This window comes from Furipterus horrens, unplaced genomic scaffold (genome assembly GCF_987537825.1).
Source record: "Furipterus horrens unplaced genomic scaffold, mFurHor1.1.pri manual_scaffold_2, whole genome shotgun sequence".
Taxonomy (NCBI): domain Eukaryota; kingdom Metazoa; phylum Chordata; class Mammalia; order Chiroptera; family Furipteridae; genus Furipterus; species Furipterus horrens.
Window position 1 is genome coordinate 196,181,061 of NW_028327172.1, and position 72,089 is coordinate 196,253,149.

Consider the following 72,089-nt stretch of genomic DNA (forward strand, 5'->3'; position numbering starts at 1 on the left):
TTGCTTATATGTTTTGCCTTGTCAGGATAACTTCCAGATGCTTGCCCTCTTGACTTTCTCTTCCATTAACATTTGCTTTTTTTTTTACAATTGTTTTGACCTTCTGAAAATCTAATTCACTCTGGTTAAAAGAAGAAATAATTATGCCTTGGGCTTTGAACTGCTTTTAATTGTACATCTTGCTTCTTGTTGTTAATGTTTTTAAATTTTCTCCAACTTCAGATTTAAAAAAATATTTGATAACTTGCTATTTTAATCATCAAAGCTCTATTTAATAATTATTTTGGCTTCCATTCCTCTCTGCTTTGCCACTCTCCAGTTCTGAAGCACTTCTTAGTTCAGAATTTATTGCACACTCATTTTCAACCATTTTGTATTCTTTTTTAATTAAAAAAATTATTATGGTAAGAACAGTTAACATGAGATCTACCCTATTAACAAAATTTTAAGTATACAATACAATATTGTTGCCTATAGGTACAATGGTGTACAGCAAATCTCTGGAGCATAGTCGTCTTATTTGACTCTAACTTTATGCCCATTGATTAGAAACTTGCCATTTATCTCTCCTCCAGCCTCTGGCAACAAATATTTCACTTTTTGTTCATATGAATTTGAATACATTAGATACTTTGTATAAGAGGAATCATGTAGTATCTGACTTGCTGTGACTGGCTTATTTCATTTAGCATAATATCCTATTGTTCATCCATGTTGTTTTATACTGTAGGAGTTCCTTTTTTTTTTTAAGGCTACATAGAATGCTGTTGTGTGTATATACCACATTTTCTTTATGCCTTCATCTGCTGATGGACATTTAGACTGTTTTTACATCATGACCCTTGCGAACACAAGACTGCTAATATCTATTTGAGATGCTGATTTCATTTTTTTTTTTAAATCAACACCCACAAGTGCTTTGGCTGAATGATATGGTAGTCTATTTTTAAGTTACGATGAATCTCTGTAACGTTTTCCATAGTGGCTGCACTGTTTTGCATTTCCACCAACATTGCCAAACAAAAAGAAAAAAGTACCTGGGAATAAACTTTTCTAAGGAGGTGAAAGAATTGTATACTGACAACTATTAAATATTAATGATAGGAATTAAAGAAGAAAGTTGACGGACATTCAAGTTCACGTGTTGAAAGACTTAGTATTATTAAAATGTCCATATTACCCAAGGCAATTTACAGATTCAAGGCAATTTGTATCAAAATCCCAATGGCATTTTACACAGAAAAAAAAACAAAAACAGTTCAACTAGTTTATAGTCACCAATCTACATATATCTGGAAATTAATGATATAAACTTATAAGTGACAAAACTATATAATAAAAATAAAAATGCCTTGCCACTTATTCTGGTAAATTGCCCAGTCTAGGCAGCTATAAATAACTGTTACAAGGAGCTGTGAAATATCCTCCTGTTGGGAATTCTAGAGGCTTTCTCTTGAGTACAACTGAGAGAGGATTGTGCTCCTACATTTCAGATTGCTTTGACTGTTGTTATTATGAAGAGAATAAACCAGTTGATAATGCATTTCTCAATAACATGAATTCAGAACATAATGTGGTAGGAAATTTATAATTTGATTACCTGCTTTTCAAAATATTGAAATAACAGAAACTCTTGTTTTATGTGAATAGAATGCTTTTGGGTGCCAAATCTAGTGTTAAGGAAGCATCTTTAATTACAGCACAGTTAATTTGTACATGTGCAATTAAATGAGTAGCTCTATTTTTAAAAATTAAAAAATGAGTATGATAAACATATAACATGAATTATAAATAAGATGGAAAATGAAAGCTACACCACAGGTCAACCTGTCAGTCCACAAAATAGAAACCTGAAAAATGTTTTTCTCTTTTTGTTCCAGTCATTTACTATATTTCAAGGGAAAATGTTTCTAAAATATCAAATGACTTTTTTCCCCTTTTTCTGTAATGCTAGCCTCACAGCCATTGTCTCCCCCCACCTCACCCTCAGCCCCATCAAAGACATTTATTGCTTTAGGGAAATGTTGGCTTCTGCCTGGACCAAAGTTATCATTGCTTACTTTGGAGTATGACTTCTTCAAGTCTTTAAAGAAATAATACTTTTATAAGTTATCTAAATATCCAATTTTTCTTTATTATATTGAGTCAAACGTAGTTGCCTTGAATCATAGAATCTCACTGTAAATGACAAGGGCAGTTCTGATTTTTCCTTTTGTTCAGTTGTCACATCCAGTTTAGTCCTTGTCCTTCTCCTGTTTATTTTCAACAGTGTCCCAGTTTTAAGGTTACTTTATATATTCACCTCAATTATAAGGGTAGGGAAGGAGAAGAATATAAAATAAGTTCCTCTGAAACATGAATGGAGAATCGAAAGCTCCCCTACTTTTCAAAAGAAGAAAAAAAATAGGGCAGAAGAACAAGGGGTCAGATATGGATGTCCTTAGTTGCCACCTCTCCTGGTGGTAAGCCTGATGGGAGAGGTATGGTACATATATTTAAACAGATTTAATGGAGGAAACTAATTCATGTGTGTTCTGGGGTGAGAAATAAGTGCTGTGTTGCTTCTTGCTTCTTTGGTATGTCCTGAGAAAGTTGCCATGTTCCAACCCAGTGCTCTCTATTACATTCAAAGTGGCTGATGGAGTGTTCTGAATCCCTACAGCCTACACATGGTGTAGTGGGGGATTCCAAAGTTTTCATACACCTAGTCATACACTTAGAAGTGAAGAAATAAATGCAACCACACACAGTAGGTCCAGGGTCAGCACAAGGAAGTCTCATAGAATAAATGAAGGATGACAGTCTTCAGCAGTAGGGACCAGTCAGTAGGCCACACTAAGGACTTAATTATGAAGTCAAAATTTTTCCCTGCCACCATGAGAATACAAATTTGTCTCTGGCATGCAACATCATCCTGAGGTGAACAAAAGGAGAGACTTTTTCAAAGAGGAGACACAACACTACTAGGGACTTTGGTCTTCGATTAGACATATCTCAATGTTTGGGTTGAGCTTTTCCCTGTATTTCATATCTTATAATATGTCTATTCATAAACATATACACAAATGCACATCATTCTTTATATATATTTAGTTTTAAAATATAATCGTGAAATGTTTAAGAAAATTTTTAAAATATCTAGTCCAGTCTACCTTCTTTACTTATACATGAAGCAATTGAAGGTGATCTGGAAGGTCAATGAATTGCCAAAGGTCACATGATTGGTAAACAAATAAACAACAAAAGTAGCACTTTATCAAAGACCATTTAATAATCAGGTCAGTGTTTTTTCCCCACACAAAGGAATTGATTGAAATTCTTTTTATCATTGCAAATATAGACCTTATTACTTTATTTCTTATTTATCAAAAAATAAATTTAGTCCCATTATGAGTTAATAACAGGATGAATAATTTTAATGAAAAGATGAATAAAATATTCTCCTTACCATTAAGAATTTACAATTTAATTTGAGTTAGAAATTTAAACAAGAATATAGAGCATTATTGTCATAAATGAAAGGGATAAAAATACATACAAAAATGATTCAAAGCCCAAACTTGTTTATCGATGTATTACAGATTACAGCATAACTGGGATGTCACTAATTCTGCCAATTGTTGAGTACAACTCTCTAGTTTCTGAATTTCTATTTAACTAAAAGAAGATCCCTTTATTTCCAGGTACTCCTTTTTCCAAATATGCCCAAGAATCCTCAGTGATACTAAGATAAATAAACCAAATAAAGATCATTTAAGCTCTCCTGGGGGTGGATCTAGGTAAAGCCATCTGTTTCCTCCCAGAATTGCTGAGTCAGAGATGGGACATTGAAATGTCTGTGCGATCAGAGCTGCTTCAGCTGCACTGCAATCCTTCCTCCAGGACAGCAGCACCTGCACACCTTCTGCTGTCTTTTCTGCTTTCGTGTGGTATCAAAGCATTGCCCAGTTCAGTGCAATCTCCCCCAAAGGTCTGAACTCAAGGCCATTTCTTCCAGCTGTCCAATAGTCTGCTATCCCTCCAGGAAAAGGGTCTATGTATAGCTACTTAAAAACAAAACCTTTTATTATTACAATTTGTATACCCATTCATTCATTAAATAATAAATCTTACTAAGCAACTAGTTTATGCTAACCACCGTCTATTTTAATAAAAGGGCGTAGAGAAGGTTCATGTCTTGGGTGACCAAGACCTGTCCTACATTTATATGGACACTGGCTGCTGCACAGATTCACCTGTCACCAGAATGCTTCCTCATCTGCCAGGATACTTTTTTCAAGGACCCTGTATTTATTCTTTACTCTGTAGAGTACAAAGTGTAATTGAAAGCACCCAGAACAGGATCAAGAAACTCTTTTTTCTCCAGTCCTCATATACAGTTCTAGGCACATAGTAAACTCAAAATAGCTATCACACAAATGATCCGTACAGTTTATCAGACATGACTTTACATAGATTATGGATTAGGTTCAAATTATTTCCAAATATTTGTCTGGAGGCCAGAAAATTCAGAAATACTATATAAAGAATTTTCCTATAACTGTGTTTGCAATTAGAAAATCACTTTTTCCTAGAGAAAGTAGGGTACACCCAGGTGGTGGTAGGGAACAGAATTATTTTCCTATGCACCAGGCTATTACACTCTTAAGTAATTCCAGTTAAAGTAGACTTTTATATGAAATACACACAGAGCTAGAATAATTTTATAGAGGACTGCAATTAGCATTTCTAATACCTCTTAAATGAGATGTATTCAAAATTTAGAAATTTCAAGTTTGGAAGAGATAATAGGATTTCAGACTTTAAATTACCTTGCACCTGTTGAAGGGCCTAGGGCAGCAATGCCAAAATCAAACCCAGGAACAGTTTTTGGCAGCAAAATGGATGACAATTCCTACTAAGTGGAAAATGAAGATTGTAAATTATTTTATGTCAACTCAAATCAATCTTTGTTGCCAGAACAATAAAGGACAGATGAGGTTTTACAAGATAATTACAAGTCTCTTTTGGGTTCCCCAGTAAATTACAAATATCTTTTTAGTTTTCAGAATGTTTAGGATTTTGGAAAGGCAGATACAGAATTGTGAACTTCTGTTGTTTTATCACTAATACCTGGAGAAAATTGAGAATTGCTAGAACTCCATCCTGACCTCCAGATTAAGAACAAATACAAGTACCTTTGGCCAACCTGGGTATTTTATATATTTATATATATATATAAATATATATAAACCAGTGTTATATTATATTATCTATTATATATAATGTATATAATGTATTAAGGTCATTATATTAAGATCATTAATTTTATATTGTTATGTTATATAACGTAGCATCCTTAAAACAATACTTTTATCTGGCATTTCTATGACACTTGCTTTTATTATACCTGGTAATGAGGTTTTGAGGAAGAAGCTAATTCTTTTTCAAACATTTTGGGGGCTTGTCATTATCTACCTAAAGTAACATAGGCATTTTGAAGACCAAATTGGCTTGTTTGGCAATACTTTACTTTTAAATTATATATATTAAACAAAAGAATAGAAATTGAATTTTTATCTGTAGTTTATTCTCAAGCTATTATCACATTTTTTTTTTAGTGAGTGGAAGGAGAAGGAATATTTTCACAGACTTACTTTAAAACTTTGAATTTATGAAAGAAATATAAAGTTTTCTAAACTATGTTACGTTCTTTTTAATTTCAAAAATATTCCCTTAAATCCATAACAAATTATGCATGTAATATATATGGTGACTAGTAAGCTTTTTAAAATTACCTTTTGAGATGATTATAGATTTACATAAGGTGTAAGAAATAATGCAATGATATTGTGTACCCTTTGCCTAGTACCCAATGGTAATATAATGTAAAACTATAGTACAATATCCCCCTGGCTGGTTTGGCTCAGTGGATTGAGCGTCGGCCTGCAAGCTAAGTGTCGCTGGTTCGATCTACCAGTCAGGGCACAACAGAGAAGGAAAACTCTGATTCCAAAAAACCTCCGCTGCCTTGCGGCATACCTCTTCAGGGGAAAGGCTAAGGGAGTAAACCCTGACAGAAAATCCGGAGCCGGAGTCCCTAAGGCGGTTTGACGTTGTAGTCAACACCGGCAACTCCTGCGGCGCACCTGAAGCCAAGCTGTATTGACTCCGTCTTTCCCTTGGACCCTTCAGCTGCGAAGAGAGGGGGTGTCTGCTGCATGGGCAACAGCAGACCCTCCATATCACCCTGCCCAGGCTCTGTAGCTTCAGCTTCACTGGAGAGGACACTCCAGCGTCATCGCAAGATGTCGATTCAACATGGGAGGAGACAGATACCGTGTCACTCCCGAGTTGGACTGCACAGCCATTCTCGGCGGTGCAGATAGACTCTTAAGAAGCTACACCATCGTCTCTCGAGACGGACGGCTGCCGACGAGTACAATATCACAACCAGGATATTGACATCAACGTTGATGTCAAAATACAGAGCAATCCCATAACCACTGGTATCATTCATCTTACCTTTTCATAGCCACAGCCGCTTCTCTCTTACATCCATCCCTTCCCCATCCTTATCGAATGGGGAACCACTGAACTGTTTCTATTTTCATAATTTTTTCAGTTTAAGCACTTCATATAAATGGAATCATACATCATGCAGTATATAATTTTTTGGGGGGGTCAGTTCTTTTTACGCAGAGTGTTTCTGGAGACTCAGTCATATTGTTATAGGTATTAATAGTTCTGTTGTTCTTGTTGTAGTTTGTCTTTTGCTAAGTAGTATTGCATATGGATATACCACAGTTTGTTCAAACGTTCACCTGCTGAAGGATATCTGGATTGCCTACAGTTTGTATTATCACAAATAAAACTGCTGTGAACATTCACATAAACATTTTGTGTGAACATAAATCTTCATTTCTCTGGGATAAATACCCAAGAGTGTAATTGTTAAGTCATGTGTTAGTTGAATGTTTAGTTTATTAAGAAGAAATAAATGGATAAAGAAAACTGTGGTACATTTACATAATGAAATACTATGCAGCCGTAAAAAAAGAAACTTTTACCTCTTGCAACAGTGTGAATGGACCTGGAGATTTTTATGCTAAGTGAAATATGCCAGCCAGAGAAAGACAAGTACCATATGATCTCACTTATATGTGGAATGTAATTGACAAAAATAAACTGACAAAAAAATAGAAATAGAGCATAGATATATGAAACAAACTGATAGCTGTCAGAGGGAAAGTGAAAGAAGGGGGGCTGAATGAAAGAAGGGGAAAGGATTAGCCAAAGAACAAATATGCATAACCCAGGGACAGAGATAACAGTGTGGTGAGGACCAGAGGAAACAGGGCATGGGGCTGGGTGGAGTGGGCAGAAGGAAGAAAAATGGGGACATTTGTAATAGTGTCAATAATAAAAATAAAATAAGATAAATTGCAATTTTTTTTCCAGAGAATGTACATTTACATTCCCACTGGCAATGTGATTATTCAGTTTCTACACATCGTCACCAGCATTTGGTTCTGACATTTTTTATTTTAGCCATTCTGATAGGTGTGTAATGAGAATTCAACAGCTTTAATTTTCATTTCCCTAATGGCTGATGATATGAATATCTTTTCATGTGCTTATTTTTCATCCATAGATCCTCTTTAATAATATGTCTTATCATGTCTTAAGTTCATTTTTAATTAGATTATTTGACTTTACTGATGGGATTAGAAAATTATATAGTCTAGACATTAGTCCTTTGTAAGTATTATCTCTCACTCTTAGCTCGTATTTTCATTCTCTTAACAGGATTTTTCACAGAGCAATTTTATTTTGGACAAAAAAGACTGAATTGGGAGGAATCAGGCTACCCAATTTCAAGACTTATTTTAAAGCTACATTAAACAAGATTGTGTAGCATTGTCAGAGATATTGAGACATAGATCAATGAAACAGTATAGCAAACCCAGAAAGACACCCACACAAGTACACCCAACTGATTTTTCAGAAGTTATGAACTTATTTTTTATGGATTATTATATTTTCCATGTCAAGTCTAAGAACTATTTTCTTGGCCATAGAACCTAAAAATTTTCTCATATGTTATCTTCTAGAAGTTTAATAGCTTTAGTAAAATTCTTGATGCATGCTATTTTTTGTATAACACTTGAGGTTTAAGTCAACATTCAATTATTGGCTATAGATAAGCAATTGTTCTAGCGTCATTTTTCAAAAAGCTATTCTTCCTCAATTAAATTTTATTTGCACATCTGTCAAAAATTTGGCTGGCTGTATTTGAGTGGGTCTATCTGTGTTGTCTATTCTGTTGCATTGTAGGCATTTAGTGCTATAGATTCCTCAATATTACTGTAGTTGCATCCCACAGATTTTGATGTATTGTACTTTCAACTTTCATTCAATTTGATGTATTTTGCGATTTCCCTTAAGAGATACTCTTTCACTGATGGATTATTTAGAAGTGTGTTGTTTAGTTTCCAAGTGTTTGTAGAATTTTCTTACTGTACCTTTTTTGTTATTGCTATATAATTTGAGTTCATTGTAGACAAAGAACACATTCTGTATGACTTAAATCCTTTTAAATTTTTTTAGGTTTTTTTTTTTTTGTGGCTTGGGATATGTTCTATCTTTGAATATGCTTCATGGGCTCTCAAAAAATATGTATTCTGCTCTTACTGAGTAGCTGTTCTATAAATACCTATTATATGATGGTATTAAGTTCTTATATATACTTGACAAGAGTGGGAGATACTGCTCCACACTGGGCCTGACACCATCCTGATTGGGGAGGCAGGAGAGCCTTAATGTTCCACAAGTGACCTGTACTGACACTGCAGACAAAACGTGGCCTTATTATTGCTGGGAAGTGGTTAGAGTTCTGATTCCCCAGGCCTTCTCTGACATGGACCAGCAAGGAAGACGATGGGTGTCATGTTACTATAACAACTTCACCATCTGATCTTCACTGGTCATGGGGAGGGGAGGCTTATTATCACACAGTGGATATGAAAGTCATAGCTCCCTACTGGCCCTTTCTTGATACCACCATGGGATCAAGATTGGAGTGCTTTGTTATAACAAGATGAAGATAGATGTCTAAGCTTCCTACTCAGCCTTTGCTGGTGTGGGTAAGAGCTAGGCGACATATTTTTCTGTGGTATTTAGCTGTAGTAAAGCAGTTATTGTCAAAGTGTTTTCTGTTACCCAGACCAGTATGACTCAGTTGGTTGGACATCATCCTGCAAAACCAATGGTCACAGGTTTGCTTCTCAGTCGGGGCACATGCCTGGGTTGCAGATTTGGTCCCACGTGGGGATATATAAAAGAGGCAACCAATCAATGTTTCTCTCTCACATCGATGTTTCTCTCCCTCTCTTTCTCTCTCCCTTCCCCTATCTAAAAACAAATAAATAAAAGCTTTTAAAAGGAGTTTTCTATCTTGCTAGACTGCCCCTTATCTGATCTCTTCACTAAATAAGTAAGCTTTTCTTGGCACTACTACTGTCTGTACCTGATGCAGTTTTTCTACATTTCCAGCTCCAAGTCTGGAGGCTTTGAGGCACCAAGCAAACCACCAGGGAGCTCACACCATGCTGTTCTGGTCTTACAGTCCCTAGCCATTCTGCTTTTTTTATTTTCTCTGCATATTTTAGAGTCTTATGTTTGTTATAAATATAATGTCCAGTGTTTAGGGTGCACTTAGAAAGAATAGGAAAAGGTATATTTATTCCATCTTTTCAGAAAAGTTGACTTTAAATATTGCTTAAGCAGTAAAAAGTAGGTTCTCAGAAAAATATGGCATTGGTATGTAGATAAGCATATCTATATGTTAAATATAGATTTGCATAGTGTAGTCTGTTTTCCTCATATTAATACTCATAATTTGAAGACAATTAAGGATGAGACAATCTCAGTATTTTACTTTTAGCTCCTACCTTGTTTTGTTACTTGGAATACAAATGTATATTCTTTCCTTTGCTGTGATTTTTTTGCATGCTTCTTCTAGTCACCCAGGGTTGTTATTCGACTTCATTTGTTGCAGAATCATCACCGCCAGTTACCTCAGAACCATTGTTCCCTGTTCCATCGTTTCTGAGGTCCCTTCTCCATCCCTCTTCTGTTATTGACCCTGCAGCTGAAAGGATATTTATCTCTTCATTGATTATTGGCATTCAATCAGGTTAAGAAATTCTAAGAGATCCTACTAATGTTGAACTCTAAATTTGGTTGCCTTTTTAAAAGAATTAATAGCATATCTTGGAGCTATGCCAAAGAACATTTGCGTGGCATACTGCGTACTTAAATCAAAAGGTAAATGGTATGCATTCCAAATCCTATGGAGACAGGCACTAAACAGAGGTCCCTGTTTTCTTAATAGGCCATTAAAATTGAAATAACAAAGTGAGGCTCTCAGGCTGCTCTTTTGTTTGTCCTTGGTTTACAATATGACCGCTGCCCTTTGTAGTTGATGGGCTGCAATCTGGACACCTACACTTCAGTCCTGGGGTGAAATTTGTCAGATCTTAAGTAAATTGTGCCTTCTTTGTAGTTTTACATGCTAAAAAGAAAATTTGGAAGAGAAAACTGAATGGCCACCCAATAGTTTAATGGGTTTTTAAGTGTGAATTTTACTTAATAAATTAAACTAGTATGAATTGCTTATAAGGGGAAATTGAACAGTCAGAAGTAGAATTTAAAAACCTTAGTTACTGCTTCAAGAAATAAATAATAAGACTAATATAGCTCCATGTCTATCAATGACATATAATCTTTTTCTGATTTTTTTAATAAAAAGAAAATAATACACGAGAATATGTATATTATTATAGAGTAAATAAATTATATTTTCTATAGTCAATATAGGTAAATTACTCCAAAAAAACAGAATTGTAGGTTGGAAATAACAATAAGTGATTTTCTCTGGCCCATTTTAAATGAAGAAACCCATGAGTTTGTATTCAAATTGCTCTGAATAGCACTCGCAGAACTTTCAGGGTGAGGCAAGGGGACATGATTCTGAAATTATCTGCCCAGTGATCATCAAAGTAGTTATTTTATTTATTTTACATATTTGGGTTTGACATTTTTTTAATGAAGACTATATCCTACAATTTTTGCTTATATATATATATATATATATATATATAGAGAGAGAGAGAGAGAGAGAGAGAGAGAGAGAGAGAAGGAAAACTCTGACTCCAAAAAACCTCCGCTGCCTTGCGGCATACCTCTTCAGGGGAAAGGCTAAGGGAGTAAACCCCGACAGAAAATCCGGAGCCGGAGTCCCTAAGGCGGTTTGACGTTGTAGTCAACACCGGCAACTCCTGCAGCGCACCTGAAGCCAAGCTGTATTGACTCCGTCTTTCCCTTGGACCCTTCAGCTGCGAAGAGAGGGGGGGTCTGCCGTATGGGCAACAGCAGACCCTCCATATCACCCTGCCCAGGCTCTGTAGCTTCAGCTTCACTGGAGAGGACACTCCAGCGTCATCGCAAGATGTCGATTCAACACGGGAGGAGACAGATACCGTGTCACTCCCGAGTCGGACTGCACAGCCATTCTCGGCGGTGCAGATAGACTCTTAAGAAGCTACACCATCGTCTCTCGAGACGGACGGCTGCCGACGACGATATATATATATATCTGATGAGTTGGAATCAGAAATGAATGGAGTTAAAATAGATTATAAGCCTAACTTCCCATATAAGTCTCATAGAATGAAATAAAATTGGACTGGAATTGTACTTTTCTCCTAGTCTTGAGAAACTAGGGCATTAACTTTCATTGTGTATTCTATAAGAATCCTTTCCAGCTAAGCAGCCTATTAAGTCTCAAGGAAAGTCACTGAAGTTTAAATTTATGTGCAGACTTGTCCCATAAAATTGGGGTGATACACAAACATATTCATTCAAATTGCTAAATCAACCAATATTATAAATTAACTGTGATCTCATTGGAAGGTTTACAATACAATTCAATATGCCATTAAAACTTCATTTCACTCTCTGCAGAATAAATGCAGATATGACTTATAACCTAACAACTAATGGGACTTTAAAATACTATTATGTGTCACTCTGAATATAAAATCACAATATCAAACCTGATCTATATGTAGTAGGCTTTTTTAGTAAACATGGGTAAAGGCACACTTTCTCCTTCTGGGTTATGTGGAAAATCATTTTCTTGAACTAATATATTAAAGTATATTATTAAATTCTTCTGAATGACTTCATGTATTTTAACTTGCTGTTATGCTCTCTGGGTTTATTGTAGTAATACCTCTTGCATTTTCTATTAATCCCGTCAGTACCAGTTTCTATGTGAAATGGATGCAGTAGGAATGCTCATTATAGTTCTAACTAACTAGATTTAATGTACATCTCTTTATAATTATAAAATTCAAGAAAGAGTTTACCTTGAGATCTAAGACCTTCCTGTAAGTTACAAAACTAAGAATTATAAAATATTGATAACCTATGTAATAAAAACTAATGATTGTTTAATGCATATTTTGTATCAACTTCTGTGATAAATGCTTTACAAATATGAACTCATTCAGTGAGCTCAACCGACCTTCAGGATTAGGATTATTATCCCAGTTTTTGAGAAGAGAAAATTGTGGTTTATATAGGTTAATTAACTGATCCAACAATAAACAAGTAGTAACATAACTTCCATATAACACTCATCATGTGCTTTAAGATGGTATATAATACTGTACTTTTATAGACAGGAATAACAGTCTTTGTTTAACTTTATGGTGTAGTCTGAATCCTGACAACAGAGGAAATTGATCTACACTAGAAGTTAGGCTCTGAAATGTGCATCTATACAGACACAGGATTCAAAAGTGAACGGTGGATGGATGGATCCTGCTTAATATAAGTGGATAGTGCAAGTTTCTGGGATACTCTCTGCATCCTATTTCCAAACACTACATAAGAATAGGTTTTTCTCTCTAAGAACTTTTAAATGAACAAGATCTTGCCTTGGTCTGAAAATAATGGGCCGCAAGTATCCAGAAGGGGAGTGTGGCTTAAAATGTGCAAAGAAAAGGACATTGTTTTAAAATATATATATATATAAAAAGCAAAGAACTTTTAGAAAATATTTAAATGAACATGAATCCAAACTAACAGAATAAAGGATGAGAACAGATGGAAATAGAGATGGGAAAGGAGAAAATGTATAGAAAAAAATAAGTAAAAATGCAATATCAAGAAGTAAAATCAACAGTGGTGGTGATAAAGAAAAAAAATGGTGCACTAGAAATCTCATTCAGTGATGAACAAAGTATGTTAAGAAGCTTCATGCTGATGCAGAAATAAAGAAGAAAGCTGTGAGAATTATGGGAGCAGTGGAGAAAAGAAATACAGGCACATCTTCCGATATTAAGGGTTTAGCTCTAGACCACCACAATAGAATGAATATCACAAAATAACAAGTCACACAATTTTTTTGGTTTCCCAGTACATATAAATTTATACAATACTTTAGTCTATTAAGTGTGCAATAGCATTTTGTCTAAAAAATTCATATAGCTTGATTTTAAAAAGTATTTTATTGCTAAAAATGCTGGCCATCACCTAGTCTTCAGTGAGTCATAATCTTTTTTATGATGGAATTCTTGTTAATGGCTGCTTACTAATCAGCATAGTGGTTGCTGAAGGTTGAAGTGGCTGTGGCAATTTCTTAAAATTAAACAGCAATAAAGTTTGCTGCATCCATTGACTTTTCCTTTGACAAATAATTTCTCTGTAGCATGTGGTACTGTTTGATAGACTTTTTACTGGAGTTGAACTTTTTTTCAAAATAGGAGATTTCACCTCAAGAAACCACTTCCCTTGCCCATCAGGAAAAAGCTAGACTTTCTCCATTGCTGCTTTATCATGAAATTGCAGCATTGCAGTCACACCATCAAGCTCCACTCCTAATTCTACTTCTCTTGCTATATCCACTACCTCTGCAGCTACTTCCCCCACTGAATTCTTGACCATCCCAAAGTCATGCATGAGGGTTAGAAAGAATCAGCTTCTTCCAAACTACTGTTAATGTTCCTAGTCTGACTTCTTCCCATTAACCACAAATGTTCTTCATGGCATCTAGCATGGTGAATCCTTTCTGAAAGGTTTTTAATTTACTTGTCTAAGACCCATTGGAGAAATTACTATCTGTTGCAGCTATAGTCTTATAAAATGCATTTTTTAATGAATGAGACTTAGAAGTAAAAAGTACTCCTTGATCCATGGCCTACAGAATGTTTGTTGTGTTAGTAGGCATGATAACATCAATTCATCAGAGCTCTTGACTGACTGGGCTCATTGCAATGAGCAATAATATTTTGAAAGAAATCTTTTTTTCTGAGCAGTAGGTCTCTTAGTGGGCTTAAAATATTCAGTAAAACATGTTGCAAATAGTTGTGCTGTCATACAGGCTTTGTTGCTCTATTTATACAGCACAGGCAGAGTAGATTTAGTATCATTCTTAAGAGCCCTAGGATTTTTGGAATAGTATATGAACATTGGTTTACCTTAAAGTCACCAGCTGCATTAGCCCCCAAGAAGAGAGTCAACTTGTCCTTTGAAATTTTGAAGCCAGGCCCTGACTTTTCCTCTCTAACTATGAAAATTCTAAATGACATCTCCCTCCAGTATAAGACTGTTTCATCTACACTGAAAATCTATGGTTTAGTATAGCCACCTTCATTAATTATCTCAGCTAGAGCTTCTGGATAAATTGCTATAGCTTTTACATCAGCACTTGCTGCTTCACCTGGCACTTTGATGTTACAAAAATGGCTTCTTTCCTTAAACCCCATGAATCAACCTCTGCTAGCTTCATTTTTTTCCTGCAGCCTTCCTCACCTCTCTCAGCCTATATAAAATTGAATAGAGTTAGGATTTTGCTCTGAATTAGGCTTTAGCATAAAGGAGTGTAAGGGCTGGTTTTGTCTTCCATTTAGTCCACTGAAACTTTCTCTATATCGGCAATAATGATACTTTCTTATTATTAGTGTGTTTGTTCATTGGAGTAGGCCTTTTAAATTTCCTCAAGAACTTTTTCTTTGCATTCATAAGTAGGTTAACTGTTTGGCTCAGAAGACCTAGCTTTCAGCCTATCTTAGCTTTAGACATGCCTTTGTCACTAAGCTTAATCATTTTGAGCTTTTGATTTAAAGTAAAAAATGTGTGACTCTTCCTTTCACTTAAAATCCTTTCTAGGATTATTAATTGCACTAATTTCAATATTCTTGTGTCTCAGGGAATAGGGAGGTCTAAGGAGAGGAAGCAGTCAGTTGATAGAGCCAGAACACACATTTATTAAATTTGCTGTCTTATATATGTGTCCATGGTTTGTGGCACCCCTAAACAATTACAATAGTAACATCAAAGATCACTGATCAAAAGTCACCATATAAATATAATAATAATGGAAATGTTTGAAATATTATGAAAATTATCAAAATGTGACACAGAGACACAAAAAAGAACAAATGCTGTTGGAAGGAGGATGCTGATAGATTTGCTCCACCAAGGGTTGCCACCAAACTTCAGTTTATTAAAAAAATTTTTAAAAACCACCTAATTTGTGAAGGGCAATAAAATAATACTTTACATGGATGATGGCCATGCCCAAAGAGAAAACCAGAGCAAGATAAACAGAAATGGTTATTGAAGCCAAAATACACTAGTCTGCACATCAACACTTCTCACCATGCACAGCACAAAGCTAGTGAAAGACGCTAACATAGAGACCCATCCTATCTTTCTGTCTTTTACTCTTACTGAGAGTTATAAGGGAAAAACTGCATCCAGGTAGGTGAAAAAGATGCAATAATCTAGTTGATTGCACACTTTTCATCAATGCTAAATTCAGGAAAAAAATGTGTCACAGTGTGAAGAGCACTAGAGGAAAACATTTGTGATTCAAGAATTCTGCACCCAGTCATGTCATATTCATGTGCATAACCAAGAAGGTTTAACTCTGAAATGTCTAAATGTAACATCTCTCGTTATAACCTCAATAAATAATTTATGAATATTAATAAACTTGAGACAGAATGCAGCTCACCAGTTATCCACTTAACCAGAAATTTTAGTAGGGTTTCTTTTAGGAAAGAGGTAAACCCTGAAGAAATAATTTAATGTTTTGAATAAATTTATAAGAACAGTCTTCAAATTGCAGCTCAAATGTATCAGCAAAAAAATTATACATTATTCACACAGACTGAAAAGTAGAATAATATCAAATAGAGACTTTGAGAGCTCAACGGGATCTTTGTAGGATCAATTAAATTATTGCGTCATATCTGCAGGCTGGAGGTTCAGTTGGAGTCACAGAAACCCGTGTTAATATGGGTTTTGCAAGGAAGACACATGGCAACTTTTTTGATAGCTATGTTGTGAGAATGGGAGTTCTTTAGTGAACACACTGATACAGGCTAGTGGGTAAAAACCAGCCAGACTGCCTACCTCTATATGAATCACATTTCTGCTGTGTGTATATAGAGATGATTAGACACCCACACTGCTGAGAAGAGGGCATTGTCGGCAGTAGAGAGGCATTCCGTCGGCAGCCATCCGTCTCGAGAGACGATGGTGTAGCTTCTTAAGAGTCTATCTGCACCGCCGAGAATGGCTGTGCAGTCCGACTCGGGAGTGACACGGTATCTGTCTCCTCCCGTGTTGAATCGACATCTTGCGATGACGCTGGAGTGTCCTCTCCAGTGAAGCTGAAGCTACAGAGCCTGGGCAGGGTGATATGGAGGGTCTGCTGTTGCCCATGCAGCAGACCCCCCCTCTCTTCGCAGCTGAAGGGTCCAAGGGAAAGACGGAGTCAATACAGCTTGGCTTCAGGTGCGCCGCAGGAGTTGCCGGTGTTGACTACAACGTCAAACCGCCTTAGGGACTCCGGCTCCGGAATGGTATGTGAATCTAGCTGAATCTAGGAAGAACAAACGCTGAAAGCAGCAGTGAGTCTGAGCAGAGCCTATCACCATGTTAACAAGTAGTGATTACCTAGTCCAACTCCATTTTACTACAACTTCGCTTTCTGTATAATCCACTGCTCCCTTTCCAGCCACTGGCCCTCATCATCTCTCTCCTAGGTGCCTCTAACAGCATTGGAGAGGCCTCCCTGCCCTAGGTCTCTGCAAGCTCAGGTTTCATGCCACAGAGTGCTGCCATACAGCTCCTATAGGACACATCCGATCTCATCCAACCTGAGACTCCATCCATTGCACTCCGTATTTTATTGCCGAGCTTTATCATCCTTTCAATTTTTAGAAAAAAAGACTGGTTCTCAGGTACAAGCTTCTGCAGAACCCCAGAATAAAACTGGATAAAAAGAGGAGCTAAAATGATTGAAGTAAAAAGACCAGCTTAACTTCTAGCCCTCCTCTTCTTCTGCCTCACATTTCTGTATTATTAGTGGTCCTGGAAGTCCTCTAAAAAATGTTAGTACACACTCCATAGAGTACCATCTGAAATCCAGTAATATACAAAAAAATCTCCACACTTGTTAGCAAGACACAGAATGTCCTTACTGGGCTCCCGTGGCCCGTTTCAGATCCTCTCCCATCATATCAATGCTCACACAATTCTGAAGAACATGCAGCCACTGATCAGCTCGTTCAGTTTCTTACCATTCTGGATCTACACATACTGCTCCCACTGCATAAGGTACCAGCACCACACCTTTTGCTCACCAAGAAAATGTCCAGAACTTGTGCATGTGTTCTCTGTAAAGCCTCCACCACCTGTAGGCAAAGCCATCCCTCCTGTCCCTCTGTTCCCACTCTACTACTTTAGATGCTTATGACTTACTTTATGGTAATATTGGTGCATATTGTTAGGTATTTGTTCTATTTTTAAGCTCCTTTAGTTCAGAGATATAATGCATTATGCTTCTTTTGACTTAAGCACTTAGAAGAGTGCCTGGAGTATAAAAAATGATAAATGATTACTGTGTGAATTAAAAAACTGAGGCCATCTCAGACACATGGAGTTTGTCAATAATCATGCAGCTATTATCAGGAGAAGCACTATTGTGATCCAAGTTCTCTGGCAACCATTTCAGTGACCTTGACACCACAGCACATAGCCTCTAAACCTGACCACACTCCAAGTTGATGTCCCACAATTCATTTTCTCAACTGGATTTCAATGCAACTGGATTTCTCCTACAGCTGCAGTTAGAGTGGACATTGAACACTGAGGAAATTAAATTTGTCTGTAAAGATGTGGGCAAACCAGTTAGGTACAACAACAAACTTTTTCTATTCAACTGCACTCAATAGTAAGTACTGATAGTGCTGATATTATGTACTCTGCTAAGCGTTATGGATGAAACAAAAGAAATTGAAATGTTATCTTTGTTACAAAATAGGTCACTTTCCATTAGGGGAAATGAGATGTAGCCCCAAACTACTATACACTACGTATATGATAAATATACATAGGATATACATAGGATTTTGAATTTGGTCTTCTTCACAATGAGCTGTTTCTGACATTTTTCACTGATATTGGTTGAGATATGATGGACTTGGGTTGATTCAATAGTACTGATTGAAGCACGCCATTTTGGCTTTACTTATTTTCAATCAATTGATATTCACACTCTTACTTATTAGCTATAATGAGTCAGAAATGCTAATTTTCCTTCAAAGAGCAAAAGGATTTTCCCCACATTTGATTATTTTTCTCTGCTTCAGCTCTCAGCTGTAATGAAAATTTCTGTCTATTGAGAAATGTTGTGAGACAAGCAATGCATTCAACAAAATTACAAGTACTACTGTGCTGTGCGTGGAAATTTATATTGCGTTTATGAAATGACTTGCGGTTCCAAAGTCATTTATTTTTCTTCAGGTTTTCAAAGAATCCTGATGCCATTCACCCCATACCTTGTGTTAGGTGCATGTGGTTGTACCTCACCTCCCTCTACACACCCCCACGGCGTACCCTACATTTAATGTGTATCCAAGGTCGTCTCCTTTGCAGAATCATTGCTTCTTACTGAAGAGGCACAAGGGAAGTCTCCTCCTGCAATACACCAAAGGACTGGCATATGGAAGCCAAAAGGAACTTCTAAAAAGTTCCAGGATTCCAACTTAAATTGAAACAGTGAAGAATTATTACCTAAAACACAATTTTCTGAGCTTATTTTCATATTTTCACCACAGTGAATATGGGAACTGAATAATATTGATTACAGAAATATTTCCTGAAGAGGAGGTTTTGTTTTAATTGTAGAGAAGCTTGTGTTGTTATTATCATTAAGAATTTTTAACAAAAATGGCATGACAGAGCATCAGGTTAACACTACCTATCGCTAGAAATGTGAAGATGAAACCAAACCTAAGTTTTGCAGACTATTACGACAGAACAGAGGTGTTGCACAGAGACACGTACTACCTACCATACCAGCCAGTCTCTCAATTCTCAGTTTCCTTTATCACTCACTTATTCATTTAAGAAGAGATTCTGGGGAGAGAAGGGCAAAAAGAATAACCAGTGAATAAATCTTTCTTGGTAGGAAATTATAGTCTAATGGGAAAAAATATATAATTGTGCCAATGCAGTGGTTTGATATTCAGGCATAAGCTTGGGGTATAGCAATAATAATAAATAGCTTTTATGTTATTCAGATTACTTTCTGCCTTGACACCTTATTTTACCATGTAAAGAAATGAAATCTTAGCTAATTCTGTTAATTTTGTCTCATTCAGAGTAATCTTTATGGTTTTCCCTCGTCTTTTCCTAGGATTGTATTTAAGTTAGCTGTGGAAAGATGAGATGTCACATAATGGTCCCTGGTTGTCCTTTCTCCACACTGCCACCTAGTGAGGCATTATATCCCACCTGGTCTTGGTGATGGGTAGAGGCAGATAATGCATCCTTCTTGATCCTACCTCAAGGCCTCTTGGTCCCCTCTTTGTTTAAGATGCTCTTCACTCTCAGACACTCAGTACAGCCTGCTCTTATGACTGCCCTAAAATGGGCAAAGACTCTATGAATCTACTTGATAAATCTGCCTGGACACCATGCTTGACTACACATTTCTAATAAATATGCTAAGATGCTGGCCGCCTTCTCAGATCCACCCAGGAAAGCAAAATACATGCCTTCTCTTTTGTCAAGCTCTTATTCTATCTGGTGTCCCATTACCCCAAATCTATCCCATTGAAGGCGCCTCCAATGACAGAGAAAATTCCAAGGTCTTGCATCCCCATGAATTCTCACTTTTAGCCCGGAGATAATAATCTTTGTTCACACAGATAAAGGAAGGAAAGGATGGGGAAAGTGGCTTTCTCCTAAGTAGTCTTGAATGTGTTGTCTATGGGTTTAGACTTTATGGTTTTAGATCCTTATGGCCTTAGATTCTGATACTCAGTTCCAGGGTATTTTAAATGTTCCCCTTTGAAATTTAACGTTTCTTTGTGTGTTTCTCTCAGCTTTCTTACTTGACATTGAGGACAGAGATGCAATAGTCTAGTTTAATGGAGAAGAGATGTGGGGTCAAAATAAATGACCAGAACAATATATATTAATATATCAAAATATTATTATGTTGCATAAGTAACTACAGGATGTGATAAATATTATAATGGGGACTACTGTGGTGACATGGAAAAGAAAGAGATATTGTCCAAATACTGTCATTATAAATTAAGTAAAAATTAATAGATTTAATGCCTTCCCTCTGATCTGCCCTTCACATAGAGTTTCTTCCATGGGAAATGTCTACATTTATGAATTGTAACTTATGGGAAAATGTATGTATCTAGAATTATATCTCATTTAACTTTTCATATTAATCAATTTTGTACTGAATGCACATACAAGGTTTTTGAGATAGAAACAGATTACTGCTGTTCACTTAAAGGCAAATAATAATCATGTGGTTCCTCACATTAGAATTCTTACTCCTGAGGAAGTGCAATAAAGTCAGGTCAAAAGTTCTGTATGTATACAAACGTCGAAGAAGTGAATCTGGGTATTTATAGAGAAGAGAGAGAATGTAGTTGCTCTTTCGTACTAGAGAGACACAGAGGGAGAGACACCTTTGTTTCTCGGGTAAGCATGGAAAGACTCCTGCATTCTCATTTTAACCTTTAGAATATAAATAAACCCCTCAAAGGGCCAGATAATCCCAATACCTTCAGCTTTGCAATTCAGAGATGTCTTCAAGCTTCTAGACCTCCTCATCTCTTGAAATGTAATCACATAGCTCCAGAGTTAGTAATTATCTTTTGAGTTTGAACTATCTAGATTGCAAATTATTTTCCAGAGCTTGATTTTATTGCAAGATCCAAAGTTTCAGTAAAATTTCAATTAAAAAATTCTTTAACTGTACAGAAACACAAAGATATTTTTCTATACCATGTATCTCAGATGCCAATGCATGGAAGATATAGGAGTTATATTTAGTTATATTTAGTATTCTGAGTTCATTCCAAACATATAAATCATCCTCAACTTCCAGAGATCTCAATTGTCATGATCTAATATTTATTTTTAAGAATCCATAAACAAAATCCCATATATCAGTCCACCCAATAACTTTCTGGTCTGAGTGCTGGCTTAAACCAATATCTAATTGAATATTAAGTATAATAGGGTTCTGGAATCCAGAGATGATTTCCTTTTGGAAGACTAAGTGTGAACTATGACAAAACTAATTTTATCTTATTTCTCACTATAGCTAACATAGACTCTCATATAACCTTTATGAATAATATACAACATATTTTCTTAAAAATAAGTCAAAGTTCACACTGGTAATAAAGGTATAGTTTTATCTTTTTGTGGTTTTAATTTGCATTTCTCTGATGGCTAATAGTTTTGAAAATATTTCATAATTATATTGACCATTTAGTTACCATTTTGAGACATTGATAAAAAACCATATGCTACCTAGGAAAAAAAGAGCTTATATAAATGAAAAACATCTTCCACATGATTTCAGGGGGTTCATGGGACCCTGACACCCTTCCCTCTTTGGACTCTTGGACAAGGCTTGACCTTGGCTGTTAATGTTATTTCCAGCTTCACCTCTCCCTCATTCTGTCTCACATCTTGTGTCATAGCAACCTTGAAAACCTTGGAGTATCCTGCCCAATTTGGCTGCATCTTATCTGTATCCCCTTGAAACATCAGGTCTCCTTCAGACCTCGATTTCTAAGCCCTTATTTTCCATTTAATATTTAGCTCACACATGTTCACCTCCTGGGAAGTTTTCATTGATCCTTTCAATCTCATTTTTATCAAGTGTCTCCTAATATCTCATCCATACTTTTATTACCAGACTTACTATATTCACTATAATGATGTGTTTGTGTGTCTCCCCACGTTGTGAGCATCTTGAAGCCAGTGACTGCCATTGTCATGTGGTAAACAGAGTGTAAAGCATATGGTTGGCACTCAAATGTTTGTTGAATTAATAAATGAAAAACAAAGTATTTAACTAAAAATTATTTTTTTCAGTAGTGATTACTTCTTTAGTTCTGATTTTCCAGAATTCAATGACTAGTGTAGTTGATGTAGCCTAAAAAAAAAATTTTTTTTTTTAAATATCCTGGACAGTTTTGGAGGAAGGCAGATGGGAGCTGTCTTGTGACAGACTAATGATAATGGTTTAGTTTTATTTTGAATTTAATGTTAAAGAAGATATCTTGGGCCCTTTTTTTGCTTTTATAGAAATCTCTTCATATTTGTATAATGTTTCTTACCTCAAAGAAGTTTAATTTTGTTTTAAGATGTGTTTGTTTCTGGATAATATAAACTCCTTAAGTCAGTTTTTATGCTATTGTTTTGTTCTAATGGGGTAGAGTAGCTGTTTAATAAATCCTGTTACCTGCAATTTGGGGGGTCAGATCATTAACCAGAAAGTGCCTGAGTAGGATCTAGCCTGACAAATGTTATCATCTGACGTTATTACTTGGGCTAGCTCTGTTTTGTTCTCCCAGAAGTCTGTAGACAAGATAATGGGAGAAATGTGCCTGAAACTCATCTTTCTAAAGAGCAGGGCAACGATTCTGCCACCAGCTGTTAAGCTTGTGTTAGTTCCGTGAAAAGGAAAGGTTGTGATGAATGTCACATTCTCCCTCACCAGGGAGAGTGTAGGCTGCTGGGTATTATCCCAGCCAAGCAAATACAGTTCTGTTTTGAAAACAATAATTCCAGCTGGTGTTCAAGTACAAGGCTTCCTTGGACAGGGCTGAACTATCCTCTATCTCTGCCCCCAGGCACAGTGACTTTATCCATTTAGTCATTCGTCAAATTATATGTTTTGAAGGCTTTACAGCAAATCCTCAGCTGAGCACAGTGGGTAAAGAAAATTGAAAGAAGCATTCATTCCTTTTGAAGCATATACTAATAACAATATACAAATAACTGCTTGTAGTAATTTTCTCCTAGCCATGCCACCTTAATCTACTATTGCTAATAATTTTGCCTTAAGAGTTAGCAAAAGAGAAATAAGAAAAATGTGAATTTATCATTTACTTTTTTTTCAAATACACCCTCATTATTTTTCTTTTTCTACACATTAGAATACAATTGTTCTATTTTCACATGTTTGCTCCTTTAGGAATTCTTTCACCATTGGTTCTTCCTCAGTGCTTTGACCCATCACCTCCATCAGCCTGTTACTTTTTTTCCTCTTTGTCTTGCTGTGAAAGACTCCCTTCTCTCCTTGTATAGCTCTTTCCCTACCACAGCACCACTGAGCAGCTATATCTGGAAGAAATGCTTTAAAAGACTCACCTATTAAATCTATTCTGCTATTTCTAGATGATAAGTGTGACTTGATTAAAGAATTTAAAGTAAGCCAGCCAGCAATATTTTTGCCAATCCAAGCCAATTTCCAAACATTCTGACAACAGAATTGAGCTTTAAAAAAATAAAAAATAAACCTCTTAATGCTCAGTGTTGGCAGAGTGTGAATGCGAAGTGGAAATATGAGAAAAAAAATTGTCATAATTCTCCTACTCAAAATTCTTTCTGTGCTAGAGTGAACTCCTGGTGTCACTAATGATACTTTTTCTAAATTTTAACCTTGATGTATCATGAAAATGATAACAAAACATGAAGTTTAAGGTAAAAATACAGTTTACCTGTCTTATCAATCATAAACCAATTATATTTATTATGGTATTAATAAGTGCTGGGGGAAAGAACTGTTTCTAAATGCATGGGCATATTGGATTACTTCCATGCAATACATAAGGTCCTTATTGAGTGCCAAGTCTTGTCTAGGCACTCTGATAAGATAACGTACCAGCATAGAGGTAGCAAAAAATAGATATGGGAAGTTTTGTGTAAGCAGTAGTACACGTGACTCAACTAAAGCTCAGCACAGAACTCCCTGAAAAGTTTTCATAGATTTTTTTATCAAGTCAGTGCATTGAGGACCTTCAATATATACTCTGAGAACTGTTAGTGTTTTATGGTTTTTGAGAAATAATTTGTTAATAATAAGCATACTGGTTATTAACATTCTTCTCCTACTACATAAACTTTTGCAGAAAATATTTTGATTCATGATTATAATTACCAAGCATAAAATCAACACATGGTTTGTTTTTCAATTATTTTGTATTGGGCTCCTTTTAAAATCAAATAATATGAAATGATCACAGAGGGTCATTTTTCTGAGAACTTCAGGATTGAAAGTGTGATTTTAATTTCCATACAAATTCAGGAAAGATGAGGGGAATGACAGCAGTATATCCTAGTTACAATAACTTCCTGACATTGGGTGGGCATAATACAGGGTTCTAAGTCATCTCAAGGCATAATTGTGATGCAAAGTTTCTTTCATAATTTCATGCAGTACAGGCCAACTTATTAGTTCCTTAAAACACCTGATAGTGGATGTTCTACATATTTTTCAGTTAGGAGGCCAGGATTTGAGCATGAGAATAGCTATTATGTTATCTACTTGTTTCAATGGAAAAGTCAAACTGAACCTTTTTAATACTTGGTTTTACATCTTTAACATGATGAAATACATTTGACAACTTAAGAAGTCTGATCCAACCAACAAAAAACCTAGATGATGTACAAATGTGTACACAGTCATCTGTATACATATACAGATGTATATGTATGGGGACTTTTTTGTCAGGCTATTGCCCAGGTAGACACCCTTTTCCTACTCACCTCTGTTTTGCTCATGAACGTATTTACTGCATGGCTGAGAAAAGGGTAGCTAATTTTAGGGATAGATTTTATCATGAGATAAAGATGAGGAAGCAGAACTGATGAAGGGAGTCAGAATCCTGTCTTCTGTCTCCGGACTAATTTTTAATGATTGTGTGTAACTTGAGCTCAAGCACCACTACTTCAGAGGACACAGTGACAACGTGTGGCACAGAGAAAGGCATCCCTTCCCTTCTCCTCTGCTCTTACCCTCTCCTCCGTATCTCCTCAATCTTGTCACTTTTTACCTCATGCCCCCTCAGTCATGTCCAGTAGAAATGCAACACAAACACAAACACCGTCACATGCATAACTTTAAATTCTCCAGTAGTCACCTCAACAAAGACAAAAGAAAGATACAATTAATTTTAACAAATGTTATTTAACCCAGTGTATTAAAAATATTATCATATGAACATGTAATCAATTTTAAAGTATTATTGAGATATTTCACTTTCCTTTTTCTTTTTGCACTAAGTCTTTGAAAAATGTAATCATGTGTTGGATTTCATTCTGGACATTATGCGTGCAGAATAGCCCTGTGGCCATCAGCTGCCATATGGACAGTGCAGCTCTATTCTCTAGTCATATTGTAGTGCTTCCTCTTCCCTGATGTTCCTATTCTTCTCTTACTTCTTAACTTCTTCACTTCTCATGTGCAATTTTCTGGCTTGAAACATCCTTCCCTCCTCTCTGTCCTCAAACTTGGCCTTATTGGTCTTGGTATATTCATTTTTGTCCTTTGGGACTGTCCTTGGCTACCAGCACATCTAGAAAGCCTTCCCCAAGCCCAGTACAGGTTACACAGCTCTCTATGGTCCTGTGCTTGTCCCACTCATCAACGTGTCCATGAGGTTAATGAGCATAACAGAGTTTTGTGCTTCACAAGCCAAAGAGTTAGTAAGAAATAATTAAAGTATAATAGATCATAAACTTCTTAAGGCCGAAGATTTCCTTATTCATTATTATATGTGCAAAAAGTACACCCAATAACTGTAACAGACTAAATACACAATACATACTAGTGGAATAAATAGGAAAGGATCACAAGTTGAAACTCCTTTAAACTCTTACCCAGTTTCTGAAGCTTCAATAACATCGAACTTTTCTACTGGGAAATTGTATTTTCTCCTCAGTGATGAGCAAATTCATAGCTGCCTATATCTATCCTTCCCTAGCTTATGAGTGATTTGCAATAAATGCAAAAGCACAATTTAGGTAATTTTTGTCAGTTTTATTTCTACAAGAATATGTAAAACTATTTATTATCTAGCTATGTGAGGAATAGCTAAATCTCAGAGAAAATTTCTTTTTTTACTCATCACCTGCCAGATTCTGTGCTAAGTAACCTACATGTATTATCTGACTTGCCTACAAACCCTAAAGATACATCATGGACAATTTTTTAAAGTCTCCAGTCATAATTAAACATAGTATAGTATTAAGAATAGATTAAGATACAAACCACCTGGGTTTATATCCCAGTTTCAGTCTTACTAGTTGTTTGACCATTGCCAAGCTTCTTGATTTTTATAGGTTGTTGTTTATAAATATTAACTGTCCTCCACCTCCCACCAAAAAGTGAAGTCTATATCATCACCACTTCACTGTGCACCTGACCATGTATCTTGCTTTGGCCAATAAAGTATTAGCAGATGTGGCCTAAACAGAAGATTGAAAAGCACTTGTGAATTGTTTTTATCTTGCACCTGCATCATTTCCAAAAGAAAATATTCCCAAAGCCTCCCAGCCCAACCCAGCCAAACTATTCCTCAGTTGACCTACCAATTGACTTACCTAGTCAAGAAAATGTATTCAAGTTTAAGCCATTGAATTTTGGGGTGGTTTATTTTGCAACATTTTTGTGGCAATTATTGTTTCCACATTTGTGAAGTAGAGATAATAACCACATATACCTCAGAGTGGTATTGAAACTCTGTGTAAGTGGCTTGATTTATGTAAAGGTTTAGAAGAATTCTTGGTCTCTATATAGCATTATATATGTTAGTTATAATTTGTAAAATGAAAAATGAATTAGTAGCCAAAGAGATTTTTAAGTAATTTGCTTACAATCAATTGATAGTAAATGATTGAAATCTGCTTCTGAGTTTACTAAACTTCCTCAGATATCTAAAACTTTGATCTTTCTCAATATATTAGAAAATTGTAGAACTTAACTCATAGAAACTATACTTAAGAAATGGTCACAATATAAACAAGATGGGCTTTCAAGTCAGACAGACTTAATCTCATTCATTGAACAAATATTTAAGTGTTCTCTGGGAGCCAGACCCTCTGCTGGGCATGAGGAATATGAAGATAAATTCAAGAGGGTTTCTGTCTAAAATAACAGCAAAAAAGGAGATCAAGTCTTTCCTTTGTCACTTGCTATTAATGTGGCCTTGGGTAGTTAATGTTTCTAAGCCTCAGCTTTTTCACCTTTACAACTGGGATGGTACTACTTGTTCCTGCTAGGCTTTTGTGGGGATTAAATGAAATGACTTAGGTAACAGGAACTGTCACATTCTAGGCAGCCAGAAAACACTATTTAACAGGTTTTCTTTTCCCCTCTTTCTCATGAGAGTATTTTCACAGCTCCTTATGTCTCTAATGAAGACTAAGTAAAATTAAATTTCCTAACAACACCTCAAAAGAGAAGAGAATTAATTAAAAAGATGCTTTGGGAGAATCACTTAAGTACACTCCATTGTAATTATGAAATTCAAATCCCAAGTAAATAAAAACAGTTTAATCATAATTAAGTAGTGTGACAGGATCAGAAGTGGCTCCATCAAGCTGTAAGGACAGTTATTTTCATTTTGAGTCAGTGGTGTCGCTCACTGGGGGCCTCTGTTCTTGCACCATCCTCTGCTCAACCCTGAGGACTTGAGGAAGAACAGAAGTCTGTCACTTCAACCACTCATTTGAATACTTTTAAGTGCTTATCTCTAATTCTGTGACGTATGTTATTAGTTAGTTCACTCAATATTCATATTCAACCTCTTTTTTCCATGCCTTCCTCCACCCAGTGTTTCTTCCCCTTCTTTGCAGGGAGGGGAGGCCGTAGGTTCTGTCCAATAAAATGTAAGGGGAAGCCTGCTGAGGGGTTTCTGAGCAGAATTTTACTCTTCTGTTGCAAACAGGCCATTCTTTCTTCTTTTTCTCCCTTGAACATGATTCTGGTGTTGAGTTTTCATTATGCTCTTAACCAAAATGAAATGAACGGTGTGCGGGAGAGATAGGACTCTGCTTCTTGATGCTATGAAGGGATGGCATTCTAAATATTCAAAAATAATGACCACGTGCACGTCAGCCACTCAGCAAAGAAAACAAACTGATTGAAATGAGGATATCCAGTTCAACAGACACTGCAAAGCACTGTTAAATCACTGATATGTTATAATAAATTTGGACTGAATCTCCAAACCTCTTTAGCAACTCTAATCTCTTATGTACACTTTTGCTTACAGCTAAAAACAAACCAAAAACACACTTACTATCAGAATCCACAAATGATGCAGCACTCTGTAGAAAGAATTATGAAAATATTTTTTAAAAATCATCAGCATCTACTTAGACTAACAGGTATTATGACATTGAAATGCCTCATATGAAAGCATCCTTTGAGAAAGGCTAATTAAATTAATATTTTAAACACCATTACTTTGTCAATCATTTTGAACTAAATAAAAACAAAAAAGGAAGATCTGTATAACTGTGTTCATGGTTAGGGCTGTGCTGGGCACTAAGATTTTGTTAAGAAGATAGATCTTGTGGTTTTTTATCACGTTTTTTTTAATGAAGGAAGATTTTAATTCAAAGGAGCACTTATTTGAAAAATGGTTAAGCTCAGTCAAACATATCAATAACAATCAATGGTTACGAGCTGGTTGCCTAAAAAATAAAATCCAAACATTTTAATGTCTGCTTGCAATTCCTCTCTTTACATCTGCCCTCTTTGTGTGCTGTTTCAGCCAACGCTCACGTTAACTGCACTGAAGAGACCCTTGGGCATGTTTCTTCAACACTTCAGACCCTCAAATTTCCTCACTTGCAATGTGGAGATGATAATGACCACCTCCTTGTTCTTACTAAATCTGCTGCTTTTAAGAGCAAAGAACAGTGCCTGACATAGAAAAAATTTCATGAGTCTTCATTTCATTTCATTTCACTTCTAATTTGAATTACCGGTGACTATTCATGAATGTCTGTTCAATTGAACTGACATTTCAGAGTCTTCTTTGATGTAGCAATCCCACAGTTGTCTCTCTTTACTGCACTTACTGGGCATCTCCCTCACACAGCATAATAGGCACATAGCCCATATTGTATTGTGTAGGTGTCCCCTATAACAAGTGATTCTTGCTGCTAGTGATTACTATTCATGCTCCCTGTATCCCTATTGTTTCACACTGTGCTTTTCTCAAAGAATATAAATTTTTATTTTACAATATGTGTTAGGTTATAGAACAAACATCATGATTTTTTTAAATACCAACATCACCTACCTAAATGTTTCAAATGGAGATTTACTGATTTAAACAACATATTAAAGACCAAGTACATTCCTAACTCTCAGAAGGCAACCACAAAGCCTGTTTGAAAATCAGATAACCTATTGTTCTCCTGCAGTAGTAGATCTGTGTCTCTACCAAGAAATAGCTTCATGGTTTCTATTGGGTTGGCCAATAAGTTTTTTGTTTTTGTTTTTCCATAAGATGGCTCTAGTAGCACTCAGTTGTCTTTAACTTCATTCAAAACAATTTTGTTAGATTGTATAGTGACAGCTGTCATATCAGCGTGCAGTTTTTAAAAAAGTATCAAAATTGGTGAATTTTTGTGTAGCCCTTTTAATATTGAAGATGGAAGAAATTACACATTTTTGGCATATTATGCTTAATTATTTAAAGAAATGTAAAAACACAACTGAAACGCAAAACAAAATTATGCAGTATATGGAAAATATTGTGAGTGACCGAATGTGTCAAAAGTGGTTTGCGAAGTTTCATGTAGGAGATTTCTCACCAATAATGCTTCATGGTCAAGTAGACCAGTTGAAGTTGATAGTGATCAAATCAAGACATTAACTGAGAACAATCAATGTTATACCATGCAGGAGACAGATGACATACTCAAAATATCCAAATCAATAAAGTTAATGTTAAAAATGGAAAACGTGTCTTTTAGTTTATGGATAAAAAAACTAACTGAACTTTTTGGCCAACCCAATATAATAATATTTCTATACAAACTTCTTGTTGAAGAATTATCACCTAGGAAACAAATTTTAAATTATTTGCAAATGAAAAATGTCCCTGAGAGTAGATACAATTTTAAATTTTATACATTTTCAAATAATCTCAAAAGATTATTCTTGGAGATTTGGAGAAAATTAACCAAATTAAGAGGTACTTAAATTTTCCATTTTTCTGAAAAATGCTCACAGAAAGCCTAATCAACGCTTTCTTTTATTAACTCATGTTCCACAAAATTTCCTCTTTACTTATGTCACTTCCAATGCCATATGAAGTTGTAATTTCTTTAACCAATTTTAAAAATAGCAACGTTTTAGTACAGCAGAGGAAATATAGTCAGTAATATTATAATAACTATGTATGGTGCCAGGAAGATACTGAAAATATTGGGGAAACACTTTGTAAAGTGTATGGTTGTCTAAGCACTATGCTGTACACCTGAAACTAATACAAAATAGCGTTGAATGTAAACGTAATTGAAAAAAAATTTTAAATTTTAAATAGCAACATTTTAAGAATATGACTAGATAGTGGTGTTTCTTGATACACAATAACTATTATTATTTAGGAAAGAAATGAGTAAAAGCCAAACAAGATATAAAAATACAATTCTCTTCAAAATCAATTAGCAGAATCCTAAGAGAAACTGGGGGTGGGGGGGCGGGATGGAGTGTCTAGATTGCATGCCACTTAAAATTTATGCTTTATAAATTAATGTATATTAATACATGCATATACAATATATAATTCTAATGTTTACATAGAATCAGTTAGGTCTTACTATTGTTAGTTTATGTGAGGTAAGGGCATTTTCTCTGATTATTTTCTTAACCAGTGTTTTACTTCCCGCAATAGACTGACTAGCTTAAATAATTTATTATTTAGCATTTTTAAAACATTAAATATTAAAATATTAAGCTTAGTTAGGTTTAACAATGTGAATGTTATTTTTTCTTTTGTTCTAATGGATGCCTCACCCAAAGCAGTAGAAATCCATATTCAATCATTCACTCTGAATCTGGTTCCACTTGTCATTCTGCTCACTCCAGACACAAATAAAATGACTGCCTGATCCAGATATTATCCTTAATGATAAGATGATTAGTGGAAGATTACAGCAATCACAACTATCAAACAAACCACACCCAATTTAGGAAACCATTAACCTTAGTATAGATCTATTTTAAACAAACTACAAAATAATGTACAAATTGAATTAGAGAGTGTTTGCCATCTTTCTTCCCCAAGGAATTGATAAAATGCATGGCCATGGTGGTTAAGCAATTATTTCTGTCCTGAGTCTATGCCCTTTCTCTTGACCAGCGTTCTCTTGTGCCTGTGGTGTTCTTGCTTCTTCTTTGGGTCTGGGGATGGTCCCCAAGTCAGCCTTGTACAGCTTGGCCTCTTGTCATTTCTTCTGTTTAAAAAGCTCAGTCATTAAAGTTCAGAGTTTCATCAAATACGTGTTTTTATGTCTGGCTGTTTCTTTACCTGTTTGCTGCAGTACCATCTGTATAAACGCCGGAAGTGCCAGTTCCCTGGGATTCCTTCAGACGTCCTGGGTTCCCCTCTGGAATGCTTCAGAATGTTTGGCTCTGAAATTCCTTCTTCACTGCAATGATGGATGTCTTAAGATGTCCTGGGTTTTTGAAGGGTGAGAATGTTGCTGAGTGCATCCCTGCTTCTTTTCTGTGATCCATTGTGAATGTTATCTCAATCACTCCTTCAGCAAATATTTATTGAGCACTTACTGTATGTCAGAGACTGCATCAGGTTCTGAAAACAGAGCATTAAATTGAAGAAAAATCCCTATCTTTCTGCTCACTCCAGACACAAACTGTCCTTCATGTCTTCATAAAGCTAAACTTGTAGTCGTAAAGAGGACAATAAGAATTAAATAAGTAAAATATAGGGTGTAACAGAGAAGGATGAGTGCTCCAGAGAAAAAAAGGAGAGAAAACTGATGGTCGGACCGGGGTGGAAACTTTGCAAATGTTAACAGAGAAGGGAAGGAAATGCCTCAGCCTTGCTGAAGCAGACAATGCAAGGTTTTTTATATCACTAATGACTGCATTGTTTTTTTCTCCCTAAGTTTCATGCCATGTTACTTACTACTATGTATTAATCAATAAGCTGTTACGTTCCTCCCTGACTCAAGGAACAACTGGAAAAAGGTTCTTCACTCCTTTTATATCCCAGTAGCTTTGGGCTTCAGAAATAGTGTATTTACCACCATGAAAATTCACTCAAGTTGAATCTGATTGACCACCTGCATCAGAACCATCTGGGATATGTTCAACATTCAGATTTATCAACTGCATTCCCAATCTATAAATCAGGATCTCAGGCCCAGGTGCTTCCTACAGATCGTGCACAGAAGTTCCCCCAATTCTGAACCTACATTAATACTTGAGGGGTTGCCTTTGTGCGGAAGAAAGGAAAGTAGAAACAAGGAGATTTGTTCCCATGGGAAGCCAAGGTTTGGGGCTGAGGAGGTAGCGCTGCCCCTGTAGAGGCTCTCCTGGAACACGGTGACCTCAAGGCAGTCTGTCCTCCTCTAAAAACTAAAGTGATTGTTTTCTTCTTCTTATTGTTTATTTATTTGTTTTCATTCCTGGAAGCTGGGGAAATGGGTGCCTCAGTCCTGAAAGGGTGGTTGGACAGGATCTACTGCATATACTTACTTATCTATCCACCCATCCTTACACCCATCCACCCATCCGCTCTCATTCCCTCAGCCTATATGCATTGAGTGCCACTGTTAGTCACTATCTTATGGGCTGGAGATACACAAGCACAGAGCTGCCCCATGGAGGACGCATTCCAGTAACAGAGCAGACACTCAATTTCAAGTAGTGGTAACTGCTATGAAGAAGCAGTAACCAAGGTGAATCAGACAGCACATGATAAAGGATGCCATGTACATGCTGTGCTCATAGATGCCCTTTCTACCCAGGTTCCTTTCCTGTCTTAATTTTTAATTTTTTTTTTTTTTACCTTTTGAGCCCCTTCACCCAATTCTCCCACATGCTACCACCCTTGTCTGGCAACCAACCATCTGTTCTCTCTATCTATAAGCTTAGTATTGTCTTTTGTTTTTAGATTCCTTATATGAAGATCATATGGTATTTGTCTTTCTCTGTCTGACTTATTTCTTAGTGTAATGCCCTTGCGGTCCATCCAAATTGTCACAAATGGCAAGATTTCAATATTTGTTTATGACTGAAGAACATTCCATTGTAAATGTATACCACATCTTCTTTATCCATTAATCCATAGATAGACCCTTAGGTTGTTTCCATTATCTCACTTATTGCTGCAATAACCTTGGGGGTGCATGTATCTTTTTGAGTTTGTATTTTCATTTTCTTCAGATAAGTACCCAGAAGAGGGATTGCTGGATCATGTGGCACTTCTACCTTTAATTTTTTAAGCAACCTTTATACTATTTTCCATAGGGGCTGTACCAATTTACATTCCCACCCCCAGTGCGCAAGAATTTCCTTTTCTTCACATCGTCCCCAACACTTGTTATTTCTAGTATTTTTGATAATAGCCATTCTAAAGGTGTGATGAAATATCTCATTGTGGCTTTTTTTTTTTAATAATTTATTTTATTGTATTTTTCCATTGTCATTTATCCCCCTTTTACCCTCTCCCACCTTCCCCCTCTTCTTCCCCCACCACAATGACTATACTGTCATTGTGGTTTCAATTTGCATTTCCATGATGATTAGTGATATTAAGCATGTTTTCATGTACATACTGGCTATCTGTGTATCTTCTTTAGAAAAATATCTAGTCAGATTCTCTGCCACTTTTAATTAGACTGTTTCTTTTTTGCTCTTTAGTTATATGAGATCTTTAAATATTTTAGCTATTAAACCATTTTCAGATGTTATATGCAAATATTTTATTCCATTGAATAGGTTACCTTTTCCTTTTTTGATGGTCTCTTTTGCTGGGAAAAACCTTTTCAGTATGATGTAGACCCACTTATTTATTTTTGCTTTTGTTGCTTTCTCTTTTACTGTAAAACCCAAAACATCATCGCCAAGGCCACTATCAAGGAGCTTACTGCCTATATTTTTTGTAAAAGTTCTCTGGTTTCAGTTCTTATGTCTAAGTCTTTAATCCACTTTTAGTTAATTTTTGTGTATGGTGTAAGACAGTGAGTGGTCTAGTGTCATTCCTTTGTATGTCACTATCCAGTTTTACCAATACCACATATCAAAGAGACTGTCCTTTCCCCATTGTGTATCCTTGGCTCCTTTCTCATGAATTAATTGACCACCTATACATGGGTTTATTTCTGGGCTCTCTATTCTGTTCCATTGATCTATGTGTCTATTTTTATGCCAATACAATATTGTTTCAATTACTATAGCTTTGTAATAAAGTTTGAAATCAGGGAGCGTAATGTAGCTAGCTTTGTTCTTTCTCAAGATTCCTTTGACTAGTGGTGTTCTTTAGAATTGTTTATTCTATTTCTGTGAAAGGTGCCATTAAAATTTTGATAGGAAATACATTAACTTTGTACCTTTCTTTAGGTAGAGTGGACATTTCAAAAATATTAATTCTCCCAATCCATGAACACAGACTATATTTTCATTTATTTTGTCTTTTAATTTATTTTATTGATGTGTTATAGTTTCCAGTATACAGTTCTTTTACCTCCTTGGTTAAATTTATTCCTAGGTATTTCTTTTTTATTTTTTAAATGGGATTTTAAAATTTATCTTTCTGATAGTTTGTTATTAGTGTATAGAGATACAAAAGATTTCTATATATATATTTTTTTTTTGATTCCTGCAACATTACTAAATCTGTTCATTAGTTCTAGCAGTTTTTTTGCTTCTTGAATGTGTCATCTGCAAATAGTGACATTTTACTTCTTTCTTTCTAATTTGGATGTCTTTTATTTCTTTTTCCTGCCTAATACCTTTAGCTAGGACTTCCAATACTATGTTCAATAAAAGTGACAAGAGTAGGTGGGTATTCTTGTCCTTTTCCTGATCTAAAAAGAAAAACTTTTAGCTTTTCACATTGAGTATGATGTTAGCTATGGGCTTGTCAAATGCCTTTTCTATATCTATTGAGATGATCATATAATTTTTATTCTTCACTTTATTAATGTGATGCATCACATTAACTGATCTGTGCCTTTTGAACCAGCCTTGCATCACTGAAATAAACATCACTTGATCATGGTGTGTAATCATTTTAATGTACTTTTGAATTCTGTTTACTAATATTTTGTTGAGGACTCCCCTAACATATAAAACCTCAGGTTCTCTCCTATTGACACACCTCCATCACTTTCTTTGAGAGAAGCAACTCAAGTGCTCTTTAGTCACACCGAAAGAACAAAGAACCTGTCTTCATGACACATTTATTTACCTTGCTATTCTAGTCCAGGGTGTCCATGGACTACACTCTGAGAAACTTTCTGTAGCATTTAAAAACAGTCATGTAGCTAATTCTCCCATAATGCCAGGGATGCTCTCTGGATAACATATAGTCTCTAAGTTGCAACATCTCCTGTTAGCCTCCCCTTGCTTCCAATCCACACTTCATAGGATTGGAACCTTGTTTTGTTCTGCATCTGTTTGTATGAAGCTCTGACACAGCCTAACAGTTAACAATTTCTTTAAATCCCACTACTGCTGCACTCCATTCCCTGGAAGCACCTGGATCCACAAGGATGACACCTGGCTGACCTGATGTATCGCCACCTGCCATCTGTGATTGCCCTTGGCCATGTCTTTTGAATGGTTTGCATGCCCATATTCATGTGTACACTGTCACTCACCGATCTCCCCAATTGAAATGCTAATCCAAACTGCATGAGTTTGCCTCATCCCTTTCCTATTATTGGACTTTTCATTCAGCTGAAGCAAGAATAATAACTGTCCTTGCAACAATTTTTGCTTCTGCTGAGTCTTTGTTGGCAAATGTTACTAAATTTCAGTATCCTTATACCTGAATCTCCTCCTATTATGAACAATACCTAAGCAATAATAACCATAATGGATAAAATAAAGTAGCTCGTTAAATTCATTAATTATCTAGCTGAAAATAGGAAACTGAAATAGAAGAAATCATGCATTTGTTTGTTTAAATTTTGTTCAGTCATTTTGTTTTGATTGAGAAGGAACAGTTTTATGGAAAACTGCCTAAAATGGAAAAATATGGGTGACTTAGTAAAATTGAGTGCTTGAGCGATCTGGTAAAGGCATTGAGTCAGGGGAGCAGATACAGATGTGCTGGTGGGAAACAAGAGTTGACACAATATCAATGCTGGGTATCCTTGAGCTCTTTCCCAATGTTTCCCAGGACTCTGGTCCAAGCTCTGAATAAATCTGATTTGAAATCAATTGTAACCACTAAGAAATATCCCATTCTCTACACCTGGGTGACTATTGATCTACTTCTAACAGACTGGAATTTATTCCACAGAGAAGGTAGAACAAAGATACTGTGAAATTACAGACACCAATCACAGGTGCAAACAGGATTACCACCCTGAAAGAAGAGATGGAAATAAACAACTGCCCACAATGCAATATACAGATCATGTATCATAGAAATGTACACTTGAAACCTATAAAATATTTTAACCAATATCACATCAATAAACTTAATTTTTAAAAAGAAAATTAAAAAAACAAGCAAAATAAACAATTACATATTGAGTACTGGCGCCCTCAGCTCTCTTGTCCAGCTGGGTTCTTAGAACTCTGCCAGTCTGTCTCTACTAAGACCAGGAAGGTCTGTCTCTGAAACTCTGACCAGCCAAAGGGAAAAGCTAATTATTTACATGTGTAGATTAATGATACGTGGTTACCTTTGGGTTGTATAGTGCTTCTCTCTTTTATATTTTTCCATATTCTTCATATTTTATGTAATAAGCATGTATTTATGCATCTGCAATCATAAAAACTAACTTTCATTGATTAAATACTTGTGTTGAGTAGGCACTATGCTAAGGAACTTAAATTCATTATCTCTTAATTTTCATAGTAATCTTATAAATTTTTTTAAATTATTTATTGTTTTTTACAGAGAGAGAGAGAAAGAGAGAGGAGCAGGAGGAGGAGGAGAGAGAGATTGACTTGTTCCACTTATTTATGCATTCTTTGGTTGGTTCTTGTATGTGTCCTGCCCAGATATTGAACTGCAACCTTGGGGTAGCAGGACAATGCTCTAACCAACTGAACTACCTGGCCAGGGCCTAGCCTGTGTTCTTACTCAGTACCCTAAAACAGGGGTACTCAACCTCTGGGATGGCCACGCACCCATACTGGTCTAGGTCTGTTAAAAACCAGATTGCATAGCAGGAAGTGAGCTTGAATGTAATGTACTTGAATCATCCCCAAACCATCCACCCTACCCCAGTCGGAAAAATTGTCATCCACGAAACAGGTCCCTGGTGCCAAAAAAGGTTGGGGCCCAATGCTAAAACGCCTCAAATAATTTTAAAACTTATTTCCAAAAAAGAAGGGTTTCTAAACCCCTCAAATTGCTCATTCTCTTTATTTTCATACCCTATCATGATAAACTTTAAGTTATATTTCATAACAATTTATTTCTCCAGTTTCTGATTTCATAACGTGTTTTTGCTGTTTGCTTGTTTAAACCCCACTACATTCTTTGACTCTGATACTTAATACCTGACTTGGATGTGATTGATATAAATGGGTAGAGGTGCAGCGGGGCACGGGCGACAGCATATAGGTGAGGGCTGGAGAAAATCTTGTTAGAACACGGCAAGTGTGGTCGGTGAAGTGAGGGCTGAGAAGGTGCTGCAGGGGGTGTGTCTCTCTCTGTGCCCGATTCTCCTGTAGAAGTACATCTATTCCGTTAATGACATAAAACACGATGAGCCCCCTCACTCACATATTTCCAAATACCGTATGAACGATGTTGCCAAATTCTTTCAGGATAATGTGACTATAATTGCAAGATCCAGAACCATATGATTCCAATTTTAAAATAACATCACATATGTGGTAAATGAATATGTATGTGTGTATGTTACAACTTTGTTAAATTCACATTTGTTAAGTGGAGCACAAGGTGCCAGATGGTGGGCCATGGTTCAACAACTGACCCCGAGAGAAATTGAAATACAGACTTCTGTTACTCACAGGTCCTGGAGAAGTACCTAGTTCAGTTCCGGGGGCCACAGTGGCAGGTATAGGCAGAGTGCAGACAGAGAGGCAGGACCTCGGGCACATGCCTTTATTAGGGTCTGTGAGTAGAGTGCTTTGGGGCTCCTGGACTAGAACTAGATCAGTCAGTGCAAACCAAAAGAGGGCCCCACAAAGGTCTTATATAAGGGTCACAAAAAGGGAAGGCATGAAGGGGCAGGGGAGACTGCTGACCACATGCGCTGTTGGGAGAGTCACATCAGGAACATATATTTTTGCCTGTGACTCTGCAGGCTTCTGTCCAGGGCACATGCCTGCGTGAAGGGAATAGTGTTAGTTTCAAGTCCTTGCAGGCCACTTGGCTGAACAAAATGCATTCCAAGGCAGCAGCAGCGTAGTTAAACTCTTAACATTGTGTAAAACCGTGGACATTAACATTGTCTACAATATAATACCTCAGGCAGATCACTTTTAAGTGAAGGCAAAAAGTGACAGGCTGCCTATGTGCTTAACATTTCAAACCAGATGCTGGTGCCCTTCCTGTAAAGATAAACAGACAAGCAAGAGTCATTGATATGCAATGTATGACAGATAGGAACAGAATAAATAAACAGAAAAACCTATTGTAAGGGAACAAACAGATAGATACTAACTGGGGAGAAAATAATTCTTAAAATGTGGAAAGAAACAACAAAATTACAATTCATATCTTGAGCAAAATAAGAAAAGGGATTGCATCCATGAAAAAGATCAGAACACAATAAAAATCCTCTTAGAGAACAATAAAAATCCTTATTTAGAGAACACAATAAGCTGTAAATATTAAATATATAAAGTTAGAAAAGGAAGATTCAATAGGAAATTAAGGGGAAAACTGCCAAAAAGTAGACAAAAGATTAGAATATTTTTTGAGAGGATAAAACAAAAAGAAGATAATTAGAGAACAAATCTAGAAACTCCTTCAGTATGGTATCAGAAATAAAGAACAAAAAAGAAAAAATAACAGAGAGCATGGTATAATCAACAAAGTTTCAGAATTCTTCAGTTTGAAAGAGCCCATAAAATATCCATAAACACAGAAGAAAAACATTATTAACAATGTAAAAAAAATGAGTGTCAAGAGGACATTCTGTAAGCTCTGACAGAAAGAAAAGAAAAAGGTTAAATGCAAAGCAAAAACAACAGAAGCTAAAGAGAGACCTTAGTCATCCTTTGGACAAAGTAAAGACAATTTTTAAGACATGCAAGTCCTGAAAAGTTTACCTCCCACGTGCCCTCGTGGTAAGCTCCTTGAGGAAGCACCAAACAAAGGAGGAAAGTAAGTGGAAGACCTGAGATATGGGAGAGGGGAAACGTCAGAGCCGCAAAGGGAGTTTCCAGGATGACAGTGACAGGTGGGAGATTCCATGTTGACAGTTGTACTTCACGAATGGAGGGCTGTCAGTCCAGATTAATGCACGTTAATGAATAATCTCCAAGAGTGTTTTCTAAATTACATAAAATCTAAAAAGTATCTCATGCATCTGAATATGTCGTAACATTTTGGTAAGCTACGGGGAACTTCTAATACATCAGGATAATGGTGCTTGACTTTAAAGTGTTTATTATCTGTTAGGGAAGTAGATAAACCAGATTAAAAATTTTAAATAACTGTAATATATAGTATCCTGTGAAAATGTGATAAAAACAAACAATAAAATAATAATAGCATGGGGATAGAAAAACATGACAACAAAGAAGATAAAAGCCCTGTTTGTCATACTTGACTCTGAAAAAGTCTTCCAAAATTCAGTTTTCTGTGACTGAAAATTTCCAAAAGAATTTTCTCTGGTCTTTGAAGATATTCCAAAAGAATGCCAAGCATACTTTGGAAAGTATTAGCATTGTTAAAATAAGCTATAGGAGACTTCCAAATGAGGAAAAAGCATTTGGATGGTCAAGGACCAGTATGGTTGTTTCATAAATTTTCTCACTGATTTATGATCATACAAAAGAAATAAAATCACAGACTTTTAGAGCAAAGACTTAGTAGGTTTATTTCCTCGTTTTTTTGAAGATGAACTTGATACAACACTTTTCATAACTTCTAAAATTCACCCAAAATTCTGAAGACAGCCTCAATGGAGACAAAAATACTCCAATCTCCAAATTCAGAAAGGAGGCAGGAGAGTGTAACTAACTCTTTAAAATTTAAAAACATATATTTTCCATTAGCTTTAGGGAAGAACAGTTTGCTAAATTGTAGAAATCGCGGTAGTTGTTTTTAAAAAACAACTATTAATTAACATATAAAAAAGATTTTCCTATCACTGACATGTACCTAATCAGAGTGATTACAAGATAATAATAAATACACACTTTTCCTCTACAACAGATAAGAGATGATGAAGAGTTTTTTGTATCATTCACGTAGATGATAGTTTTTTTCTGCACATTATGACTAGAAATGAATACATAACACAATTAATGAAGAGCTACTATTTAATAATCCATTTATTTTTGGAGAGACAGCCTATGATTTTGCCAGAGTCTAACGATAGTGTTCCTTTTATCTAAGAATTCAAGAATAGAGAATTCTTTGCCTTTGCCAAAAAAAGCACTCAAATTTTGCCACATTTAATATGTATTTTCCTCAAATGTGTACTAAATACAATTATTTTGTATCAAGGAGGAATTCAAGCTCTTAAATGAATGCCAACTCTCAGTTATCTTTCTAGATTTTATACATAATTAAAGAGCAAGTGGAAAAGGAAAAAACTCAACACGTACCAAATTTCTTCTTTGTACAGTACTTCTAGAGTTATAAGAAAAATAGGGGACAGACTATGTATTTTCAAAAGATAGCATTTCTGCCAATGAACTTGAGGAAACTGTGTTTATTGTTTTTTTGGGGGGAAAAAAGGACATTTAAATATATTGGGAATTAATGCAAATATCCACATTCTGTTCCCAAATAACAGCATTGAAGTTGGGGGCAAGTGCAGAGGACTGGGTTTCTGAGTTTAAAGGTGCCCCCGTGTGGAAGTGAGCAGTCATTACTATGTCTTACAACATTGCTCCATTTGCTTACTTCATGCCTGGTACCTGGAGGTTTATGAAAATTTCTAATGAAAACTGACCAGTGACTTACCGCAACAAAATAATTATAATTTATCAGCCACTGAGTTGTATTTGATGGCACTGCTGATAGTGGGTTCTAGAGCAAATTAACCCTCAGACATCATCGGAGGCAAAAATGATAAAACTGAAGCTATTCTACTTTGGAAACATCATAAGACGGCAGGGTTCTTTGGAAAAGACAATGAAGCTGGAAAAGATAGAAGGCGGCAGGGAAAGAGGAAGACCCAATAGGAGATGGATTGACTCCATGAAAGAAGCCATCGGCGTGAGTCTACAGGAGCTGAGCGGGGCTGCTGAGCACAGGACACAGTGGACATCATTCATTCATAGGATCACCAAGAGTCAGAGCTGACTCAATGGCATGAACACACACACACCACTGACAGGTGCAAGATGAAATACAAATAGCATGATTTTGTTAATCACTGTACACCCAGTGCTTAGCATAATGTCTAGCACAAAGCAGAAGATACAGAAATATTTTGAAATTAACAAAACAATGATTATACAGTCACATAAGCTAGAAATCTAAAGGCAACATTTGTTTTTTCTTATACATAATATAAGAAACAAATTCTTTTCATTTTCCTTATCTCTTTTCTGCTTCCTTCCCAGTTAATTTATAATTGCTGTATAAAAATTGAAACAAAATGATATCCAGCAAATGAGGCCAACATCTATGCTGTTATTAAATACAACTTTTAGGAAAAATGAGTATGAAGAGTTCTCATATTAATTTACCAGCAGGGCATCATAGACACACATGCTCACAGTGGCGGCCAGCTGCTAAGTTTCCTTCCCATTTCAGTAGATATTCAAACACTAGCTTGACTCTGAATGTGCTTTCTACCATTTGAATATAAGAATAATTGCCATCCAATAAGTTGAGTTGTTTTGTGTTCTCCTGTTTAAAAAAATAAGAATTTTTTGCTGTAAGCAAAAGTTTAATATACTACATGTTTAAAATGTACATTCCATAAGCTTCAAGGTATTTTTAATTTTTCTTTTGATTTCTCCATTGACCATTGGTTGTTCAGTAGCATGTTGTTTAATCTCCACATATTTGTGATGGCTACTAATTGGAGCCATCAATGCAGAAGTCTAATTTCTTGTCCTATCATGTATCCCCCCAAACCGTGATATGAATAAGAACCATATATGTTGAAGTTTTAAAGAATTGTTTATTGTTGAAACTCTGATCAAAGATATGCCTTCAATGAAAAATAAGTTTTATATTATGACATCCTTTGTTGTGTGATGATCCCATTGAGTAGCGCCTGACCATCTCCCAAATCATCTTTTCTTGTTTTATCATTGTGACCTTCAAAAGTAAAGATATGATGTCAGTGTTCTGCTTAGATCCCATCAGGGGCTGCCTGTTGACTACAGAGACTAGTTAGAGCTCTTTGTATTCCTTCATGATCTCACTCCTGCTTTTCTCTCTAACAAGGTTACAGCAACCCCCCTTTGCCCTTGCAGCTATGTTCCAAGACCCCCAGTGGATGCTCTAAACTGTGGATAGCACCAAGCACTATACATACTATTTTTTCCCTTTACATACATACCTATGATAAACTTATAACTTAGGCACAGTAAGAGATTAATAACTAATAATAGAACAATTATAATAATATACTGAAATAAAAGTTATATGAATGCAGTCTCTTCTTCTCTCCCTTTCTCTCAAAATGTCTTATTGTCTCATCACATATTGTGATGATGCGAGATGATGAAATGCTTTATTAAATTGAAATCTTTCACCTTTTCATTTAAAGGAAGCACTTTACAGCTTCCCTGTGGCACATCTGAACTAACAGCATCACTACTCATGAACTTTGGGGCAATTATTAAATAAAAGAAGAGTTCCTTGAACACAAGTACTGTGATCCTGCCACAGTGGATCAGAAAACTGAGGAGGCTACTAAGTGACTAATGGGCGGGAGGCTATACAGAGGGATCGGGCTTGACAAAAGGATGAGTCATGGCCCATGTGGGACAGAGTGGGACAGCATGAGCCTTCATCACTCTACTCTGAACAGCACAAAATTTAAATCTTATGAATTGTTTATCTCTGGCATTTTCCATTTAATATTTCCAGACTAAGTTGACCACGGATAACCGAAACCTTGAAAAATGAAAATGCAGATAAAGGGTGCCTACTATTATTTTACTACTTCCTCCTCTCAATGATTATATTAGTGATCATTGACTCTTTCCAGCTGTCCACTCAAACCATGATGCTTCACGCCTCTTTGCATTTACTCAACTCTTTTCTTCCCCAAGATCCCCTCCCTGACTCTCATGGAACCTTCTTCACATTCCTTCTGCCATACCAGGCAGACTATTATTAACTTATTCATCCCCAGTTTCCACAAGAAAATTTTCATAGCTTCCCATTCCCAAAGGATGTTAATTACATCAATAATATGCTACTTCTGTTTCCTGTCCATTATCTCTTTGTTGTACTCATGACACTAAAGCAATTTTCTCATTTTCCTATCTCATCAGGTAGGAGCTTTGAGCACCTTGAGCTCAGGCACAAAATCACCAACTTATTATAAACATCCTGACACATCGTAGATTATAAATGAATGTTTGCTGAAAGAGTAAAGGAGCAAAATATGAACCACACAGAGGCTTAAGCATAGGAACTAAAGAAAACTCAGTTTTTATGGAAATTGAGTCTATGGATAGATATCCCCTACCAATGAGGATAACAGTGTCAAGGGAGGCAGGCATCTCTGAGCATCAAAAACTTAGAAGAAACTGTACTATTCATTCCATACAGATTATTTCACTTATGTCTTTCCCAGACTTCAATCATTGGCGTATGTATTAATGCCTGTGCCATATGTGTCTAACTTCTGTACATGCCATTTACTTGATATTTTTATTTAAATTTACTTACATTTTACTCACTAAATCTATTAAATGAAGATTTTGTATCATTACAATAAAGTAGAAAATTTAGCATTATGTTCTATGTTCACAAATTACACTTAAAAATAAATATAATGGGAGTTTGGCTTTAGCTAACGCACAGTGGGTAATCAGGACAAATCCTCCTACTGAGAACAACAAGAAAAGCTAAATAAGATATTTTTAAAACTTTGTTCCAATGTATTGGAGATCTAACAAAGCACAGAGAAATTTAAAAGGTAAGATCTGGAAGAACACAGGATACCAGGGATTTAATTCTTACATTTATAGCAACATTTTTTTTTCCCTACAAGTACTTGTTCTGAGATGCTTAAAAGCCAAGTAGAGCTTTCAAAATATTTGTATGTTTAAAGAGGGAAAAAATGAATTTCAAGACTTCACCAAGAGGGAGGCTAGTAAAAATGTAGACGTTTGGCCTGGGTCCCAAAGGACTGCACTTAGAGAGCAGAAGTGACCTAGAAATATGCTAGTCCTCACAAGCACTGAAGCCCAGCTCTCGCACTCTGAGTGGATTAAACTAGTGTCTCCAGCCTGGCACCTGCCAAAAACCAACAGAAATCTTTTCTGTGTGGAATAAGATAATATCATACAGATCCTCAAAATAATCTCTTGTTTTATTCCATATTAAAGAGAGGAGTCATGGTAATCAAAAGCAAAAATAGACAATGGCAAAGAGCCATAATTACCTAACATAGACTTTAAAATAATTATACTTATTGTTTAAAAATGTTAAATTGTGCTTAAACAACTGAAATAGAACTGAGATTTTGACTGAGGACTGGAAAATAGATATAAGAAAATAACCATATGGAAGCAAGCTGACAAAAAAGAATGGAAAATAAATATTTTGAGTATAAATCTTATCTGGTTAAAGAAATTTTCTTTCATTCTTCCCAATTACCTATTTTTTTGGGGGGGGTTATAAATCGATGTTACCTTTAAACAAACATCTGTTTTTCATCTGTGAAGGTTATTCTATGATTGTTCTCCTTTATATTACTGAGATGTTCATCTTTTCTTCCATCAGTTTTGATATTTCTATTCTAGGATTTTATTTTTAATCTAAATTTTCAAATTTATTTGCATTTGTTGGGTATACTCTTGGCAAACCCTGATTTTGGTTATTGTACCTTCTCTATTTGTTTCTTTTCTTATAGCTATAATGTTTTTTCTTTACATTTCCTCGGGTTAATCTGCTCCTTTTTCTATTTTTTAATATAAATTTGTTTTTATTGCTTTCTGGATAATGCAAGAACCTTTGAATATTTAAATTATTTTAAGCACTTCCAACTAGTATGTGTTGGCTATTTTAATGTTCTATATATTTGAAACCTCAAATGATATTTTCCCACTCTTTTGTACAATTGGTATTTGTTCAGATTTTCATGCCTAGTTACCCTTCCCATTGCTCTTTATTCCTTCCTGCATCTCAGAGCTTCAGTCTGCAACCATTTCCTTCCAAGGTTCTTCTTTACTCAAAAGTTTTGGGGTTTTGTTTTTGTTTTTTTGTTTTTTGAAAAGGTCATTGCCTCACTTTTTTTGAAGTGAAATAATTTGTGCTGATTATACAATTCCATTTGTTTATGTTTTTATAAACCCTTGGGGAATTAGGGGAGGGAGGGATCAATGAGGGAGGGCTGTTCGCCATGATGTAAAGAAAGGGCATGCTGGGGAAACCAAGAATAGTAAGGAGGCTGTTATGACCGGTTGGAACCAGTTCGCAGGGGATAGCAGGAAGTGAGACAAACATTTAGGATCAAATCATGTAAGGTTATAGGATTTTTTCTGGTTTTTACTCTAAGTGAAATAGAAAATCACTAGGTAGTTTTGATCATGAATTTATTTATTTTTAGGCCAAAGTATCTGTTTCACTTCCTGTACTTAGAATAAGTTAGGAGGTGGTTTGAACACTGGATTCCATATAGGAAACCATTGTAATAATCTTTGCATGATTTTATAATAACTTGGACCAAGGTGCCAGCAGTGGAATTGGAGAAAAATGATTAGATGAATATATTTTTAAGATAGACGCAAGAGGTTTCCCAGGTTGGATTGAAATGTTTGATGTGAGGAAAAGAAAAAAGTAAAAAATAACTCTAAGTATTTCACCTAAACAATGCAAAAAAAGATAATTTTTTATCACTTGGATGGTAAAAGAATAGGTATCAGAGGGAAAAATCTCAAGTGCATTTTGGTAGTAGTAAAGACAGCACCAAGCTCTGCTTTGTTCAGTTCACACTACGACCAAATGATTGAGGCTGGAAATGTTCTAATATTTGCCAAATGGATAGAGGAAAAGGGGGTAACTCATAATCACTTCTATTTTTGTAATTTTTAAAAATTCATCATCTTATCGCTCGAGAATGAAAAAGACTCCTGTGGGGAGGAGTGAATAAGTGGAACACAGAGGATTTTTAGGGCAGTGGAGATGCTCTGTATGATACTCTCATGATGGGTATATGGCATTATAATGCATTCGTCCAAACCCAGAGACCGTACAGGCCAAGAGTGAATCCTCATGTAAACTGCGGACTTTAGGTGATGATGATGTGTCAAAGCAAGTTCATCGATTGCAGCAAATGTGCCACTCCGATGGGAGATGTAAGCGGAGGTGACTATGCATGCGTTAGCCAGCTCTGTTCACTTGCAGCACAGAAGTATATCTGACCACAGCACCTCCTCCTTGTCTGCCCATGTTCATCCACACCTAAGCTTCAACCACATTCTGAAAAGACTACAGCATTCTGTTTCATTCACATCATAACCTCAATTCCTGTGTCTAACTGGTTAAGTGGCAATTCTTCACTAAGGATGATTTAGAATTACAGTGTTCACATTGAGGGAGTTTTTATTCTAAATTTTATAGCTCTCCGCACTTCTAGAACATAATGGGATACAATGTTCTGTTTTACAGTGGTCAGCTATTTCAGTTGGTTATAAAATATGTCATGTGCATACTCTGGAAATATTCCACACAAATAAATCTGACATAAGAGATGAAAATTAATAAATCTTATATCTCTTAAGATTTATAGGATTTTCTAATTGGTTTCTAGAGATTAAAAGGGGGCTTAAAGAAATTTAAGATATGATAACTGAAAATTTTCTAAAGGAAAAAATAACTTTAATGCTTTAAATATGCTCATTATTTGAGGGGGAAAGAATTTGTGCTATAATAATGATGGCCTTTTGATTTGAATTAGTTTAATGGCTTTATGAGGTTTCAAAATAAGGTCCATGAAGACATTTCTTGCTTTTTAATAATTTAACAAGTTTCAATAATTTGTATATATCTCTACAAAGGGAAAAATTTAATATCTTTAATCAAGGTGAATTCTTTGAAATTATACTGATTGGATAATATGCCTTCTCTCTAATTTTATCAGACTGAAAAAATAATACAATGTTAAAACAATACTAGAAAATGTTTCCATTTATCCAAGACTTTGCTTAATTTCTCTATAGAACACCTAAATAATTGAAATTTTCTCAGCTTCCTATTCTGGTTTTACTGGTCTGTTAAACTAACATTGATGTCACATATATTTCCAATTGTAAAAATGAAATGTGTTTAACTAAATTGATTTATAATAGCCAAAGTTTTTATAAAAGAGATTGATCTTACTACAGCTTCAGATAGTGCTATAAATTATGTGAATCTAGGGAGCTATCTTACTCAAGTAATTTGCATAAATTATAAAAAGTGCTTTATTTTTATAGAACTTTTTAATAGCAACAGTGACTGTATTGTTTTTTAAAGAATGACTCTAATTTACTTTCTAAGGACTCCAACTGACTTTAAGTACTTGAAAGTCATTAGTAAATAACTTTTTATTACAAAAAAAAAAATTCTTATGGAAATCAGTCTCTAAATCAGGGAGAACAAATATACAGTTTCCATATAGTATTATATTCTTGCACATATGTATACATATACACACATATATTTTGCATGTACTCATATAGATACATATATGCATTTGTATTTTATAAAAGTTAAATCAAATTTTTATAATTAATTTTATATAAACATCTTGAATAGGAATAGGTTTAATTATATTTTAAGGCAAAAATTAAAACTTTACAATATGACTGCTTTATGTTTAAATCTATTATCAAAAAGTAAAAAAAAAGAAGAAGAAAAGTCTTATACATTAAAAAAAAAAAAACTGATAAGGGAACAGAAATTGTGACCTTAGATGATAAAATTAGCTTTCCCTATGAGGAAAAATATAATTATTTAGCATCTGTTTTCTTTCACTCAAAAATCATTGCTTGTTTTTTCCCTACTTATGTAGACTTTTAATTCTCATGAGTCTACTTTTGTGCTTTCATGCTGTTTTTGCCATGCTCCTAGTTTATTTCAAATAGAGCAGTAAGAATTCTTCACTCCAAGGAGAATTAGAATTTTCAATGTGTATTACATCAAACTTTGCATATTTTAAATAGATTATTCTGACTAATGAAGGACCCATCACCCCAGATATTTTTTGACAAAAGCTTTTAACAATGCCTTTCCTAATGTTGACACCAGATTTAGGAAAATAAAATTACTATGTCTTTTAAACCAAAACTGTTATTGGAGTTTCTCAGGTGGCCACTGGGTAACTATAAAGATTAGTTCATAAAAGGAGGAAAAAGGAGTTTGTAAGTGAGGCATTCTTGAGATTTTATTTATTATTATTTTGTTAACGCAAAGCAATTTGAAATCTTTTTTGGTTATCAAATACAAGATTTTTGAAAAAAATACTTAAATTGAAAAAGGGATCAGCCTTCTGGAGTTAATGATATCATTGGTTTGAAAACTGCCCCCCACCCCATGTACAGAGGGGAAGGAGAGACCAAAGAAAGTGGCAGACCACTCCAGATTGGTAGGTGGCCAGTTTAATAAGCAAGGGAATTACATACAAGTGGCATCTTGAGTGACTAAAAGACCAGTGGACCTATACCCACCTGCCCTAATCTTACATGTTTATACCGAGGCCTTACCTGAATTCAGTCATGTATTCAGTCCAAAATGGTCTCAACATCCTTGAAACAGCTCCCCCTGTGGCAAAGGTGGGCAGGACATACAGGCCAAGGACAGCGGATGGGGGGAGGAGCTTCTGAGTGCCTGGGTCCTGCTTGAGGGTCCATGGGTGACCACATCCTCTCAATGACCTCCAATAGATATATAAGTAATGTGTCATTAATATATACATGTTTATATACTTTGCAGACTTAAATGAAGAATACTCATGTTCACATACAAAGACTGATGCTATGTCTATAAGTTGACTTTGGAAATGGTTTTGTTTCTACCTTTAATGGACTTACAATTTTATAGGCTAACACTTAGAGCATTGGGGCAGGTGCCAAATCAGAGACTTACCTGATAACAGCTCTCTAACATTCCAGGCTCCCTGAGCCTTTGGATACCTTCCTCTAAAAGTATAGCAGCACCCTGGCCAATATGACTCAGGTGATCAGAGCATCATCCTGTAACCCAAAGGTTGTGGGTTTAATTGCTGGTAGGTTGTGCATGTGATCCCCTAGTCTGGACACCTTCCATCCCATTAGGTTGCAAGCCCCAATCTTGGCACATTCAGGAGGCAACCAATCGATAATTCTATCTCACATCTATGTTTCTCTCTCTCTAAAAGCAACGAAAAAAAATGTCCTTGGGTGAGGAGGAAAAAAAAAAAAAAAGGTATAGCTGGCATTTCAATTTCTTTTAGAATAAGCAGTTCTTGAGTCCATGTTTCTGTCAACCAACTAAACTGTTAAAGTCTTTTCCATCCCCTCAAACTAAAACTTGAATCCAGACTCTCCCATAATTGACCCCATATCAATTAATGTAGCCTAATCCAACTATCTGTTCTTTCATCGTTCTCCCAGACCTTTAAGATCCATTCTCACACACATTACCAAGATTTCTGTCTGTATAAATTAGATCAAAAAATCATACTTTTGTGTGTGTGGTGGAGGGTGTGTGTATAGTGAACCTCCTCTTGGGGAAAATTTATTCCTCAACCTTTGGAGCCTTCTGTGAACTGAGACTAATACAGGGGTCCCAACCTCTGGGCCACAGACCAGTATCTGTCTGTGGCCTGGTAGGGGCTACACAGCAGGATGTGAGCTTGAATGAAATGCACTTGAATCGTCTGGAAACCATCCCTCCTCCACCTGCCATCCCTGGAAAATTTGTCTTCCATGAAACTGGCCCCTGGTGCCAAAAAGGTTGGGGACCACTAGTCTAATGATAGGTTTAGAATCAAAAAGGGATGTTAAGCCATCCATTATTAGGAAACTCAGTAGGGTCTCATCAGGAACTGCCTCAGGGAAGCCATTGTGTTCTTTTTTAGGCAAAGATGAAAAGACAGCTTTCCCTGGCCCCCCTCCAAAAAAAAAAAAAAAAAAAAAAAAAGACTTGGTAGAATTCAGGGGTTCAGTATCCCCAGCTTTATCAAGAATTACCTATATAACCCCATTTTAATTTGAAGACCTCATTCCTTCCCAATAAATGCCCTCATGTAACAGACACCTTGGGAGGGAATTCAACTGGCATTGTCATTTAGTTAATCACAGGATGAGACTGGGTGTTTGGTATTCAGAAATCCTAGCCCTGCAATGGCAGAAGACTAGAGTTTCTTTCAGGGAAGTTATAGAAGCTTTAAAGTGATTTATGCAGAGCTCATGCTGGGAGTTTCAAGCCCTGAATTCATTGTTATTTTTCTCCACTTTTCCCAACACAGGTAGGGCAGCCAATCAGTGTCATTATACTAATTAGTCTGACTAAAATGTCCTTACTTAACAAATACAGTCACCCAGAACCTCACCTTCTATAGGTAATTGATTAGGAGTATTCAGTGGTAATATTTTGCATATCCCTGTTGCCACATCAAACCGCAGACTATCAGTTCTCTCTCTACAACTGGCACTAGTCATTAGTGACTTTAAACCAATTAAGTAGAAAACCAGTTGCAGAAAACCCAGAACCAATGCAGAAAACTCATGCCTCAGCTCTCTGCCTTTTAGGCCTTTTGCCAGAATGAATCTAATCCACTCATATTGTCTGAGTAATCTCCTTTATTTAAGGTCACCTGATTGTGGACTTGAATCACAACTACAAAATACCTTCAGAGCAAACACCTAGATTAGCGTTTGATGGATAATTAGGGACTATAGCCTAGCCAAGCTGACACATCAAAAGACTTGCATATGCATCAGTATTTGTCTAATATAGAGCAAGTTCTACTTTTCCAATTAAAAATAATAAAGATAGGACTGAAAGCTTTTCTATGTAAATGACAACAGATATGTTTAGACTGAAGATTGTTTTCTTCTTTTTACTTTACTTAGGCAACAATCCCTTTTCCTTCTTTCATTGACCTTACTTCATATTTGGCCCATTCTCCCTGCATTTGAACTATCTGAGACTAATGATGTCACACATGTAACAGTTCTTGCATGATGGTTCCAAATTAATACAGCTTTTGAAGGTAGTTTTCCTAAAATGATAGGCTAACCCTTGAGAGAATTTTACTTTTAAGTCCCAATTGCTCCATCATCTTCTATTACATCAAAGCCACTAGTCATTCTTTATGACATTATGAATTTTAAGTGAATAAAAAGTGCACAATGACTATTGATTAATGAAATAAAAGACATTAATTTCAAAATAAAAAGGAAGATGCTTTACCCTACTTTCTGTAACAGCACAGGGGTAACCCAATTATACACAGTTTGATATTCAGTCTCTTTGTTGGCATGGGGTAATTCCAAGGCATATTCAATGATGTTAAAGGCATAATATAAAGTCTTTTTTTAAACATATTTTATATCAATTCATTTTGCTCTGTAATCTTGTCTGGTCTCTGTCATGTTCTAACTAGTTATGCACAAAGATTTTAAACCACTATCCCCAGTCACATCAATTCATTTTCCAGGAAATATCTATGCTGTCTCTTTCCATTAGAAAAGAAATGTCTAATCAGTCAACCGGCAATTTCTGACAACAAAACAGGGTGACTTCTCTTCAATAAAGACCCAAGAGAAAGTCATCTGTGTTTTGAACACATATTTTTCTCAATTAATTTTTTTAGAAATAAAAATAATCTCCTAATTAAATCATACTGGAAATAAACCTGTTAAAAGCGTAATGAGGACCAAATCACATTTTAAAGAATATATAATTTCAAAATAGGAAGATGTTTCATAAGAATTAACACAGAGGACCCACTGATTTGTTACTCATGAGTCATGAAATAAGTAACAGATTTTTCTCTTAAACTAACATTTTAGGTGATTCCTGTGCTTTTTCTTTCATATCTTCATCAAAAACTGAGAGTATGTAATGTACAGTATAGTGATTCGTCGTCGTCGTCGGCAGCCGTCCGTCTCGAGAGACGATGGTGTAGCTTCTTAAGTGTCTATCTGCACTGCCGAGAATGGCTGTGCAGTCCGACTCGGGAGTGACACGGCATCTGTCTCCTCCCGTGTTGAATTGACATCTTGCGATGACGCTGGAGTGTCCTCTCCAGTGGAGCTGAAGCTACAGAGCCTGGGCAGGGTGATATGGAGGGTCTGCTGTTGCCCATGCAGCAGACCCCCCCTCTCTTCGCAGCTGAAGGATCCAAGGGAAAGACGGAGTCGATACAGCTTGGCTTCAGGTGCGCCGCAGGAGTTGCCGGTGTTGACTACAACGTCAAACCGCCTTAGGGACTCCGGCTCCGGATTTTCTGTCGGGGTTTACTCCCTTAGCCTTTCCCCAGAAGAGGTATGCCGCAAGGCAGCAGAGGTTTTTTGGAGTCAGAGTTTTCCTTCTCTGACAGTATAGTGATTACATTTAATAATATTGTATTACATACTTGAAATTTGCTGAGAGTAGATCTTAAGTGTTCTCACCACAAAGAAGGGTTAATTATGTGAGGTGATGAATTTGTTAATTATTCTAGTCTTGATAATCACTTCACAATGTATATGTATATCAAGTCAGCATGTTGTAGACTTTAAGTATATACAATTATATTTGTCAATTATTCTTTATAAAGTTGGGGAAAAAAAGAATGGAAAAGTTGTCTTATATAGAGTTGCATCCTTAGAATAATCTATTTAAAGGAAAGTTATTTATACATTTGACTTCAAAGAAGTTGTGTTAGGAAATTGTTTATGTACATTTGGATTATTTGTTCTCTCAGTCTGAAAGACTTGGGTGGAGCTTCCAGTGCGAGAATGGCCTGATGAAATCTGAGCTCATGTCTGTAAGGAGTTATAATTTTTGTCTGTCTGGAATAGAAGATGCCCGGGATAGGTAGAGTGGACCAGGATATTTATATAATTCCTTATCGTTTACAAGGCACTTCCTTCTATTATATTATTTAATCATTTACTCCTCACAATAATCCAATAAGTCAGGTACTATTGCATCTATTTTTTTAAATTTATCTTTAGTGTTGACACTATTACAGCCGCCCTCATTTCACTGCCTCTGATTTTCCTACCTCCACCCAGCCCCACCCGGCTTGCCTCTGGCCATCACCGCACTGTTGTCTGTGCCTGTGGGTTAGGAAAGGGAGATCTGAACCTTTGAAAAACAAAGTCCCTCACCCAACTTCACACAGCATTCAGCTACATTTCTAACTGAATCTCATAGACTTTTCTATTAAAATGACTTTTCTCCCAGATGATATATCTTGTGTGATGCCTCTGTGATAGTCTGCCAGGGCAACCTAACGATAGCACAGACTGGATGGCTTAAACAACAGAAATGTACACAGTTCTGGAGGCTAGAAGTCCAAGATCAATATAAAGACAGGCCCAGGGAAATAAATTAACCTATTAACACGAACAAGCAAGTCATGATAGAACTGGGACTAGAACTCTGTCCTCTGATTTTCATAGCAGTGCTCTTTCCATTCAACAGACATGTCTGCTGTTACTGTTCATTTACAGTTTCACTATGGTACACACACTCATGGCAGAAGGTAGATTCAAACTCATCAATTTGAAAGAAACTTCCAAGGAAACCAGTGAAACTGATCTAGTTTGTGAATTGATTTAAGCCAATATGGTCCCTCCTAATTGCCAGCTTTATTTTGGTATTACCGTAGTCCCTCCCTATATCGCGGTTCACTTATCGCAGCCTTACTGTATCGCAGGATTTTAAAAAATATTATATTTAATTATTTATCGTGGATTTTTCGCTATAAGGTTAATAAGGGACTGGGAACGGTTTATAAGTATGTGGGAAGGGTTTATAAAGCCTTAAAATGTATATAAATACTAAAATAAATGTAAGGTTCCTCCTTCGCGGATTTTCACCTATCGCAGGGGTGGGAGTAGTCTAGCATGTAATACCTGCAATAAATGAGGGAATACTGTGTAGTGTCAATCTTTACAGGTAGTTGAATGCTAAGAGCTTTCTTCCAGGGACCTGCCAGGTATCAAAAGCAATCATGAGAATAAATTCTGTACACATACAAGTGTTTATTAGCAAAAAGGAACTAAGGCAATCATGCAACCTGTTCTCTTAAACTCAATGAAATCCCAGTTCTCTGTCCTTTTGAAAGCTTTGGCCACGCTTGGCATGAAGCTTCTCTGGAAAAACATGTGACACTATACTAGAGATGGGAATCTTCTCATCTACTTGTAAGAATGGACAACCATATTCTTTCAAATTAGTGACTGAATACTAGACTCTCTGGTGATAAAAATTCAAGGACCATCAAAACCAGACTGCTGGTCTTGCAATTCATGAGAGGGCCAGTGTCTCTATAGTGTTTCTAACCACTAGTCAATTCATTAATGAACTCATTTTTATAACATCTCTTATGCTAGGTAAACAGTCTTGGGTTTTGATTAGAGATAAATAAAGCTTGAGTCTCTTAACAATATCTGCAACCTCCACAACCTCTTTCTTTATCACTCACTCTGTTCTTAGCCCTACTAGCTTTCTTGAGTATACCAAAATCATATATATGTATATATACATATATATATATATATATATACATATGTGTGTGTGTGTGTGTGTGTGTGTGTGTGCATTCTGTTTTAATGGAGAAGCCTAATACATCTCTATGTGCCCCCAAAACTTTGGGCAACTGTAAAGTGATACATACCTGTAAGGTATTACTGTTACATTATTCATATTGCTCTAGGGTTTCTTAAGGGTATCTTTTAGGAACAACCCCCAGTTACATTACACTAGGAACTACAAGAGAAACTCAAAGGCCAATTACTTGTTTAAGGAAAATGCTACAGTGATTCCTTTTGGTCAGCAGAGGGCACAACTGGCTCATCAGTGGGTTCTTTAAAGCTAATACATTTTACTACTTGAGACATATTTAAGGTTCCTATTCAAAGAGCATTTATTGAGGACATAGTATGGGCCAATAAATGTTCTATGTCCTGGGGCATACAGCAATGAATAAAAGAAATAAGGTCTCTATCACCGAACTTGTCTAAATTTCACTCAAAAATGATGATTCAAAACAGCCTACGTCTGGTTAGAATTAAGAAACAAATGGAAAGAAATCCCATGCTCATGGATTCTGAGACTTAAGATGATTAAAATCTCCATACTACCCAAAGCAATTTTTCTCTTAAACGAACATTTTTATGGGATTTCATGCAACCCCATCAAAATCCCAATGACATTTCTTATAATTTTAAAAAAATTTTTACATTTCATATAAAACCACCAAAGACCAGAGATAATTAAATCAATCTTGTGAAAGGAAAATCCATAACTGATCTTTGACGACATTGTCAAGAATGCACAATGGGAACAGAATAGACGGCCTCTTCAAGAAATGGTGCTGGGAAAACTGAATATCCTCACAAACTGGGCCCCTGTAGAGTGAGCAATGCAAAAATAAATAAATGAATAAAGTAACTAAAAAGGGATTAAAGGCTTAAATGTAAGACCTGGACCACTCGAATTCCTGGAAGAAAACATGAAGGATGCTTCATGACATTGGTCGTGGCAACGATTTCACTGACATGACATCAAAAACACAGGCAACAGAAACAACGGAAGGAAGACGGGTCTCCTCACAGAAAGGGTTTGGCATAGAAAAGTGGCCACACAGGAAGCTATAATAATTTTTTTTTCTTCATTATGATCTGGGATATGTCTGCTAACCTGACACTTGATCTGTAATAATCTCATCCTTCCAACAGCCCAAGACCAATCTAGAGATACAAAACTTTAGGGCAAGGCCTGGAATGTCATTTGCTAAAACAAAGTAAATCTCATGAGGTTTAATTAGAATGAGTCTTAACTTTGGGCCTGTAATAAGTTAAATAAAGATACATGAGACTCATAAACAGCCAATAAAACAGAAAATATGCCAAAAGTCCAGAACAAGAGATGTGTCATAATGCTACACAATTAAATTAGTTTCATTTTAAGTAAGAAGGACAGTTAGTAATCCCAGTGCTACTGGAGATTAGAATAAAACCAACAAGAAACCAAGGTACTGTTAACATAGTAAAGGGGTTTGTTCCCCTGCTCACATCAAAGCCCAGTGACATGCAAACAGGAGTTTCCAGCCAAGAAAGTAAAGAATTTATTCATTAAGGAAATGACAGGGCTCCCTGATGGCTTCTAGGAAATGGGTTATATAGGAGACTAAGGAAGTAGGGTCGTGGTCAGGGTCATGTTCTCTGTTGATTGCCTGGAGGTAGGGTAGGGGTAGGTAGTTGATCAGTGCACCTGGTCCTGATGTTGGCGTCGGTATTGCTCTGGTCAGTGTGGTTATTCCACTTGACCGTGTCCAGAGATAAAATTCAACCATTAGATTTTATCTCTAGTGTGATTGAAACTATGTTACTGTGGCCAACAGACCAGAGGCTTTGTTCCTAAGATTATTTGATGCTGAAAAGAACCACATCGTCCTTAGGGCTTAATGATTAAGAGAGTGGATGCCCAAAGGAGAGTGAGGTGTGTTAGTCAGAGTGCTGGAAGAAGCCAGTCTGAGTTAAAAGGGAAGACATGAGAAAAGGTCAGATTAAAGAAATGAAGCTTCTGCACATATACAGTACTCTCATGAATTTGAGAGAATGTGGAATCAGATAATTTAGGTATATTTCATTAGATTCCTGAATAAGCAATTAAATTTTTATTTGCTTCTTTTTTTTTTTTGTAGACCTAAGAGATCATTCTCTTTCAAACATGAAAGTGACTATTGTAAATAAAAACATTATTAAGTTTCAATATTTTCTTTCATTTGGCTTCCTAAGAACCTGATTTGGAAACTTGATGAAATGAAAAGAAAATTTAGAAGAAAATATAAAAATAAATGAGTTATGAGGGCAGAAGAAGAATATCAAAGAATGCAAAAATAGAGATAAGGAGAATAAAATTTGTACACATTGTTATTTAGTACAATTAGTAGCCATCTGTTGAAGAGCTGCTAAGTGCCAAATACTGGATTAGACTCTGAAAATGAAATAATGCAACAATAAAAAAATGAATAATATGGACATCTTATCTTTAGGATGTTCTGGCTTTGATGAAGGCAAGATATATAAAAATAATTACAATGCAACGTGGTAAATACTATAATCTAGGAGAAAACAATCAGAGTGAGGAGAGACAGAATCTGAGAAAAGTAAATAGAGGGTAGTAACTACTCTTATTTTTGTCTTTTCAGTATTGCTTCCCCCCTTTTTCCCTGGTGACTAAACTCTTTTCTGGGAAAAGTTGTTCCATGTGGTTTTATGGAGTTATAGGAAGATTCCTGTGACTTGGGTCTAGCCCAACAGGGCTCTGCAGAGCCCTGATCCTGGTGATGAGGTCAGTAATGATCTTGTGACCCAAGTCAGAAAAATATGCCTTTCTGTGCACTTTTCGTCAAGAACTGCTTAGAAAGATTGCCCTTCCACTGAGGTTAATACGTATGTGGGGCTTCCGGTGGCCATTTTGTAAACCACTGGAATACAAGAGACGGCAGGAGGGACCGAAAGAGAAGGAGGCCCAGAACCCAGTCATGCCAAAAATCAGCTACATGTCATTTCACCCAGGACATTTCCCATGAGGTTTTCCTCCGCCCACTTGCAACTAAAAATAATTCGAATCGTTACCAAGGATATCCTATACTATAGTAAGTTGATATGTGTGTTTTTTTTTTTTAAAGAAGCACCATTTTTTATTTCAATCTTCAATATTTTGTTAGGGAGTGATAAAGTCATAATTTCTCCAAAGGGAGACATGCCTAATGAATTCGTATTTTTCTTTCTTTTTCTTTTTTGCATTGTTGGTTAAAGAGATGTAAAATATAGAGTTCAGAACACAAAAGAGAAAAGCAACTTTATGAGGTGTCAGACTACAGGACTTCTAGATTATTCAGACAACACAATGGCTTGTATTTGATTCTGCAGTCCTGGATCGGGTGTGAAGATAAAAATACATGCAGGAAATAAGGTAGATCAGTGAAGGGCGGAGAGAGACTAATTTAAAACTCATTGTAAAATGTACCTATCTACAATTTAGGACACTACATTCTCACTTATAACTGTATCTTAATAGACTTCAAAATGAAAGAGAATTTATGAAGTGTTTAGCTCCCAGTATAAAGCTGCTGGAGTCAACAAGTTCATTTTTAATATTTGATTTGAAAATCTTGGTCACAGCAGTAGCAAGGTAAGATGCAAATTAAATTTTTCAGGAAACATGAGAGATGCACACTTTAATTGAATTTCCCTTATAAGGTTATGAAGTCCCCTAGTGAACAGGAAGAAGTATCATTGTTTCACTTTGAAAGGATTTAGAAGAAGTCTTAATGACCTCTTTTTCTTATCTTATTCTCCAATTTGCATTAACAATCTCACCTACTGCATCAGGATGTGGTTCAGAAGGACTAGCAGGAAATAAACTTTTTAAAAATAGACAGTTGGTTACAAATGAGACAAAGTGAATGGGTTTCATGTGACTTGGGATCAGAAGGGAATGCCTTGATAAAAGAACTTCCCTCAAGACACATACCCAGATAACATTTAGCTTGGGTTTGCATTTAAATACAATCTGCAGATTCCTCCCTCTGAGAGATGTCAGTTAGCCTAAACAAAAAATTAAATCCCTGTCCCTTGGCCAACCAAGGATAACCAGCTTTTCTCCTGATGTAGATGTAGCTCTTCACAGCTTCATGTTCAACTCTTAAGATAAATAAAGAAACTTTAAACAATGTGATTGCCCACTCTATTAATGTTGTAATGAACTGCCATATTCTCTCACTGGGAGACTCAGAGGCTCACATGCCCTGGTGTCTTATGCCTTCCCCATAACACAATAATTAAACAGATGCATAAGAGTTTGCTAAGAGAAGAGCAGTAGAAAGAAAGATGGCATTGGGGATTAAAATTTGAAAGGGGAAAAGCTACCTTGTTCCTCTAATGATGACCATGATGAGACTTCAGAGCAAAGGTCCCAAAGCAATATCATGGAGCTTGGGATGGGAGGTGAGGATGTGCGGCTCAGGTCAGGGCCGGGGTTGTCACATTGTACCTGTGTGACATTGGTCAAAGGCCATGCTGAGCTGGTCACCACAGGGGCAGCAGGGACAGGAGACAAGTGTGGCTGAGAGACTCCAAAGCAGTGCCCCCCAAAAAGGCATCTGATAAATGGTGATTGATAGTAAACTTTATCAAAATTTGTAGACAATCAGTGCCTCTGTGCATTTTGTATGTTAACTGTATTTGTTTTTAATTTAATTTGTGGTGCTTTCTCCATACTTACTCAATTTTTTCCTTTGCCTTAAAGCAAACAGGACTTTGCAATTATAACTAAATTTACAGCCAAAAGAAAAACACTATTACTAGAAGCTATACCACATTCATTCTATGAAGGGCAGAAAGTTCAATGTTGCATATGGTGAACAATGAAAAAATGTTACATTTTGGTATTGTTGGCGAAACGGCACCAGGTGTCAGACCTTGTTTCAGCAACTGCGATACTGGGGTTCTGGCCAAGCAAGAATTCAAAACTAAGACTCAATCTATAAAAGAGAGTTTATTTAGAAAGTCACAGAGATAGAAGAAGTGAACTGTAGAAGACATAGGTTCAGGAAATAAGTTACAACGGGAAAAGAAAGGCTCTTGTAGCTTAGAAGAAAGAGAGAGGCAAGGAAAACTCAGGGGAGGGGAGTGGGCATGCTCCCTAGAAAGAGCCAAACTGGGCATTTACCTGGAAGTTTCAAGGCACGACCCCCATAGAATATTCATCAGCTTTCCAGGTGTATCCTTTCAGGGCCCTGGTCTCTATTGATTGGTCAGTGCTAGGGAAGGATGTCATTAGTCATTGCTGCTGGCCCTGAGGTCAACTGTGGCATTGCTTGTCTGGTCTTGCTGCTGTTCTGGGCTTGAAGCCTAAATACAGTTGAAGCCTAGATGTATTTGATGCAGGTCAGAGGCTCAAAGGCTTAATGCTTTAGGGCTATTCTTTGGCCACCTTGTTCGTTCCCCCTCTAAGGGGGTCTAACCCACATGACTAGCAACATGCCAGGGGAGGAAAGGTAAGAGGAGGGTCCAAACCCCATGACCAGCGATATGAAATGTCAGGGGGTTCAAACACATGACTAGCAATATAAAAGGTCAGGGGGTCTAAGCTACATGACTAATGATATGTTAGGGAAGGAAAGGTTACCCTGGAGGCGAGGTCCTTGAAGGCAGCGATCAGGGGGATGCGGGAGCAAACTGAAGGTCTTCAGAGACGTCAGGAAACCCCCAGGCGCAGGAGAAAGGCGCAGAACAGTTTTGGCCCTCCTCCCCCCGAGAAGGAGCCAGCCCTACTGACATATTCATCTCAGACATCCTTGCCTTCAGAATGATGAAGCAATAGGTTTCTAATGTTTAAGGCAGGCAGTTACAAAGCGGTGCTTTGTTACAGCAGCTCTAGGAAACTAATACAGTGACTTCCTTTCAAAGAATGGAGTGTGGAGAAAGAAAAAGACAAAGAAACCAGACAAACACTATCTCAGCCAGATGATCAGGGTTAGCATCAACAGTGTTGAGTAGCATTTACAGTATGAACCTTAATTTGCAGTCTAATCATAAGAAAAATAGCAGACAAATCCCAATTGAAGAACAGTCTGCAAAATACCTGATCAGTGCTCCCCAAAACTGTCATCAAGGTCAAAGAAAGTCTGAGGGACTGCCACAGCCAAGAGAAGCCTAAGGAGACATGATGACTAAATGTAATTTGGGGTCCTGGATGGGATCCTGGAACAGAAAAGAGACATCAGGTTAAAAGTAAGGAAATCTGAATGAATCATGGACTTTATAGTTCATATGTCAATGTTGCTTAATTATAATAAATGTATCATATAAAATGTTGGTAATAGGGGAAAATAGCTTGGGTTATATAAAAATTCTCTGTATTCTCAACTATATAAACTCCAAACTGTTTAAATAATGAGAAGTTTATTTAAAAAATAAATGAAGAAAATTAGATCAGTGACCCATCTGGTAATGGACTTAAAATTCATGAAGCAAAGTGCTGTTAAATATAACTTTATTCTATAGGAAATTCAGTTTGCAATAATTCCCAATATGCTCATGAAAGCTAATGTACATATTAAATAAAAAATAGCACCGTGACAAATTATTGATATAAATTATGCAGTTCTGTGAGGCAAGATGTATATTTCAAAATAATGTCCAACAGTGCTTTTCATATCCTTTTAAAACCATACTAATAAATGGTTTTTCCCTCTCAGTTTACTAGGAATCAAAATATGTTTTGACATATTAGCCTCAGACAGTTACATAAACAACTTGTGATTCATTTAATTTCAGTTGAACAATTTTTTATGTTCTACAGTAATGACTTAAGGGGAAAAAAAGGAGTAGAGTAAAATATTTATTAGTAATTATTTTTATCTTTTATGTTATATACAAAATCAAACTTAACTGGGGTTTAGGGAAGACTTGTTCTGTCATTCCTTGCCTTGTCAATTTCAGGCCTTTGCTTGTCAAAATCAACATTTGAGGCACTAAAATACCAAGTCATGTGTAGTATATTAACTTTCCCAATAGGGCTTTCTTTTATAATTACTTTTGAGTGTGAGTGCGTGTATGTGTGTATTGACAGCATTTTTTTTTTTCAGATTTAATGTGTTTTATTGATTAAATTATTACATTTGTGCCAATTTCCCTTCCCTCTGCTCCCCTCCACCCGGTGGCCCCCCTCCCTCCAGTTGTCCCCCCCTTTTAGATTATGTCCATTAGTTGTGCATACAGTTCCTCCCAACCTCTCTCCGTCTATTCCATTCCCTCCTACCTTGATCCCCAATTCCTATATCATCTCCCTCCCTTTCCCCATTCCCCCTCCCTGTTGACCTCCCCCCAATATGCTTCCCGTACCCACAGATCCTCTTCCCCTCTCGTTGCCTATTTAGTTTGTCTTTGTTTCATCTCCCTAGCTTCTGTTTTTTTTTAAACCAGTCCCTTTAACATCTCATATAACAGTGGTTTGGATCTAATGAACTCTTTCAGTTTTATTTTGTCCTGGAAACACTTTCTCTGTCCTTCTATTCTGAATGACAATTTCGCTGGATAGAGTATTCGTGGTTGTAGGTTTTGGATTTTCATTACTTTGAATACTTCTTGCCAGTCTCTTCTTGCCTGTAGGGTTTCCCTTGAGAAGTCAGCTGATAGTCTAATTGGGACCCCTTTGTACATAATTCTTTTCTTCTCTCTTGCTGCTTTTAAGATTCTCTCTTTATCTTTAATTTTTGACATTTTGATTATAATGTGTCTTGGAGTGGTTCTCCCTGGGTCCAGTCTCTTGGGAACTCTCCTTGCTTCCTGGACCTGCAAGTCTATTCCCTTTCCCAAGTCTGGGAAGTTCTCCTTTATTATATTTTCACTCAATTTTTCAAGTTCTAGTTCATCTTCCTCATTCTCTGGCAAACCAATGATTCTTATGTTGGGCCTTTTATAGCTGTCCCAGAGGTTTCTGATCCTTTCGTTGTTGCTTCCCATTTCCTCTCGCTGCATTGGTTGACTGCTTGTTCCTTCTCCATATTCCAGTTTGTTGAAATGAACTCTGGATTTTATTTCCTTTCCTTCTGTCTCGTATGCTGTTTTGTTCCTTTCGTTATGAAAGTTTTTCGCTTCTTTCATATCTTTTTCCTGCTCTTTTGTGAATTCTGTAAGCCACCTGATAACAATGGCCCAGAACTGAGCCTCTGACAGGTTTCTTATCTGTTCATCTGTCAGGTTCTCTATCTGCTGCCTGGTGAGTTGTGTTACCGGTATTTCTAAAGTTGCCTGCCTCATTTTGACAGATGCGTTTTGTTTTCTTGGGCCGGCTGTCGGGGGCAGTGCCTGTGTACGCGTCACAAATTAGCGACCGGCGCCTGCTTGTCCGCGACCTATTTCGCAGCCCTGTGGTGCTTTCTTTGGGGGCGGGGGTCCAAGATGGATTCACACAGTTATTCCACTAGGAGACCGGGATCTGTCCTCCCGCCCCCCTGGGCCTCACTGTTCAAGGCGATGCCGCGGCCGCTCTCCCCAGCTCCGGAGTCGCGCACCGCCAGGGGCTTGGCCACCGGGACTCCTCGCCGGGGTCGCGCACCGCCAGGGGCTTGCGTAGCCGCTCTCCCCAGCGCCGGGTCGCGCACCGCCAGGGGCTTGCGCAGCCGGGATTCCTGGCCGCCTGCCGCTCCGGGTGCGACCGCAAACAACACTGCCCACTTTAACTCTTACCTGCCCAAATGGCACCGCTGGTTTATAACTTCATATGTTGGACTTCCGTGTAGTTTTATTTTCTGGAATTTCTAGTTATCCTTTGTTTTGAAGTAGTTGTATTCCTCTATAGTTGTAGAGGGAGACCTAGCGTGTCCGTCTAAGCCTCCATCTTGGCCGGAAGTCCGTATTGACAGCATTTAAGGTCTACTCTGGTAGCAACTTACAAGTGTTTACGCAATACAATATTGTTAACTATAATCATCATGCTGTATATTAGATTCTCAGAACTTATTTGCCTTATAACCAGTTTATACCCTTTGACCAATATCTCCCCATTTTCCCCACCATCCAGCCCCTGACAAACACCACTCAACTCTCTATCTATATTAATTCAGCTTTTTTAGATTCTGAATGTAAGTGAGATCATACGGTATTTATCTTTCTCTGTCTGTCTCATTCACTTAGCATAGGACTCTCCAGGGAATGGCAATATTTTCTTTCCATTTTTATTGCTTAATAATATTTCATTTCATATATATATATATATATATATATAATGGCATGCCCTTCATGCCCCACCATCTCTATTCACCCAATCTCATCCCGACCAACTCCCCCCACCTCAAAAAAAGTCCTCAAAGGGAAACATTTTTCAGATGTAGAAGAGATGAAACAAAAAATGGCAGAAGCACTAAAAAGCATCAAAATTGGCGAGTTCAAAAACTGTTCTGAACAGTGGGAGAAAACGTCTCAATAGGTGCATGGCATCAAATGGAGAGTACTTTGAAGGTGACTGAAGTTCAAACATGTAAGAATAAGTACACAATTTTTTATAAATACATTTTGTTTGGGGGGGTCACCCACCCCCCATATTACAGAATGGAAATATCTATGGATAGAGCAGAGGAGACAAGGCCAAACTGGTAGCCAGAGGTTAGTGGTAGAGGACCAAGGAATGCATGGAACACAGATGGATAGAGTAGGAGGTCACACTGACAGCATTTAAAAGTATCAGACCTCTAGACTTCAGAGTCAGGCAGACCAGGGTCTGCAACTCAGCTCCCTTGTTTCTGGTTCCTGGACCCTGATCAGTGACTGACCTAGTCTTCTAAGCCTCACTCCTCTCATTGTATAATTGTGTGATGCTTTCCAAACGAGAAATTACCTCAATAGTTGTTATGAGGATTAACAGTAATCAATGTATACCCAACTCTGTAATGTCTAGCACAAAGTACCTCATCAACATAAACTCTGTGAAGGCAGAGATTCTTATGAGTTTCATTCATTACTAGAGCCTTAGCTCCTGGCACTGCTAGTAACCTTTTGTATGATTAACTGGTTAATTAATGGCAGCTACTTATATTGCTATTCTTGTATTTTTTGTCGAGTAAGGTCCTGAGGTATACAATACTCACAAAGAGAGACACAATTTGTTAAAAATTCTCCAACTCACTTAGGCATGTACTGCCCTAACAATGTTTAGGGAAGATGGCTTTGCTCTTGGGTTTCCAAGTTACCAGGGGTCTCTACATTCTGGGTTTAGCCGTGAGAATTAGTCTTTCTAACATCCTATTTGGTCAACAGCATTTTCCTCCCAGAACTCTTCCCAGAAATGCTGTCTGAACGGTTGGCAGGGGTCACTTTTGACTTTTGCTTCTGGCCTTGTGCTCTGTAGCCTATCTCTGGTGAACAAAATGCTGTTATTTCCCAGCTCCCAGAGGCAACTTTAAAACATTGCAAGTCATGTGTCATGCTGTGTCCTTTTTTCCTGTTAGCACCTAGGAGTAGCAAATGCCATCGTTGTTTCACGTAACCTTTACAGTGTTTTGCATATAAAGTAGGGGCAAAGAGTGCCATTTTAAAGGTTATAGCCATTTCTAAATTCTAGGGTGAATGCCAGCACCCTCCATTTGCTCCTGCAGTGATCTCTTGGTGCCCCTTATAGACATGCATATATAAGGCAGTGGAGACATGAAAATCCACATGCTTCAGATCAAGCTGTTGTTACATATTTAATCATGTAAAGGGCTTTTTATTTTGAGTTGAGTTAGTCGTTTCAGATATTATTATGTCCTTAAGATATATTGATTTTTCTCTGGCTGAGGGCAGGTAGTGAGGGTAAAGAAAGAGGTGAGAAACAACTAACTTATCCCAAAGAAAAGGAATCAAGCCACAGTAATGAAGAAGTAAGCCAGCAGCTGAGAAAGACTTGGCTAGTGATAGAACCCAAAGAGAATGGCCAACACATTAGAGGAAGATGATTATCGGATCACCAGCTTTAACATTTTATACATCATAATTCCCATCCTTTCAAGAGAATGAACTCTACAGCCAAACTGCCTCAGATTAAATTCCAGGTTAATCACTTATTAGTTACATGTCTTTGGGAAATGTATATAGAAAATGTGGGGGAGGGGTAATAATAATACCTATGTGATAGAGTTGGTGAGATCATTAAATGAATATATATATATATTCTAATTCTCAAGTGCTTATTATATGATTATGTTACTGATGCTACATTTATTCCTGTCCCAAGAGTTAGTAAAATCTAAGCACGAGAGCATTGCCCTAGCTGTGTTTAGGGGCCTGAGTCCATGTTTTGGAATGAGGTATGCTCAGGAATGAAACAGCAGTGATGAGACAGCTGGAAGTAATCTGTGAGGAGGAGAAAGAAGTGATAAGCAAGACAGGGTGAATTTCAAGGACACATAGCTACTTGGGAAGAGAATTAGACTTTCTGCAATTATTCAGTATGGGAGCTCCCATTATCATCGCATATATATGCAAAGTAATAAGCACCCTAGAGGTCTAGTAAATTTGGGGACACTGAAGTTTTAACGATTGTATTCGTCGTCATCGTCGGCAGCCGTCCGTCTCGAGAGACGATGGTGTAGCTTCTTAAGAGTCTATCTGCACCGCCGAGAATGGCTGTGCAGTCCAACTCGGGAGTGACACGGTATCTGTCTCCTCCCGTGTTGAATCGACATCTTGCGATGACGCTGGAGTGTCCTCTCCAGTGAAGCTGAAGCTACAGAGCCTGGGCAGGGTGATATGGAGGGTCTGCTGTTGCCCATGCAGCAGACCCCCCCTCTCTTCGCAGCTGAAGGGTCCAAGGGAAAGACGGAGTCTATACAGCTTGGCTTCAGGTGCGCCGCAGGAGTTGCCGGTGTTGACTACAACGTCAAACCGCCTTAGGGACTCCGGCTCCGGATTTTCTGTCGGGGTTTACTCCCTTAGCCTTTCCCCTGAAGAGGTATGCCGCAAGGCAGTGGAGGTTTTTTGGAGTCAGAGTTTTCCTTCTCTGATGTGCCCTGACTGGAAGATCGAACCAGCGACACTTAGCTCGCAGGCCGACGCTCAATCCACTGAGCCAAACCAGCCAGGGCCAAACGATTGTATTACTATCAGTTTATTTAGGCCACTGACATAATCTATTGGTCACCTGCATGAGCCTAACACTTTCCTAGGTGTTGGAGATGTAGCTAGAGCCTGCATTTTGGTTGGGGAGAAAGATCATGGGCAACTGAACAAGTATATATAAGATAATTACAAATTGTGATAAGTGCTATTAAACAGGGCATAATGATACAGAGCACATACTCACATAGGTTATCAGAAGGGATTCTCTGAAAAAGAACTACTTAGACTGGAACCTAAAATTTGTAACAAAGGAAGTCAATAAAAACTCAAGAGGAAACTGAGCAAAGGGTTGTGAGATGGCTTATGGTCTGTAACAGTTTATATGTCAAGTTGACTGATCCATGGGATGGTTATATATTTGTCAAGCCTTATTCTGGGTGTTTCTGTAATGTTTATGGATAAATTTAATATTAAAATTGATAGACCAAACAGCGGGAGGCGGCGACCCACGGACGCTCGCTTCCACTGAGCACAAGTGTCCCTGGTCCTGCCCTAAGAGGCGAGAGACCAACTCCCGGAGCTCGGCTCAGCGGGACTGAGGGCACAGGGCGGCGCGCGAGCGCGAAAGCACCTCAGCCAGGGGTCAGTGGGCGCCAATCCTGGGGAAAGCTCTAGGGCTGCCCGCGTGGGCAGGGACACCTCGGCGCGAACGGGGAACCGCCGCGGCCCGGTGGAAGCAGGAGCCAATCCCGGGGAAAGCGCTCGGGCCGCCCGCGCGGGCAGGGTCACCTCGGCGCGAACGGGGAACTGCCGCGGCCCGGCGGAAGCAGGAGCCAATCCCGGGGAAAGCGCTCGGGCTGCCCGCGCGGGCAGGGACACCTCGGCATGAACCGGGAACCGCCGCGGCCCGGCAGCAGTGGGCTCCAACCGCGGGGCAAACTCTCGGGCCGCCCGAGCGCGCAGGGGCTTGCGTGCAAGGGCACCTCAACTGGCTCCAGCGGGCAGCAAGGGAGCGCGCCGTGCCGGCAACCGCGGGCGCGCACCATAGCGGAAACCGGGGGCACACACCAGTCCTGCAAAAAAACAAGAACCTCTGACCTGCCACACTAGACCAGCTTCGGACCCAGAAAAAGAAGGCAACATACCAAGGCTAAAACGGAGTAAAAACATCGCTTTTTTTTTTCCAAATTTTTTCTCCCAAATTTTTTTCTCCCTTGTTCTTTCTTTCTTCTTAATTATTTCTTTTCTTTCCTTCTTTCTTTATTCTTTTCCTGGGGTTTTTTTGGGGGGGTTTGGGGGGGTATATATATATTTTTCTTTTTCAATTTTTTTTCTCTCTTTTTTCTTTCTTTCTTTCTTCTTTATTCTTTCTTTTCTATCTTTCTTTGTTCCTTTTTTCCCTTTTGGGGTTTTTTTTGGGGGGTTTGTGGTAAATTTTTTATTTTCTTCTCTTTCTCTCTTCTTTTCTTTCTTCTATTTTCTTGGGGATTTTTTTGGGGGGTGTTTTTCCTTCACCTCTTCCAATAATAACAAACTTTATCCCTAACGTGTTGCATATAACCTCTCCTTCTCATCCTTTCTCTTTAATCGTTGTTTATTCGTTTGTGTGTCTAGCTTAGCCCCCCATCACTCTAAATAATATAATATAATTACTATATAAACCCAAATACAATACAATCCCACTTTCTTACTATACTATGTATTTTTCTATCCTTTTCTTCTATTTTTATTAACATACAATGTAAATATTACTAACTGGCTTGCACAGTCTCAACTATTATTAATCTATCAACCCCTCTATCAAAAATTATATTTTTCCTCCCCCAAAACAACTCTTATCTATTCTTCCTATAGTATAAAAGCTCAAATCTCTTTACATTTATATTAATACGGGCTAGTTGGCTAATGATAGCAGGATAGAGTGGGGGATACTTTCTGAGGGTGTGGGTCTCCTGCCTGGGCTGTGTGTTTATGTCTTTAACAGCATATCCACAAAAGAACTCAAGACAAAGCAGATAGAGTGACTCTCAACCAAGTTGCCAGAAGGAAGATCCTATCAAAGAACATCTGAAATATAACCGAACAGCATAAACAAACGACATAAAGGGTAACTCAAAACCATCAGGCTCAGGATATCAAAGAGACTGCACCACTGAAACTCCCAGACCTTCGATAAAGAATATTACACCACAAAGGAGGGAAGTCAAAGCAGACTACCCCCCCCAAAATAAATAAATAAATAAATAAACAAATAAATAAATAAATAAAAACAAAAAGAATCCAACATGGTAAGACGCAAAAATAACCCCTCAATGAAAAGAAAAGAGGAATCCTCAGAAAGAGAGATAGACGAAATAGACATAGCCCAAATGTCAGACATGGAATTCAAAACAATGGTGGTAAAGAAGCTCAATATACTCGACATCCTTAAAATCAACTATGACAACCTTCAAGGAAGTTACCAGCAGCTCCAAGAAAATTACAGGGAACTTGCAGAGAACTACACCAGCATAAAAAAAGACATAGAAATTGTTAACAGGAACCAGGAAGAACTTAAGAATACAATCTCTGAACTGAAAAACACAGTAGAATCAGTCAAAAGCAGACTTAACGAAGCAGAGGATCGGATTAGTAAGTTAGAAGATAATGTAGAGAAAAACTCCCAGACAATACAGCAAAATGAAAAACGATTGAAAACATATGAACAAGATGTAAGGGAATTACAGGATAGCATTAGGAAAAATAATTTAAGGATCATCGGAATACGAGAGGGAGAAGAAAAGGAACATGGAATTGAAAATCTGATAGGAGAAATAGTGACAGAAAATTTTCCGAACCTGATGAGAGGAAAAGCCATGCAAGTCCAAGAAGCACTGAGAGTTCCAATCAAGAGGAACCCCCAAAAACCCACTCCAAGGCACATCATAGTTAAAATGGCAACATTCCAAGACAAAGAGAGAATCCTAAAAGCAGCAAGAGAAAAGCAGCAAATAACATACAAGGGAGCTCCGATAAGGCTATCAACTGATTTCTCAACAGAAACATTACAAGCCAGAAAGGAATGGTGAAAAATATTTCAAGCAATGAAAAACAAAGGCCTACAACCAAGAATACTCTACCCAGCAAGGTTCTCATTCAAAATAGAAGGTGAAATAAGGAGTGTCTCAGACAAAGGAAGACTGAAAGAATACATCTCCACCAAACCAGCATTGCAAGAGATGCTAAAGGGACTGTTCTAAGAAAAAAAGAAGAAAAAAACAAGAGAGGAGAGGAACAGAGGTACAAAGGGAAATGAATAAATACACGTCAATAATAACCTTAAATGTAAATGGATTAAATGCTCCAATTAAAAGACATAGGGTAACGGAATGGATAAGAAAACAGGACCCACATATTTGCTGTCTACAAGAAACACACCTCAAAACAAAAGATTTACACAGACTGAAAGTAAAGGGATATAAAAAAATATTCCAAGCAAACGGACCGGAAAAAAAAGCCGGGGTAGCAGTTCTCATATCAGACAAAATGGATTTCAAAGCAAGGACAATAAAAAGAGACAAAGAAGGACATTTCATAATACTTAAAGGAATAATCCAGGCCCTGGCTGGTTTGGCTCAGTGGATTGAGCGTCGGCCTGCGAGCTAAGTGTCGCTGGTTCAATCTTCCAGTCAGGGCACATCAGAGAAGGAAAACTCTGACTCCAAAAAACCTCCGCTGCCTTGCGGCATACCTCTTCAGGGGAAAGGTTAAGGGAGTAAACCCCGACAGAAAATCCGGAGCCGGAGTCCCTAAGGCGGTTCGACGTTGTAGTCAACACCGGCAACTCCTGCGGCGCACCTGAAGCCAAACTGTATTGACTCCGTCTTTCCCTTGGACCCTTCAGCTGCGAAGAGAGGGGGGGTCTGCTGCATGGGCAACAGCAGACCCTCCATATCACCCTGCCCAGGCTCTGTAGCTTCAGCTTCACTGGAGAGGACACTCCAGCGTCATCGCAAGATGTCGATTCAACACGGGAGGAGACAGATACCGTGTCACTCCCAAGTTGGACTGCACAGCCATTCTCGGCGGTGCAGATAGACTCTTAAGAAGCTACACCATCGTCTCTCGAGACGGACGGCTGCCAACGAATCCATCAAGAAGATATGACTTTGATAAACATATATGCACCCAACATAGGAGCACCCAAATACATAAAGCAAATACTAGAAGACCACAAAAAGGATATCAACAACAACACACTCATAGTAGGGGACTTCAACACTCCATTATCAACAATAGACAGATCATCAAAGCAAAGAAACACCAAGGATATACAGGCATTGAACAACACACTAAACCACATGGATCTAACTGATATATATAGAACTTTTCACCCCAAAAA